Raw genomic sequence first — 60,948 nt, forward strand, 5'->3', positions numbered from 1 at the left:
GAAGCACCGCAGTTGCTGCCCAGCCCCCTACAAGTCTGGATACACTGTTTTTATTACCATTCAGCTCTAGGTATTTTAAAAGTTCTATTATGATCTCTTCTTTAGCTCATGATGTTTTTAAGACTTTTGTTGATTAATTTGTCTATTTTCAGCTGCACGAGGCCTTCAGTGCCGTGCGCAGGCTTTCCTTCCGTTGCGGCGAGCAGGGGCTTCTCCCGCTCCCGAGCACGGGCCCCAGGCACGTGGGCTTCAGTGGTCACAGCGCGCGGCCTCTGCAGTTGTGGCCCACGGGCTTAGTTGCCCCACGGCATGTGGGATCTTCCCGCGTCAGGGATCTAACCCGCGTCTGCTGCATTGGCAGGCGGATTTTTAACCCCTGGACCACCAGGGAAGTCCTAGCCCGTGAGTTTTCAGCAGTGTGTGTACATGTGTGTTACAGGGCTTATCTACAAACATTTCCCCAACATTGTTTTATATTTTCAAACACACAGCACAGGTAAAAGACTCGTACAGTGAAACCTCACGTACCCCTCGCCTGTTTCTACACTGAGCAACACGCCGCATTGCTCTCTCGTGCATCCACGCATCCATCCGTCCGCCCCCCTACTCCTCCCTTCCTGCATCCACGCATCCGCCCGCCCCCCCCACTCCTCCCTTCCTGCATCCACGCATCCACCCGCCCCCCCCACTCCTCCCTTCCTGCATCCACGCATCCGCCCGCCCCCCCCACTCCTCCCTTCCTGCATCCACGCATCCGCCCGCCCCCCCCTACTCCTCCCTTCCTGCATCCACGCATCCGCCCGCCCCCCCCACTCCTCCCTTCCTGCATCCACGCATCCATCCGTCCACCCCCCTACTCCTCCCTTCCTGCATCCACGCATCCGCCCGCCCCCCCCACTCCTCCCTTCCTGCATCCACGCATCCGCCCGCCCAGCTCTCTATCCACCCACGAGGCCCCTCCCTTTTCCCTCCAAGTCCCGCTCGGCGCTTGGAGCCCCGCCTACAGCCAGGCACACTGCTTTCAGCACCTGTGCCCCAGTAAATGGCGAGCCAAGGACAGAGGCCCAGTGGCTGGCACCTTGGGGCAGCTGCCCGCCCACCACTCAGCCAAGGGCCCACTGTGCGCTCAGGAGAGGTCGACTCAGACACTCCAGGGACTCGGAGGGTGCCTCCTAGGAGCCAGGCAAGGGCTAAACCTTTCTCTGGACTGCGCAGCGGGTGGACACCCCAGCCCGCTGGGTGACTCTTTCTCTGCCCAGGCCCAGAAGAGGGTTCTCTGAGGGGACACAGAAGCCAGTCCTCGGGGTTAGTGCATGGAGGGGCTCAGGAAAGCCTGCACCCTTGATGGCCGGGGCACCAGGTGGGGAAGGGGTAGACAGGGGAGGGGCGGGTGGGCAGGCCCCGGGCACCAGAGCGAGTGGGGCAGGGTGCGGGCAACGCCGCAGCTGGAAGAGGGGGTCCGGCTGACCTGCTCCTCCCTCCATGGGGTTGGACACTGGGAGGCCAGGGTCTGGGGAGGAGTCCCCGGCTGGAGGCCCGCTGTGAGCACGGCGCCCCCAGGCTGGGGCCACAGCCGAGCTCTGACTGGGGTGGGGCGCTGCTGTAGGCTGGGCTGGCCCACCTCCTCCATCCCATTCCCCACAGGCCCTGCGGACAGGCGGACCCTCCCAGGCGTCCAGCCCCAGGCCCAGCCCCACAGGGCCCTCGGGCTCAGGGCAGGGGCTTCTGTCCCGAGGAGCCTCTCCTGGCTCAGCCACACCCAGAGCAGAGAGGGGCGCCACCCCGCCTCCAGTGGGCCTGCCGTCAGCCCTCTCCCCCCGGACACCCCAGCGGCCCAGCTTCCCGAAGGCCCGTGTCTCCTCGGACCAAGGCCGGCCAGCAGCGGGGAATTCTCTTCCCGCCCCCACCCCCTATTTTCACAGGGGAAGTGAAGGGAGAGCCTGGGCCGTGTTCAAGGTCACCTCCTAGGGATACAGCTGGGCTCCGCAAATTTCATGCACCTAATGCCCCAAGAAACCGCCTTCCTGCCCCTCTGTTGCACGCAAACTTCAAGATGAGGCGAGGGCTCGGGGGCCTGGGTTCCCGTCTGCGATCCCGGTGGGGGCTCTGGGACGGGGCGGCCGGGCCTAGGGAAGCGGGTCGGCGGGGCTCCGCGCCGCGCCGCCTGCTGGCCGACGTCGGCCCTGCGTCCGCGGGCCTCGCTCAGGGCTCCCCCGATCGCGGGCGCCTCCCGGCCCAGAGCCCGGGCCCCGAGGGGCCGGTGAGGGCAGTGGGAGGCGGAGGCGCGGAAGACCACCGGTTGGCTTGACCCGCACCGCTTCGTGCTGTCTGCGTTACCACGAGCAACCCGGGGTACCACGAGCGGGTTACCACGAGCAACCCGCTCAGCACGCCGGCCGCTGGCACACAAACCCCAAGCCCCTTCCCGCGGGTGCGCGGGACCCACCGCTTCCCCCGCGGAGAAACGGGCGAGCGGCGCCCAGGGGCACGCGGAGGGGCGGGGCGCCGCGGGCGTGTCCCGAGACGCCCGGCTCCCCGCGCCCTCCCCTCACCCGGTCTAGACCCCGAGCCCGGCCGCGCCGTACCGAGCTCCCCAGCCCGCTCCGCCCCGGGCCCTGCCGCAACCCCTCGCCGCCTCCACCCGCTCCCGCCGCCTAGAGCCGCCCCTGGCCCCTCCGACCCCGGCGCGCTCCGGTCGGGGCCGGCGCGCACCCACCCTCGCCCCGCGGGCCTGAGCGCGCCGGAGCCTGTCAAGGCCGCTGGCAGAGCAGCGCCGGGCGGGCCTGGGGCGGGGAGAGACTTCGGTGTGTGCGGCCCGGAGGGGGCTCCAGGCAGCCCCAGAGCCAGCCGGGGCGGGCAGGGTGGGTGTCCTGGGTCCCCGCACCCCGGGCACTGGCGGCGCTCGCCGTGGCGGCTTCTATTTGCGCGATACTGTGCGAGGCAGGCGCTGCTCTGCTTCCCATTTTCCAGATGCGAAAATCAAAGCCCAGCTGGGATTCGCGCCCAAGATCCAGACGCCGCCCCCAGCTCACGTAGAGGTCTGCACAGAAACAGCTGGACGGCCGTGACCTAGGGGGTCTCATCTGTCTGTCGGGCAGGGCTGAGCCCGCTCCCCCAAAGGGATGAAAATTCCCGGCGCGCGCGGGCGCCCAGGACCGGGGGCGTCCCTTCCCCAGTCCGAGTCCTCTTGTGCCCGCCCTCTCCGCTCCTTCCCCGGGGAGCTGCGACCCTTGGGGCGCAGAAAGTGAGAGGGAGTAGGGGGAGGCCCGCTCCTGCCAGGGCCGCTCTGGGGGTGCGGGGTGCCAGGGCCGCTCTGGGGGTGCGGGGTGCCAGGGCCGCTCTGGGGGTGCGGGGTGCCAGGGCCGCTCTGGGGGTGCGGGGTGGGCCCCGCCCCGCCCCCTTGGGAATTCAGCTCTCCGAGCCAAACCGCCGAGCGGCCCGAGGGGGCCGAGGGGCGGCGAAGCCGAGCGCGCTGACACACGCGCCTGGAATTCCCGGGGAGCCGGCGCCCTCGGCGACCCCTCCGCCCTGGGCCGGCCCCAGCCCGCGGGGGCGAGAAGAGGCCGGCTCTCCGACCGGGCGGGCTTCACCGAGCCGCGCCGCCGGGTTCCTCCGCGTGCTGCGGCCCGGCCGCCCTGAGGGTCTGGGCACCCCCAACGACGGGTCTGAGCCCCAGCTCCCTCGATTTGCCCCTCTGCCTGGCGTGTTTCTTCCATCGCAGGAGGGTTGTCAGCGCTCTCTGCATCCGTGTGTGGCGAACCCCTGGTAGTGGGGAGGGGCTTGTTACAAGTACCCTGGAGGAGACACAGGGCCCAGTCACGAGCCCCCTCCCCGCTGCTCTGGGTCCGCTCACACGTGCTCCGCAGGGCTGGTCACCAAGCCTGTGTGGTCTGTGCTCCTTGCTGTGTGAGGGGGTGGGCCTGTGAGTGAGCACTGGTGTGACTGCTCAGCCGGTGCACACCTGTGTGCATGTGCCCACAGCACGCGCGCACACACACGCACACTCGCCACTTCCATGGGGAGTTCTGCAAAGGCACAGGGCAGTCACAGGTGCCAGCCCCTGGGGATGCTGGGCCCCAGGTTTGCACAGCCCCCCTTCTCGATCTGGTCAGCCCTCACTGAGGAGCGCTTTGCCACCTGGGGGTCCCGGCTTGTGTGGTGGGCCCAGCTCCTGGGTAGGGCAGGCTTGTGCCCTGGGCACAGACATCCAGCCCAGCTCAACCTCCAGGCTCAGATGACAACAGTGCCCAGGGAGGGGAGCCAGCCACAGGGAGCCCCATCTCCTGATACCCTGGCCACAGGCACCAAGGACGGTGCGGGGGGGGCCTTACTGAAGGCCAGGACTGACTGGTCCCAGAGAGGAGGGGTCCTCTGGGCAGATATGCTGCGTGCTGGTGGCCTGCGGGGGGACTGTCACCACCAGAAACAGAAGTCCTAGGGTGCACGGGCCCAAGGTGGCTTCCCAGGCCTGTGTCTGCCCCGCCACGCACCCCACCGCCCCCCAGGGCTGGCAGCGGAAGGAGCAGGGGCCACAGGCTGCAAGCCAAGACGTGTCCCTGCGCCTGGTGCCCAGAGGCCAGGTGAGTCGGAGCCTCAGCCCAGCCCTTTACCCAGAGGCCAGTGGGCTCCCTTGGACCGCCCAGGCCCCTCTTGTGCCCGTGACCCTTGCCCCTCATGGCTCCTCTCTGCACTCCCCCACCGGGGCGGGGCCCAGAGGATGACCCTGAGTTCTGTCCACCCCAGCCCCATCCCTCCTGTCCCGGCCATCACCGCCTGCCAGCTCTGACCGGGGAGGTGGCATGGTGCCCATGACCAGACCCCACGCCAGAGCGCGGGGCACGCAGGGAGCCAGGGAGGACGAGGGCCCTGTGTCTGCTCACTCACCGGCGTCCCGAGCCACAAGGCCCTCTCAGGCCAGCGTGCTGGTGGCTTCCCAGGGACAAGTTAGGGTCAGGACGGGCCTCTGAGGACGGAGGAGCAGAGGGGACTGCGCTGTCTGAAAGGGGGTGGGCGCCCCGGTCTCCTGGAGCCCTCGGGCACCTGGCCAGCTCCTCTCCCAGCCCAGACCTGCCGAGGCCTCAGGCCGACCACACCCCACAGCTGAGCACCCCCGGGGCCTCTGTGCCCCCAGAGTTGGGCTGCTGTCCCCTCACGTGTGAACTCTGCCCCAGGCCCTGCCTCCCCTGCGGTCAGCTTCCAGGGGACACTGTCCTGTAGCCTCCAGCTACCCACAGGATTCGTCCAAGCTTCTGATGGGCGGCATTCGCAGCCTCCCCTGCATGGACCCCCATGGACACTCCAACCCAGCAGCCCCTGCCCTCTGCCCCCCAGGGCCTGCCCTCTGCCCCCTACCCTCCTCAGGGCCTTTCTCACCCACCTGGCCAAGGCTCTTCCATCACTTAAGGGCAGAGGACAGGTGGCCTCATGCCACCAGTGGCCACCAGGTGGCCCCTTGTTATGGATGTGGGGTCCCGGTGCAGCAGAGCCTTTTGTCTGGGTGCTGGGAGTGGGCAGTAGGGGCAGAAGAGCCTGACTGTCGGCCAGTGCCTTCCTGACTTCGCGAGGGCTCTGCCATGTGGTTACTGTGAGCCCACTTCCCAGGTGAGGAAACTGAGGCCAGAGACAGGGATGCCACCCACCCGGGCTCTCAGGAAAGGAAGGTTCAGGTCTCCAAGGGCTCTCCGAGTCCACCGTGAATCTGCTGTGCTGCCTCCACCTTGCTGTGTGACTTTGGAAAAGTCCCCTGACCTCTCGGCCTCAGTTTCTCCATCTGGAAAGTGGGGGTGGGAAGGCATTGCTTTGGCTGGGCGGGGCCAACTACTGGACAGAGCCCAGCCCCGGCCTCCAGCCCGCGCCCGGCTGGACTCTGCCCCCTCCTTGGAGCAGGGCTCCACCCCCACCCCCCAGCACAGGTGCGTCTGGAAGCCGCCACACCTGCAGCCCAATGGCCCTGCACCCAGGGGGTCTGCAGCCCGGCTCTGCGCCAGCCAGCAGGGAGCAGACCCTTCTGGAGAACTTCTGGGATTGCAACCAGGACAAGCGGGCCTGCCTTCCTGCCATCGAGCAAGTCGCCGCAGGCTGGGTGCGGACGTGTATGAGCACATCTGAGTGGGCCAGGACCCTGTCGGTCAGCATGACCCCTACGGGCCAGCCCACCACTGCCCTCTCCCTTCCAAGGCCCCTGCTGGCCCAGGCGGGGAAGGGCCCGCCCACGCAGAGTGTGGGGGCGGGTGGGGGGGGGGGTGGTCAGGGCTGTGCCTCCCCCAGTGGTGAGGGTGACCTGGTCTCAAGTGGAAGACATCGAGGCCCCACCACCCCCTCCTCCCACCGTGGACCCCACTTTGGCCCCAGTGAGGCCCTCGAGGGCTGACAGAGGGGTACCGACCACAGCCAGGCTGGCAAAGAGGGGCACCAGCCCGGGTGCTGGCAGCACGGGGTTCCCACACTCCCTGGAGCCAGCCTTGGCGCCCCAGCCCTGCCCCACCCTTGCCTGGTGGCGACCAGGGCACACGGAATGTGGCTGCGGATTCCGTCCCCCGGGGCCACGGATTCCTGTCTCAGTGGGCGAGGGCGGAGGACGGCTTTCCGCCCTTTGGTCCCTGCCAACTCCAGGGAGCTGGGCGCGCCCAGGCCTTGCCAGCCAGGCCACAGGGGAGGCTGGGAGGGGGGCAGGGCGGAATCTCACTCCCCAGCTCCCCCAGGCTCTGAACACCAGCTCCCAGGGCCTAGCCCTGCTCCCTGCATAACCCCAGGGAGCTCCTGCCAGCCAGGCGGTGGTCCCAACCTCTCCCCTGGGGGCCTGGGTCTGCTCCTCACCTTCAGCCTGTGAATATCCAACAGCCCGGCCCTTCCCCTGCCCCAGGCTGGGGGCCCAGAGGCCTGCTCCTCCTCCAGCTGGGCCTTCCAGCCTTACTTCACCCCCCGCCCCATCACCCCTGCCACAGCTGATCCACCCAGAGACCCCAGGACGTCCTGGCCTCAACCCTGACCCCAAGGAGAGAGGGGAGTGGGAGCGGGTGGGCGCTTGGCTCCGCCTCCTCGGCCGCTCTCCGTGGGCTTCCCCACCCGCGGGTGTCAATTACAGTCGTCAGCGCCCACCCGCTCGGCCGCTGCGGGGTCTGCTCCTTCCGCCTCCGCCCCGTGCCCCAGCGGCCGGGATGGAGGAGGGCTCCTGGGGAGGGGAGGAGCCACGCCCTGGCTCCCAGGAAACCGTGGGCGCCGGTCCGGTCCCGCTCCGGGTCCGCTCTCCTGCCCATCTGCTGTGTGCCCGTCCACCCACCGGTCGGGCCTCGCCCCCGACCCCTGCCCGGCCACGGGCCTGCCAGTGTCCCTGGGGATACGGAGAGGAGCGGGGCTTCAGGGTCAGCGCTCGGGCTGAGCGGGAGGCACCTGCGACCCGACCAGAACGGCCAGGGACGCTTCCTGGAGGAGGGGCGGGCGCGGCCCGGAGGCGCAGGAACCATTCTTGAGCCAACCCCCGCGCGAGAGGGAAAGATGCGGCCTTCGGCCCCGCGTCGCGCACGTGGCCCGCGCGGGAGGGGGCGGGCGAATCTCCGGACAGGCCCGGATCTCCGCTCACACCTGCCGGGGCTCAGGGGCGCCGGCCCGACCGTCCGTACTGCAGGGGCGGCGCGGGGTGCCTTTGTGAGGCGCCCCCCAGCAGGTCAGGCTCCAGCGCCCCGGCCCCGGCCCCGCGCGCATTCCTGGCAAGGCGGGGCGCCCCCAGCGGGGGGTGGGAGGGCACGCCGCCCGGGAAGGGGTGAATTCCCCCTCCGGCAGCGGTGACGCGAGGCCGTGGCCACCTCCGGCCCAGGCCCCGGGCACGTGGGGGGTGGGACCTCCAGGTCCCAGGAGATGGCGGGCAGGGAGCCGCTGAGGGGCTGGGGCGCTGGGCGGCGCTGCTGAGCTCCTGCCTGCCCCAGCGCCTCCCAGCTCGCGGGGGCGGCCTGTGCGGTGGCGCAGGGACCGGTTGAGTGGGAGGTCTGAGCCAGGTCCGCCGCCCAGAGGGCCGCGGAGGCGTGGTGCGGGGTGGGGCCTCCGCGCCTCCATTCACTCACTCCACACGCTGGGCCGAAACACCTACCACGAGGGACCAGGGAGGGAGCACACCCTCCCTGCCTCACAGGGGACGGGATCTCCGGGAGGTGCGAAGGGGCTGCCAGGGGCCAGTGCGGAGGAGTGCGCGGAGCCCCTGGGCCCTGGGGTAAGCGGCGCCCAGGGAGGGCTGGGCCTTGGGGACCAGCTGGAGGCTGACTGGGCTGCAAGCCTAACTCCCCCAGGCGCCCAGGTCTCTCCTTGCTCCCATGTGCTCAGCCCACCTGCCCTGACTCCCCCACACCCAGGCTGGACACGGGACACATCCAGGGAGTCCATAGGGAGGGGGTGACCGAGGAGGAGCTGGGGAAGGAGAGAGGGGCCCGGAGCGCCCACAGGGGAGTCCAGGGAAGTCCTGAGAGGTGCAGGCAAGGGCCCCAAGGAAGTGACGCTGGACCCACGAGAAAGGCCTAGCGCTGTCCACCGGGCAGAGGGGTGGTCCCAGCAGGTGCAGCGGGCGGAGGAGGCGGGCGGGTGTGGGGCGCCGGAGCGGGGAGCGAGTGACCAGATGCAAACTGGAAAGATCACGCCAGCAGACACCTTGAAAGCTCGATGTACCGGGTTGTAGAATAATCCGTCTTGGGCGGGACCAACGTTTATTTAATAAACCCCCTAATGTTGGAAATTAACTAAGTGGTTTCCAGGTTTCTGGCCAGAGACAGCTCTATGTGGAGGGCCGCTGTCCATTCACCGCTGCTGCGCTTCGAATCCTGAAGACAAGGTTGTAGAAGTGAGGACTCCTGGTGGTTGTGCTGCTGCCCAGCCTCCAGCAGCGCCCGCAGGGCTTCGATGCCTCCCTGCCCACCATGCCGCGACCTCCCCCCAACCCCGCCTCGCCCAGGGACCTGACAGCCCCTCCTGGGCGGCCCTCAGGAGCCCCCGTGCTGATGACCCCGCCCTCAGCCCCCAGCCCAGACTCCTGAGCACCAGCAGGGGTGCCCACTGGCCTCGGGGCCCTCTCTGACCCCCCACCTCCTTCAGAGACACCCCTCCCCTGGCTGCTCGGGCTGGAACCTGGGGAGAGGCATCCCTTCCTGTCCCTCCCACCTCAGTCCAGGCTCCTAAGCCTCTGTCCACTCCAGCACCCTCGGGCCGTCCGCCCTCACCTGCCCCTGTCCTGCCCTGGCTCAGCCACCAGCCGCTCTCTCAAGCACACATCTGGCTCACAGCAACAAACCCACGCCCCGGGGCAAGCCCCTGCTCAGCTGCTTGCCTATGCCGGCATCCTCCATGCTGAGGGGCTCGGGGGTGCACCCAGACTCAGGGTAGGATGTGAAGATGTCGGGGTCCAATCGGAGAAGCTCAGAGACGTGAGCCCTCGAATGTGGCCAGTTCTGCAGACGCTGTCCTGCTGCTGCCCCTCCCCACCAGGCTCGCACGGCCTGGCAAGCTCTGCCCACAGCCCCCCACCTCTTCCCTGCCCCCAGTCCTAGCCTCTCTGGCCTTGCCAGGGCCCCACACCTCTTCATATCTCACCCCTGAGCCCCAGTCAGGCGCCGTGTTCCCAACTGCGGCAGAGAAGGCCCTCACTAACGGGTCTGCAGTGTGAGACTCCCAGCCAAGGCCAGCGCCCCTGGCTGGACTCACATCCCAGAGAGGCCGGGTGACTGACTCGGGGTCACACAGCCAGCTCAGGGTCCACGTGGCTGAGCAGCAGGGACGTCCCCTGGCCCGCCCCCTCCAATACTCCCTGGAAGCTCCAGGCTCGGGGAGGAGCTGACTCCAGATCTCCTCAGGGTCCAGGCCCAGGCCCCCACCCCCAGCACACACGCGTGCACACACGCAAACATGAAGCAGCTCGGCTGCGCCAGACGGCGGACGGGCACGCACCGGCACGCCCTGACATTCCTGGCTGACGGTCTGGGAAGAACCAGGCAGGCCGGTCACCACCCCGATGTCTCTCTCAGGAGCTCAGGCCATGGAGGGCATAGCAGAGAACATCAACACGGCCCACTGACCCGAGACCAAGTGCGGGGGGGCGGAAGGCCAGGGTGTCCCGTCCCAGGAGCTGCAGAGCCCCACACGGCAGGGGGTGGGCACGATGCCTTCGGCGTGGAGACCCAGCCCACTGCTCAGAGCCTCCTGCGGGTCTCCAAACCCACAGAAACCTGGGCACCGGAGCCGGCAGCCTGGGTGTATCCGTGTGGCCCACAGCCTGGCCCCGACCCGCAAGCAGGCAGAGAGGCGTCATCAGTTCCAGCTCTCTGTTGAGGCTGGGAAGTGATTCCAGGGTTTCCCCCACCCCCACCCCAATAAAGAGCTTGTGGATTCCAAGATTAATTCCTGAACATCTGTTCTTTTTTTAAAATAACATCTGTCCAGTCATCTATGTATTTTTTAGTGACTTAAAGGAATACAGTTAACTTTTGTTTGGGGCCACTCTGTTAAACTCTAATTAGTTCTGATAGTTAATCCGTTGATTATTTTGGGGTTTCAATGAATGTTAACATGTGATTTGAAAAGACATTATGATACTGAGTTGGCTGAAAAGCTTGTTCGAATTTTTCTGAAGACGTTGTGGAAAAAGCTGAACGAACTTTTTGGCCAAACCAATACATCTGCCTCCATCTATTAATAATTCCTAAACTGATGATTTCTTTTTCTTGTCTTATGCATTGGCCAGGGCTTCCAGAATAATACTGAACAGAAGCTGTGAGAATGAACATTTTTCTATTATTCCCAGCCCAAAGGGAATGCATGCAGATGGTCTCTGTTAAACTTGCCACAGATTTGAGGGAAATAGTCATTATTAGTTGGGAAAAGTCCCTTTAAGCTTCTGTTCCCTAAGGTTTTTTTTTTCTTTAAATCATGTCAATTTTTATCAAACTGTCAAATGCTTTACTCTGCGTCGATGTAATGATTATCGTTCTTTTCTCCTTTAAGCTGGGAAATTGCTGGGTTAAAGTCTCTGATTTGAACGATGCTTCTATTACTGAGAGAAACCTGATGTGAATGCAACTTGTGATCGGATTTTAGTTAGCTAATACTGTACGATTTAAAAAATTCCCCTGGAGAAGGAAATGGCAATCCACTCCAGTACTCTTGCCTGGAAAATCCCGCGGACAGAGGAGCCTGGTGGGCTACAGTCCATGGGCTGCAAAGAGTCGGACACGACTGAGCGACTTCACTTTCACGTTCACTTTCAATGGTATAGGCAGCAACGTGGATGAACCTAGAGAAGGTCATACTAAGAAAGTCAGATGGAGAAAGATAGTGTAAAGATGTATGATATCAGAAAAAATGGTATCAGTCATGTGCGGAATCTAAAAATGATTCAAATGAACTTATTTATAAAACAGAAACAGACTCAGATTTAGAAAACAAACTGAAACAGACTCAGATTTAGAAAACAAACTCATGGTTACCAAAGGAGAAGGTAGAGGAGAGGGTAAATCGGGAGGCTGGGATTAACATGCGCGTTACTTTATGCAGAATAGTCAGCAAGGACTTACCGCGTGGCGCGGGGAGCTCTACCGAATGTTCTGTGATTATACGGGAAAAACCTGAAAAGCAATGGATGTAACATATGACTGAATCACTTTGTGGTGACCAACACAAAATTGAAAATCAACTATTCACCAATATAAAATAAAAATTTTAAATACAAAAAAGTTAAAAATTAAAAAAAGAAAAAATTCATGATCATAGATAAAGCTGGTTTAGAATTCACTTATCCTGTGCTGTTTAAAGAATCCCTATACTGTTGTTGTTTAATCGCTCAGTCAAGTCCGACTCTTTGTGACCTGCCAGGCTCCTCTGCCCGTGGGAGTCTCCAGGCAAGAATACTGGGGCGGGTTGCCGTTTCCTTCTCCAGGAGATCTTCTCGACCCAGGTCTCCTGCATTGCGGGCAGATTCTTTACCACTGAGCCACCAGGGAAGCCCCAGTCTCCGTACTTGCTTCGTAAACTGGGGTGGACCACTTTTCCTCTATTTCTCTTTTTCTGGAACAACTTATACATCACATGGGTTATCTGTTCTCTGAAGGTTTCTTAGACCTGTTTGTGGTAACAGCTGGGTTAGGAGCTTCTGGAAGTGTGTGTGTGTGTGTGTGTGTGTGTGTGTGTGTGTGTGTTTGGGCAGTGTGTGTGTGTGTGCTGGGAGAGAGGTTTGGTTACTATTTTAATTTTTAAACAATTGTTAATCTCCTGTGGTTTTCTCTTCTTCCTTGTTTGGATTTCAGTATTTTCAATTCTCTATGCATCTGTGCATTTTACCTAGATTTTCAAACTTTTTGAAAGTGAAAGTCGCTCAGTCGTGTCCAACTGTTTGTGACCCTGTGGAGTCCATGGAATTCTCCAGGCCAGAATACTGGAGTGGGTAGCCTTTCTCTTCTCCAGGGGATCTTCCCAACCCAAGGATCGAACCCAGGTCTCCTGCATTGCAGGCAGATTCTTTACTAGCTGAGCCACCAGGGAAGACCTCAAACTTCTTGGTGTATACTTTAAAAAAAAAATAGTCTCCTATATTTAGAATATGGCAAGGGATTTTACCCCCTGTGTCTAATATCTTATTATACCTCTTCCCCCCACCCCCTTAATCACTCTTGAAATAAACTATTTAGAGAGTCAACTCGGGGACTTCCCTAGTGGTCCAGCGGCTAGGACTCTGCGCTCCCAACACAGGGGGCCTGGGCTCTATCCCAGGTGGGGGAACTGGATCCTACATGACCTAACTGGGAGTTTGCGTGTTGCAGCTGAAGATTGTGCGTGCCGCAGCAGAGATCGAGGATCCTGCGTGTAACGACCAAGGCCTGATGCAGCCGAATAGATGGATGAAGAAACATTTGGGTTTTTTCTTTTTCTTTTTGAAGAAAGAAATTTGGTTGCGTTTATTATAAAGCTATTACGTGCTCATCCTAATTTTAGCCACGGAGAATATGTTCAAAGAAGAAAGCTCCCTTGTCGTCTTAGGTCTCCCGTCAAGAAACAGCCGTTGTTATTAGGGAAACACCGAAACATTTGTTTTTTTTAAACAGGGAGACAGCTTTGATTTTGTCATCATTTCTACTTTTTGTTGTTGTTCTCTCTTGGTTTATGTTTTTATTTCTTTCCTTCTTTATTTCTTTGGACTTATTCTGTGCCATTTTTATAGATGCTTGACTTAATTGATTTTTTTCCAGTCTTTCTTATTTTCAGGTAAACATAGTCAAATGTATACAGTTGTCTCTAATACTGTTTTAAATGTGTCTCACAAATTTTAACATGCAGAGGTTCCATTACTGTTAAATTCTAAGTATTTTGTAATTTAACCTTATGAATTTCTCTTTAATATAAATGTTATCTTAAAACATTTTTGAAAGTTTCTGAATATGGCATTTTTAAAGCTGTACTTTTGTTATTGGTGACTTTTGAAAATTATATTTCATTTCTTTATTTTGCAGGTAGCAAATACACAGAGCATTAAATTCACAGAAGAGAATAAAGCCCCTCGCTCCACACGCACACCCTCCAGACATTCTGCGCCCTTTCCGGAGTCTACTAGAGTTTCCAGTTTTCCGGCGTCCTTCTGAAGACATTCTAAGTATGGCCAGTGTGGTAGATGACGCAGGCCGCCCTCGTTCTTGGCGTTTGTCCCTCCCCTTTCTCTGTTGTCGGGCCTCACAGTTGGTTAAATACGTAACTTCCCTGCCTCCCTTGCAGCCAGGAGCAGCCGTGAACTCAGTTCTGACCCATGAGCTACAAGCCACGCCTGCTGAGAGGAATGCTGAGGTAAACACGGGCTTTCCTTTTTAAATAGCTTATTTTTTAATAAAGAGGTTTAGTTGCAGCAGGAGGGACCTTTTAGTCGAGACACGTGAAATCTCTAGCTGCCTCGCACAGACTCTTTGTCGCAGCCCGCGGGATCCAGTTCCCGATCGGGGACTGAACCCGCGCCCCCGGGTCGGGAGCTCAGAGTCTCAGCCACTGGCCCATCAGAGAAGTCCCATCATTTGCTCTTCCGAGAGAACGTGGGCCCCGTGGGACCCTCGCTGCCTCTTCCCCGCCTCCTTTCTTCCTGACTTGGGCCTGCTGTGTGGGCTGGAGACGAGGTGGCCGTCTGACTACGAGCCAAGGCTGAGGGGGAGCCAGCCTGCTCCAGAGAGCGGGGCGGACAGAGGAGGCCCGCGCTGGGCAGCCAGCCAGGGTGGGGACCACTTCCTCGGGGCCTTGAGAGAAAGAAATGCCTGCCCGCTGGCATCACGCTGTCAGGCTTGATTTTCCTTAGAGCCGAGCCACCCCTGTGTGCAAACCACACGCACGTCTCACAGTGGCCGAGCGCCACACCCTCAGCACCGTGATGTTTTCACACAGCCGTCAGCCTTGGAGATCGTCCTTCCTCTGGGCCTGGAGAGCTGGCGGTGGGATGTCACCCTGCTGCACGCACGCCACGGCGTACTTAACCATTCCCAGTGGCCTTTTGAGACGTTCCCAGGCTTTTTCTACCACAGGCAGTGCTCAAATGGATAACCCTGCGTGTGCCATGGGGTCGCGAAGTCGGACATGACTGAGCGACTTCACGTTCACTTTTCACTTTCATGCACTGGAGGAGGAAATGGCAACCCACTCCAGTGTTCTTGCCTGGAGAGTCCCAGGGACGGGGGAGCCTGGTGGGCTGCCGTCTATGGGGTCGCACAGAGTCGGACACGACTGACGCGACTCAGCAGCAGCAACAATGCTCCATCTCATGCGTGTGAGGCGCTTCATCTCCACGCGTGTGAGGCGCTCCATCTCACGCGTGTGAAGCGCTTCATCTCCACGCGTGTGACGCCAAGTCTGTAGGACGGACTCCTAGGAGCAGAGACTGTCCTCTTTATGACCGTGAATCTAGGGATCCTAGGACAAGGCCTGCCTCTCCTCCGTTCAAGTCTCTCTCTGGGTCCCTCAGTGGGATTTTTTTTTCTTCCTTGGATCTTACGTGTTTCTCATTAGGTTTATTCCTGGGTACTTTAGCTTCTGGTCCGATGGTCAAAGGGATCTTTCCTTTTTTTATCTCTTGCTAACAAGCTGCTTTTTGTATGCTGTGTGCTTAGGCGTTCAGTCTTGTCTGACTCTTTGCAACCCCATGGACCGTAGCCCGCCAGGATCCTCTGTCCATGGGGATTCTCCTGGCAAGTGCGTTGCCATGCTCTCCTCCAGGGGATCTTCCCCACCCAGGGATCGAACCCAGGTCTTCTGCTTTGGAGGCAGACTCTCTACCGTCTGAGCCACCAGGGAAGCCCTTTTCCGTATAGATGAGGCCTAACGATGACAGCATGCTCCTTCTGTCCCAGACAGTCCTGAAATACTGTTTGCAATAGGATTTAAATTGATCCACTGGATTTTTCCAGAGATTTAATCATGTCAGATGCAAAACGCCAACATCACATTGCTGCTCCTGCCATTATACCCCCTCCTGGTGCCCACTGAACAGGGATTCCTCCTAATAGCCTCGCTCCTGTTATGCCTCACTTTTCTCTTCTCTGGTTGCAAAAATAGTGAGTAACAGTGATATCAGAAGACAACCCTCCTGAGTTTTTACTTTAATAGGTATGATTCTGGTATCTCCCCCATTTGACATGGGGAGAGCTTGGGGCTTGTATAAATTTATGGCATTTATACAAGAAAATTTGATCAAGAATGCATGTTGAGGGACTTCCATGCTGGTCCAGTGGTTAAGACTCCGAGCTTCTGACGCAGAAGGCTCAGGTTCAGCCCCTGATCAGGGAACTAAGATCCCACATGCTGCGTGGCGCAGCCAAAGGAAAAACAAAAAAGAACGCGTGTCAGTTCCAGGCAGGACACTATAACCAGTTAGACTTACCTCCTGCCATAAATAACTATAATATCAGGCAAATGTATGAGGCAACGGTGAGCAACAGGGGATGCAGGACTGAAATTCTTGAGAGGAGGAAAAGGGCCATGAAATGAGCCCCGGGTTTGCCCTGGTTTCACCTCAGGTTTCCCCTCCAAGGTCTCGAGAGCTGAAGCCAAAGCAGAAGTCTTCCTGGCCAAGGAGGCAGAGATGAGGGTTAGGGGCTCCAGGAGGGCTGGAGGGGCTGCAGCTGGCAGGGGTCAGTGCCAAGCAGGAGGGAACTGTGTGTCGTGAGTGTGCAGAAGCACGGGTCTGACACCCATCCCCACGTGGGGGAGTTTCCCACACCAGCTGCGGGGAGGTCTTACGATTCAACTCACTTCCAACATTATTGACCTGGACACAGCATCAGAGCCACAGGTTAAGGTCTCAGCCCCACAGGACTGCCCCCACTTCAGACCCCAGTTCCAGTCCAGGTTGTCACCTGTGCTTCTATCCGGCTTTGTATAGACTGGAGGCTCCAAGGACCCCCCCACCTCGACTTCGATTAATGTGCAAGGACAGCTCACAGAACTCAGAAAACCAGTCTACTCACTAGATCACCAGCTTATTACAAAGGACATTTAAAGATGCGATCAAAAGGCAGAGGAGGAAGCACTAGGGCGAGGTCCCACACACAGAAGCTTTGGTCCCAGTGGAGTTTGGGGCCTCACCCAGCAGCAAATGTATGCATCTGGTTCACCAGTCTGGAAGCTCCCCAAACCCTGTCTACTGGGATCTGATGGCGGCTTCACCACACAGGTGTGATGGGGAACTCCCTGGCCACTGATCACTGATTCAGCCTCTCTCCCCTCCTCAGGCTTCAGGTGACGGGACTGACAGTTCCGACCCTCTAATCACATGGTTGGCGCCTCTGGCAACCAGATACCATCCTGAAGCGGTTTCGAACGTCATCCATTAATATAGCAAAAGACACGCGCGCTGCTGTCATCTCAGGAGATGCCAGCGGCCTCAGGGGCTCTGTGTCCGCAACAGGGACAAGCACTAGGCACACGTTTCTTACTACGCATCACACAGTCACGTGAGCCTGTGTGTGGGCTCCCATCAGACCCCAGGCTGCCTGTGTGCACGGAGGGCTTCCATAAAGCCCAGCAGGAGTGGCTATTGTGGGGCGGAGGTGGAGAAACCCGTCACGGTGCAGTGATGGGTGACACCGCAGGACCCCCCCAGCTCGAGCGGAGAAGCCTCAGTGGGCACCTCGGGTGACCAAGCAAAACCCCAGAAAGGCCACGGTTCAGGAATACAAACCACACTCCAGAATAAGGGCCAAAACCTAGGACTCAGGACAGGCCTGAAACAGACCCAGCCTTCCAAAGCATCCAACACGACCACACAGTCTGCTAGGATTCTAGCAGCATTCCAGAACAAAGCAATATCTTTTAAAAGAAGACATCATTTATACTCTTTTTCATACAACAATCTCAAAGTCTAGCACATAACACAATTACTACATATGAGAAGAAGCTTGAAAACATGACCCATAATTAAGGGGGTAGAAGTCCCTAGAACCAGATCCTCAAGTGACCAAATTTTGCAGAGCAGAACATTGACAAAGCAGTCTTTATAAATATGCCCAAAGATTTAAAGGTACAAATGAATGCATAAGGAAACAAAAGGAAAATCTAAACTGAGAAATGAAAACTATAAAAAATAGGACTGATAAAAAGAAAAACACACACATACAAAAAAAAAAAAGGACTGAGTGCAATTTCTAACCCTAAGACAATATCTGAAACGAAAAAAAATCACTGGATCTGCTGACCGGCAGAATGGGTATTGTCTGAGCAAACTCCAGGAGATGGTGAAGGACAGGGCAGCCTGTCGTGCTGCAGTCCATGAGGTCGCAAAGAGCTGGACATGACTCAGCAACTGAGCAACAAGAGTGGACACTGCAGAGGGGGCTCCGTGAGCGCAGCGCAAGCGACGCTGAGAGAAGGGAACGCCTGCGTGCAGACAGGTCGAGCGCCAGAGACCAGGGAGGCCGTCCCGGGACGACGACAGGCGGCGGAGTGCACGCGCAATTAGGGTTCTACGTGAGGAGGACAGACAAAGGGGGAAGAAAAAGTTTTTGAAGAAATAACGGCTGAAAATTCCCTGCTGCTGCTGCTGCTAAGTCGCGTCAGTCGTGTCCGACTCTGTGCGACCCCAGAGATGGCAGCCCACCAGGCTCCTCTGTCCCTGGGGTTCTCCAGGCAAGAATACTGGAGTGGGTTGCCATTTCCTTCTCCAAATTTGGTAAAAAACATAAATGTACAGATGCAAAAAGTTTAGTGTACGCAAACTCAAGAGAACCACATCTAGACACTTCGCAGTCAAACACCTGGAAGCCGAAAATACAGAAACGGCAATTTAAACCCCAGTGAGACGCCACTTAGATGCCAATTTAACTAAGATGGAAACACCGACCGCTGGTGAAATCACAGAGCAAACAGGACTCATACAAGGCTGCCAAGAATGCAGAATGGTGCAACTTTGTGAAGCAACTTTGCAGCTATATACCTACCCCTGGTGCTGCTGCTAAGGCGCTTCAGTCGTGTCCAGCTCTGTGCGACCCCATAGATGGCAGCCCGCCAGGCTCCCCCGTCCCTGGGATTCTCTAGGCAAGAACACTGGAGTGGGTTGCCATTTCCTTCTCCAGTGCATGAAAGTGAAAAGTGAAAGTACCTACCCCAGGACCCAGCAATTCCACTCTTAAACCTTTCCAAGAGAAAAGAAGACCTCTGACCTCAAGCAGCTTGTACAAGAATCATTACCCTAACTTCGTTCACTGCAGCCAAAATCTGGGAAGAATTTATCTGCTGGTCCACAGGAGACCTGATAAGCAAGCTGTGAGAGGCATACCAGGAGAGGCTCCTCGGCACCAAGGAGAGCGGGTGACTGACCTACGCTGCAACGTGCATGAGTCTACAACCTATTAGATCAAGCGGAAAAATTCCAGACAAAAGTGTGCATCATTCTATTCAAATGAGGAACAAGCAAAATGACAGAAATGAGAACAGCGGGCGCCTGGGAGGTGGGAGGAGTCTTCAAGGGGCAGAGTAACTTTATGGGTGATTGAAAGGCCTGATACCCTTTTTCAGATTTCTTCCTGTATCTGACTGTGCCTGGTCTTAGTTGAAGCACCTGTGACCGTCCATTTGTGTTGAGACACGCAGGGTCTTTAGTTGCAGAATGTGAACTCTTAGCTGCCAAACGCAGGATCTAGTTCCAGGGATCGAACGTGAGCCCCCTGAACGGGAAGCATGGAGTCTTAGGCACAGGGCCACCAGGGAAATCCCCCAGAGCCTGACACGCTGATTGTAGGGACGGGTTACAGGATACGTACGTTTGTCAAGACTCACGGAACCGTTTGCTTCAGATCTGTGCACTGACTCATCCTTCGACACTGAAAGGAGCCAAGGATTCTTCTAGAAATGGCTGATTGCTGGGTCAGCCCGGGAAAGTGTGAGGATGGGTTTGCCAGAGGAAGTGGGGGGGAGCTCGAAGCATGGAGGGGCGGAGCTGAGGATGAGGCAGGGACGCACCGTGCGGGTTTCCTGAGCACTGCGGGGCTTTGGTTGTGAGGAAGAGCTCCTTCCTTGTGGGAGCTACACGGCGAAGCGTGCGGGGACGCTGGGGCACCGGGTTGGCCATCTGCTCCCGAACGGTGCAGGAGGAACGGTGGGAGCCTTTCTGCAGGCTCAACACTGGCTTTTGCTGGCTTGTTTTTCTCTTTGGGCCCTGCCGCTCTGCAGGCGGGATCCTAGGTTCCGGACAGGGATTGAACCCTTGTAGTGGACGTGCTGAGTCTTAACCACTGACGTCTAGGGAAGTCCCTCGGGTTTAAGATTCTTTAAAATATTTTAAAGACCTGTCTACCTGACTGAATGGAAATTTTACCTCAAGAAAAGAAAATCTATGATAAATCCTATCAAATACCTCTAGGAAATGAACACAATTTCTCTCTTCTGCTTTATTAATATGATGAGTTGTATTAAACATTTTCTGTTAACAAGTCATCCACAAGCAAACCTCACTCGGCTTTAGAGTGTGAGCCTTTTAATGTGCCTTTTGATTCTGTATGCTAATATTAATATTTTAGCATTGATATTAATGAGCTCAGTCTGTAATTGTACACTATTGTGCTAGATTTTTAGAGTTTTGATATCCATATTATTGAAGGCATATTTTTAAATGGGAAAAATTCATCAGTTTCCTATATCCTGGAATACATTATAGTATGGCTTTAAAAAAATATTATTCTTTTTAAAATCTGTATTTCTTTATTTCCTTATGGCTGTGCTGGGTCTTCATTGCTGTGCGGCTTTCCTCTAGCTATGAAAAGAGAGGCTGCTCTCTCGCTTCGGAGCACGGGCTCCAGAGCCCAGGCTCACCGGCTTAGTTGCTCCGCAGTATGTGGGATCTTCCTGGACCAGCAATTGAGCCCACGTCTTCTGCACTGTCAGGCAGAGGCTTCTTCACTTAGGAGACTGTCTCGGCCTGATGGCTTTTCCAGGGATAGCTCTGCATTACTTGCTGTGCTTAGATTTTTAAGTCTCTTTCAGGAATCTGTTTCAATAAATCTATTATTAATTATAATATTTCCTTAGAAAAACCATCTGTTTCAGCCAGGTTTTATTTACTTGCCTGGTGTGCATCAAAGTATTGTATCTTGTATTTAAAACCATTTTCTGCATCTGTGACGGTTTCTCTCATCTGTTCTTCTGTATATTTTAACACTCCTCCCTCCTTGATTTGGCTTTCTAATTCTCTCTCTATTTTTTTGTGATTTTTGTCCCTCCAAAATCAGCTCTTGGAATTATTCTTTCATCCTAACCATCTTCTGGTTTCCAGATCCATGTATTTTTGCCTGTATTTTCACCCTGACCCTTTAGAAAAGTTGGCCCGTCAGCCTCACTGCAGTCAAGGCACACGTTTCAACAGCAGCATCCTCCTGTCTCCTCCCCACAAAGAGGACAGCCCCTGGGTGGTCCACGGTCCCAGGACGCCAGCACGCTCCTCCTCTGTATCCCTCGGGGCAGCGGTGATCGGGACGGGTCTTCCTGGGACCACGGTCAGGAGACGAGAAGTTCTTGGTTCTTATTTTTGAATCCTTCCTCCCCATCATACCACAGCCTTTCCAGCATTTCAGCCTCCACCACTGGGTGACCACTGAGCCCCAGTTTCAGTCAACCAACCAAGAAAAAAGTGAGGGACGCTTCCAGCTTCTTGCATTGAAAAATCGTTGTTGTCTAATCGCTAATGTCCAACCCTTTGCGACCCCATGGACTGTAGCACGCCAGGCTTCCCTGTCCTTCCTGGAGCATGCTCAAACTCACATCCATTGAGTCAGTGATGCCATCCAACCATCTCATCCTCTGTCGTCCCCTTCTCCTCCCACCTTCAATCTTTCCCAGCATCAGGGTCTTTTCCAGTGAGACAGCTCTTGCCATCAGGTGGCCGAAGGATTGGAGCTTCAGCTTCAGCACCAGTCATTCCATTGAGAATTCAGGGTTGATCTCCTTTAGGATTGACTGGTTGCCCTCTTTGCTGTCCAAGGGGCTCTCAGGAGTCTTCTCCAGCACCACAGTTCAAAACAAATCCTTCAGTGCTAGCCTTTTTTATGGTCCAACTCTCACATCCATGCGTGACCACCGGGAAAACCATAGCTTCCACTGTAAGGACCTTTGTCGGCAAATCGGTGTCTCTGCTTTTTAACACGCTGTCTAGGTTTGTCATAGCTTTCCTTCCAAGGAGCAAATGTCTTAGTTTCATGGCTGCAGTCACCATCCACAGTGATTTTTGAGCCCAAGAAAATAAAATGTGCCATTTTTCCCACTGTTTCCCCATCTATTTGCCATGAAGTGATGGGACCGGATGCCAGGATCTTAGTTTTTTCAATGTTGAGCTTTTAGCCAGCTTTCTCATTCTCCTCTTTCACCCTCATCAAGAGGCTCTTTAATTCCTCTTCTCTTTCTGCCATAAGTGTGGTGTCATCTGCGTATCTGAGTTTATTGATATTTCTCCCAGTAATCTGGATTCCAGCTTGAGATTGATCCAGCCCAGCATTTTGCACGATGTACTCTGCATAGAAGTGAGATAAGCAGGGTGAACATATACAACCTGTCATACTCCATTCCCAATTTTGAACCAGTCTGTTGTTCCATGTCCTGTTCTAACTGTTGCTTCTTGACCTACATACAGGTCTCTCAGGAGGCAGGTAAGGTGGTCTGGTATTCCCGTTGCTTTAACAATTTTCCAGTTTGTTGTGATCCACACAGTCAAAGGCTCTAGCATAGTCAATGAAGCAGAAGCAGACGTTTTTCTGGAACTCTTGCTTTTTTGATGATCCAGTGGATGTTGGCAATTTGATCTCTAGTCCCTCTGCCGTCTTCGTCCTCTGCTCCCCACATCCTCTGTCTTTTCTAAATCCAGCTTGAATATCTGAAAGTTCTCGGTTCATGTACTACTGAACCCTAACTGGAAGGATTTTGAGCATAACCTTCCTAGCATGAAAACGAGCGCGACTGTGCGGTAGTTTGAGCTTTCTTTGGCTTTGTCCGTCTTTGGGACTGGAATGAAAACTGACCTTTTCCAGTTCTGTGGCCACTGCTGAGTTTGTCAAATTTGCTGGCATATTGAGTGCCAGCACTTTAAGAGCATCATCTTTTAGGATTTGAAATGCCTCAGCTGGAATTCGGTCACCTCCACCAGCTTTGTGTGTAGTAACGCTTCCTAAGGCCCACTTGCCTTCACACCCCTGGATGTCTGGCTCCAGGGGCATGGTCACACCACTGTGGTTATTCAAGTCATTAAGATCTTTTGGGTACAGTTTTTCTGTCTATTCCTTTTTTTTTTTTTTTTTGGCTGTCAAATAATCCTTTATTTTTCTCTTCCTTTTGCAGCTCTTAACTAGCTGGTCACTCCACCGCAGTTGGTGTCATCTATGATGTCATGAGGGTGGCGGCCATCAGCGTTGCAGCCCACAGATGGGGCACTTCCTAGGATCTTTCTAATGGTGCCAGCGAGTTCTCTGGGCTAGAGCGTTCTCCAGCTAGAGATCGATGCTGCACCTGCCAGGCAATGTCGACAATCTCATCAAAAGTGATGTTTCCACCGTGCTTAATGTTTTTCTCCTTCTTTCTATCTCTTGGTGGCTGCTTGAGGACTTTGATGATCAGGGCAGAAGCAGAAGATAGCACCTCAATCCAGGCCTGTCTGTTCTGATCAGTTTCACTGTAATCCTCAGACTCTTGCAATCACCAGTTGCCCTGGTGATGTTGTCACCGACCTTTTTTGGAGACCGACCCAGGGGGCCAATCTTGGGGATCAGGGCAGACGTGGCACCAACTTCCCCACTAGCGCACCTCAGGTATCCGACTTTGATCTCACTGGGGTCGAACTTAGGTGGCATGGTGGAGGCGGCTGGTGTCGGAAGAACCCCGATTCGGGATGACAAAGGAAGCTGTACTTTTTGCCTCCTCTGAGCCGAGAGCTCTTCTGTGTATACTTGCCACCTCTTAATATCTTCTGCTTCTGTCAATCCATACCTTTTCTGTGCTCATCCTTGCATGAAACGTTCCCTTGATCTCTTCAATTTTCTTGAAGAGATCTCAGGTCTATCCCATTCTATTGTTTTCCTCTACTTCTTTGTGCTGATCACTGAAGAAGGCCTTCTCTCTCCCTGCTGTTCTCTGGAACTCTGCATTCAGTTGGGTATATCCATTTCTCCCTGGCTTTTCAATGTTCTTCTTTCCTTAGCTATTTGTAAAGGCTCCCCAGACTATCACTTTGCCTTCTAACATTTCTTTTTCTTTGGGTGGTTTTGTCACTGACTCCTGCACAGTGTTACAAGCCTCTTTCCATAGTTCTGCAGGCCCCCTGTCCACCAGATCCAGTCCCTCGGCTCTGTCCCTCACTTCCACTATATAATCATGAGGATTTGATTTAGGTCATACCTGAATGGTCTAGTGATTTTCCTTGCTTTCTTCAATTTAAGTCTGAATTTTGCAGTAAGGGGTTCATGATCTGACCCACAGTCAGCTCCAGGTCTTGTTTTTGCTGGCTGTATAGAGCTTCTCCACGTTCGGCTGCAAACAATAATCAATCTGATTTCGATTTTGATCATTAGTGGTGTCCATGTGTAGAGCCGTCTCTTCTGATGCTGTACAAGGGTGTTTGCTATGACCAGTGCGCTCTCTTGGCAAAACTGTTGGGCTTTGCCCTGCTTCGTTCTGTACTCCGCAGCCAAACTTGGCTGTTCCTCCAGGTAGCTCTTGACTTCCTACTTCTGCTTTTCAGTCCCCTATAATGAAGGGGACATCTTTTGGGGGTGTTAGTTCTAGAAAGTATTGAACGTCTTCGTAGAACTGTTCAGCTTCAGCTTCTTCAGCATTACTGTTCGGGGCATAGACTTGGATCACTGTGATACTGAATGGTTTGCCTTGGAAACGAACAGAGATCATTCTGTTGTTTTTGAGACTGCACCCAAGTACTGCATTTTGGACTCTTTTGTTGACCACGATGGCTACTCCATTTCTTCTAAGGGATTCTTGCCCACAGTAGTAGATACAATGGTCATCTGAGTTAAATTCACCCATTCCAGTCCATCTTAGTTCACTGATTCCTAAGATGTCAGTGTTCATTCTTGCCATCTCCTTCTTGACCACGTCCAGTTTATCTTGATTCATGGACCTAACATTCCAGGTTCCTGTGCGACACTGTTATTACAGCATCGGACTTTAAGTCTCACTACCAGACACATCCACGGCTGAGCGTCGTTTCTGCTCGGGCCAGCCTCTTCCTTCCCTCCAGAGCTGTTTCTCCACTCTTCTCCAGGAGCGTATTGGGCACCTGCTGCCTTGGGGAGCTCGTCTTTCAGCGTCCTATCTGTTTGCCTTTTCATACTGTTCATGGGGTTCTCCAGGCAGGAACGCCAGGATGACTTGCCATCCCCTCCTCCAGTGGGCCATGGTTTATCAGAACTCTGCCCTGGGACTATGGGCGACCCTGCTCGGCATGGCTCACAGCTACACTGAGTTATGCAAGCCTCTTTGCCTCAACAACGCTATGGTCCATGAAGAGAGCGCTGAAAATATCAAATCCCAAATCCCTTGTAACTGCACACATCTTGGAAGGTTTAATCCAATCCACAATACGCTCTTCCCTCCCTCACTAGGACTTGCAGACACCAACCCACACGGCCCCAGGCTCCTGACAGTATAAATGACGAATCTGGCAGACCTTTTGATGTGTAAACCCTCTTTTCCCAAATTAGGCTTGTGCTTAACCTCCTTGGACATGCTGGGATCTGACTCTAATTGTAGGTTTGGGGCAGTGAGTGGCAGTGGAAGTGGAGCGCGGTGGAAACCGGCACCTGCTTGCAAAGTAACCACATCAGAAGAGGCCACTGCTGGGCCCGCAGAGGAGGCGGGACCAGACCCGCGGGAGGGGGAGGGGCCGCGCCCGCTCAGCGGGTCACTGGCTACTGTGGGATTCTGGCGTCTAGATCTGCCCCAAATCCGGCATCCAACTCTGTCCCCATCAGAGTCCTGCCGTTCACGGGGACCTGCGGAGGGAGGTTAGCTCAGTCTGTCTTGGGGTTCTGAACCCTCTGGATCTTGCTGGGGCTGCCTTGGGAGTACATTCGCTCTGCAGACTTGGGGGAGCAGAGATCCTTCAGGGATGGAAGGAACACTGTTGTCTGACCTACCTTGAGCGCAGGATTCAGGCCCCCCCCCTCCTCCCCCTCCCCCTCCCCTCCCCCTCCCCTCCCCCTCCCCTCCCCCTTCCCCTCCCTCCCTCCCTTCCCCCCACTTCCCTCCCTTCCCCCCTTCCCCCCTCCCTGCCCATCATGTCGCTTTATTTCCTTAGACGCTGGCGCAGCTCCTCCAGTGGCCCCTCCCACTGTCCTGAGCTGCCCCCGCCCCTTGCACCCCCATCACTGGTTGTGCAAGGAACTGTTGCCCGCAGTGCACCACGCGCTGGTGCTGCTCAGCCGCTCAGTCGTGTCCAGCTCTCTGTGACCCCGCGGACTGCAGCACACCAGGCTTCCCTGTCCTTCACCATCTCCCAGAGCTTGCTCAAACTCATGTCCATTGAGTCAGCGATGCCATCCAACCATCTCTTCCTCTGTCGTCCCCTTCTTCTCTTGCCTTCAGTCTTTCCCAGCATCAGGGTCTTTTCCAATGAGTCAGTTCTGCATCAGGTGGCCAAAGTATTGGGGCTTCAGCTTCAGCATCAGTCCTTCCAGTGAACATTCAGGGTGGATCTCCTTGCTTCCAAGGGCCTCTCAAGCGTCTTCTGCAGCACCACAGCTCAAAAGCATCCATTCTTTGGCGCTCAGTCTTCTTCATGGTCCAAATCAAACATTTGTGCACGACTACTGGAAAAACCATAGCTTTGACTATATGGACCTTTGTCGGCAAAGTGATGTCTCTGCTTTTTAATGTGCTGTCTAGGTTTTTCATGGCTTTTCTTCCAAGGAGCTGGCATCTTTTAATTTCATGGCTGCAGTCACTGTCTGCAGTGATTTTGGAGCCCAGGAAAATAAAGTCTGTCACTGTTTCCTTTTTTTCCCTTTTGTATTTGCCATGAAGTGACAGGACCATGACCTTAGTTTTTGGAATGTTGAGTTTTAAGGCAGCTTTTTCACTCTCCTCTTTCATGCTCATCAAAAGGCTCTTTCTTTAGTTCCTCTTCACTTCCGGCCATCAGAGTGGTATCGCCTTCGTATCTGAGGTTGCTGATATCTCTCCAGCTACCATGGCTCCAAATGTCCCACAGTCCCATCACTGGAGCCTCACAGCCTCCAACCTGCTAGGGCATGTGAACTATCTGCCATGTCCCCCGGGAGGTCTGTGGTCTGTAGCAGCCGTGGGTGCCCGCACGGTGGGAGACAGGATTCGGCTATGGAAAACAAGCAGGGGTCCAGGTTGACCACAGGTGCTCCGAGGCTTCTGCAGGACGGAGGGGAATATGATCTGTGTCTCGCTGATGGGATCCCAGGTTGCAACTAGCTCTGGCCAGAAAGAAGCATCTGCAGGCTGGGTTAGGTGCCCGAGGAGGCCAGGCAGCTCCGCCCAGACCTGCAGAAGAGGTGCCGGCTGGTCCCGCTGCCCAGCCTGCCACTGACCCTGAGCCCCAGAGCAGCTGCGGTTTTGAGAAGCCACGCTCCAGGGCGATCTGCTGCACACGCACCTCTCAGGGGGGTCGCTGCCCCTGCTGTGGCTGAGAGGCTGAGGGAACCAGAAGATGTGGCCCCGCATTCGTCCCGGACCTCACTGAAGACGGTGGCCTGTGACAGGACATCCCACTGGTGGTCCGGCTGGGCTCGCCAGCAGACAGATGGAAATAGCAGCAGCAGGTTACCTGGCTTTTCCCCCAGCTCTCTCCCAGGGGGCAGTCACCGGAGGTTCCACAGAGCCCACTGGGGCTTCTTATCTGACCCACATCCTTGTCCAGCCTCGACCAGACTGAACCCACACTGTCATTTCCACCAGGTTGACTTGTGGGTCACATTATTTGCAGGACTCCCCAAGCCCCTCAAACTCAGAAGTCACAAAGAGAAACACTGACAAGACTCAACTGCACCTGAATTTAAAACTGATCATTGGCTGTATGGCTCAGGAAACTCAAGCAGGGGCTCCGTCTCAGCCTAGAGGGGTGGGATGGGGCAGGAGATGGGAGGGAGTTCAAAAGGGAGGGGAAATATGTATATCTACAGCTGATTCATGTTGAGGGTTGACAGAAAACAACAGAATTATGTAAAGCAGTTATCCTTCAATAAAAAATTAATTAATTTAAAAAAACTTCTGATCAGCACAGAAAGCACAGACTGGGAAAGACTTTCTGCAACACAGCTCTCTGACGGTGGACAGGTTGGACCACGTGGTTTAAAGGTCCTATTTGGCAGAAGAGACCACAGTTGCCCCCGAACTGGGGAAAAAAAAAAAAAAACACAACAAAAAACTTGCAACCTACATAATGGAAAGACTGACAGATATAACCATGTAAAAATTAAAAATATCTCAGAGCAAAAGATACCATAGGCAAACATAGCTGGTCCAAGCTGCTTCTCCAGCTCAGGGTACAAATAAGGTCACCCCACCTGCTCACACGGCCGGGATGCTTTCCATGGCAGCTCAGCCCCCCATCACCTCAGGCATGTTTGCTTTTGACACCGATGCACCCCCGCCCCGGCGACACACCACCCCTGGGGGCACCTGTGTGCCGCTGGTTCCCATGGAGCACAGGGGCTCGGGTCACTGGGGTGCCATTGACGCGTTCCCACCCGGGATGCTGCCCACATCAGGCCTGGCGTGAACTCTAGGATGACAACCAGAGGCTGCTTCCTCCTAAGCAAGTGGCGTGGGGGCTCTGTCCACATCGCTAACACAGAGAGGCATCGGACGTTAAAAATAATCATAAAGTACGTGGCGAAGCTGAAAAGCCAGGGGGGTGGGGTGAGAGAGGACGGGGAGGTGCTGACCCCTCGGGGGCAGGGCAGTGGCACCCAGCGCTTCCGGGAGGTGCCGGGGCTGTGGTGACCCCCATAGCCGACCCTGAGGGTCTGCCCCTCTGGAGGGTTGGAGGGAAGGCAGAGGTGCGTGGGGTCCTCGCCGGCACAGCACGACGTCCCTGGGGCGCTGCCTGCTCTGGGGTGTCCTTCGGGTGCAGAAGGTGGGCCCGGGGGCTTGGGACACCCGGTCAATGCTGCAATGGCCATAGGCCCTTGGGCACGTCTGCAGCCTCCCGGCACTGCCAGGAGCGAAAACTGCGTCCTCTGCCCAGCCCTCCCGTGAGCTGGGCCCGGGCCACAGGAGTTACTTCTGTGAAGTGGTGAGGCCTGGAGTACGTAGAACACCGTGAGGCATTTGCGAACAGTGGGCTCTGGGCCAGACCTCACCCGGGGCAGGGGACTGAGTCCAGCCCAGAAAGGTGCCCATGGCGCCGGGTACAGGAGAGGCCAAGGCGGGTCTTCACTCTACGTTCACTCCCTGCTGGCGTCTCTCATCCACACGGAGATACTCTGGCACCGTGCTGGCTGCCAGGGGCTCCACTCAGGAGGGCTGGGCACCAGCCTCCAGACGTCGTCCCACCCTGGAGTCCTAATGTGTGACCTCCCCGTGGGGTGTTGCCACTTGGGGTCCAGGGTCCTTGTTGGAGTGCCACAGCCGACCACCTCTCTGGGGGGCAGGCTGACCCGTGGCCCACCTACATCACATTGACCTATAGGCCCCCAGACACGAGAGACCCTTTTACCAGGCAGGACACCCGAGAGGCCTAGAGATCACCTCTCAGGGGCTGAGGGCAAGGTGGTCTCTAAAGTCCAGGCCTTCCAAGCAGAAGAAGAGCCCAGCCTGCACAGGCGGGGAGGGGCTCTTCCCAGGACCAGCTGGCCTAGGAGGCCAGGAGCTCAGGGCCATCAGACGTGTTTGAACCCACCTCATGCCCCCACCCCATCCTCTGCAGCAACACTGACCGTCACAGAAACTCCCTGCAAAGGCGCTGAACTCAGCCTGGCTTTGAACTAAGTCAATGGTGAGGCTTTGACAAGTGTTTTAGCGCTATCGTAGAAGCTGACCACATCATAAGCGAAGAAATGAAGCCCAAGCTCTCACTGACCATGGCTAACCACCCCCCACCCACACCCTGGGCAGGTATAAGCAGCCAGCCCACCCTCGGTTCCAACACCACAGGGGACATCCGGGCTCCTGACAGCACAGCTTGGCAAGTCTCCCCACCCCCAGTGGAGTCCATCTCCCACTTCCGGAATCCAGGGGCTGGACCTCAGGGCTTCCTGGGCCCAACAGGAAGTGCCACATGCTAATTCCATGCCTTGCCCTCGAGACACCTTGGGCAAGGGGGAGACTTACATGCTGAAGATTACAAACGCTGCAGGGAGAGATGAAGGCTCTAAAGGAACAGACATCACTGTCCACGGACTGAGCGACTCAGCACCTCTGCGGTGGCCACCCTACCTGAATTCACCCACAGGCCCATGGCAACCCCTCCCAAAATCCAAGCTGGCTTCTTAGTTTTTGCAGAAATTGCTACACTGATCTTAAAATTCACATGTAAATGTAAAGTCCCCGGAAGAGCCAAAATAGTCTAAAAAAGAACAAAGGTGGAGAACTCAACATTTCCTGACTTCAAAACTTACTCCAAAGCTGTCGTAATCAAGATAGTACCATATGAGCAAAAGGACAGACATCCAAACCAACGGAGTATAACTGAGAGTCTGAGCATAATCCAGTACATTTAGAGCCAACTGATTCTCAACAGGGATGCCAGTCCCAGAACGGAGGAGGTACACGCCACACCCTTGATCGAGGACTTGTACCCAGAATGTGTCTTATCCCTCAAGAGTACGACAAATAATCCAAGTTTTAAGTGACCAAAAATTTTAGATAGTTGACCAAAGGACACAGACGGCCTGTAAGAACTTGAAGAAACATTTGGCAACATTAGTAAGAGAAATACAAATTAAAACCGCAGTAAGACACACGAGGATAGCTATCATCATCAGAGCAGTTGTTCTGATGATAGTTCTGGGGATGGAGAAGTTTGAGAAACTGGTTGTTGTTTACTTGCTAAGTCACGTCCAGCTCTTTCGTGACCCTATGGACTGCAGCCCCTCGGGATCCTCTCTCTGTGGGATTTTCCGGGCAAGAATACTGGAGTGGGTTGCCATTTCCTCCTCCAGGGAGAAACTGGAACCTTCGTATATTAACAGCAGAAATGTGGCAGGTGCCACCACTTGAAAAGCAGCTCAGCTGTTTCTTAAAATGTTGAACATGAATTTACCATATGGCCCAGCAATTCCACTCCTCTCATCTACCCAAGGGAAGTGGAAACATATGCCCACACGGAAACTAGTGCAGGAATATTCACAGCAGCTTCAGTTCTACAGACCAGGACTGGAAGCAGCCCAAATGCCTATCAACTGGCAAGTGGGAAACAAGACAGGCTGGATGCTCACAGTGGAGCATTGCCTGGATCCTTACAGTGGAGCATCAGCCGGCGCTAAGACAGAACCAAGTTCTGACACGTGGTATAAGACGACACTATGCCAAATGAGAGAAGGTCTCAGATGCTGTGATTCTGTTAATATGAGAGGTCCAGAAAAGAGAAGTCTGAGGACGCAGGAAGCGCATCGGTGGCTGCCAGGGGCTGGGCCCCGAGGTTGCTCTGTGGGTGGGGAAGCTGTTCTTCAGCGACACGGTGGTGACCACAGCATCATTCCAAATTTATCTAAAAAAAATTGAATGTGACACTTAAAACTAGTGAATTTTATAGTTTGTAAAATATAACTCAATAAGACTGTTAAACAGAAAAACGGAAGAGAAGCCTCAGGCACTGCGCTGTCTCTCTGCCCGCTTGGCTGCCGCGGTCTGCTACTGATGAGATGTGTGGCTCAGACACTCCACTGCCCACGCCCCAGCTGACAGGCAGCTCCCGGATGGGCCAGGAGACTGTCCTAGTCAGCCTCAGGTGACACGGGAAGGCCAGCCCAGCGAGGCCGTGCCTTCACGAGCCGTCACGGGCTCTCCTGCTTTTCCTTGAGCTGGGCAGCTTGTTACGCAGCACCAGCTGACCGATGCACACCCTGTCTGTCACAGCACTTGATTCCAGACGCCGCGGACGATGACCGCTGATGCAGCAGAGATGTGGGCATCGCACCCCATCCCCCCAGCCGAGCTCAGTGCCCAGGACACGGGGTGGGGCTGCCCTGTCATCTCTCGGTGCAGGCCTGTGACCACACAGCCCCAGTGCTCGGGTTTAGAGACTGGTTCAAACGCACAGCTTCCCGCCTGCAGCCTCAGTCAGAGGCCCACAGGGAGTCAGGCAGGGGCGGCTCCCCCAGCAGTGCAGCGGCTTAGCCCCCTCCCACCCTACGCACGTGTGGCCATCAGCAGCCCTTCTTCAGAACCCCACCTGCCCTGGGACCCCGCAGCCTTACATCTGGAAATTCTGGGTTGTTTTGGAGCCATGCCAGCTTCCTAGGGGTAGAGGGGTACGACTGAGACAGACAAGTGAATTGGTCAAGGTTGCAGGACACATGGTCCCTAAACAAAACTCAATCACACTTTCACACACTACCAAGAAACGATGGGAAATGGAAACGTAAAAATACCATTTACAAAAGTACCACCGAATGGGAAATAGGATAAATCTGACAAAAATGGGCCAGAGCTGCAAACAGAAACCTAGGAAACGAGAACGGTGCCCTGAGACCGGTTAAGATGGGGGCTCCCCTGGCGGTCCAGTGCTGAAGACTGCACTCCCAAGGCTCAGGGCTCGGGTTTAATCCCTTGTTGGGGAACTAAGTTCCCGCAGGCTACACAGCATGGCCAGAAAAAGAGTAGTTACCATGGTAAATTACATGGTGCGTGTATTTTACCACAATTATTATAATAAAAGGACAGAAAACCAAAAAAGGCCCCAATACTAACAGTGGCTGTCTCCTGGGGAGTGAGACTGCGAATGTTTCCCCTTCGTTTCTGTGTTTTCCTATACTGCCCACATTTCCTCTAATCAACAAGGATCACTTATAATCGGAGAAAAGTAAAATTAATTTTTAAATTAAAAAAAAAAACCTCCAAAGCATTGCCAAGAGAAATTCACCAAGAACTGAATCAGTGGAACGGTACACAGCCTGGAGGGTGAGAAGACGCAGTTTTGTTGACACCAGATCTCTCCAAACGCGACGCAGTTCCCATCAGAATTCCAGCAGGAGTGGCAGCGCCGATCCTTACATCAGTCAGATTTTAATCAGTCTCTTAAAAAGCTAAAATAGGGAGCTTCACGGCTGTGCAGGGACAGACTCCGCGCTCCCAATGCAGGGGTCTGGGTTCAACCCCTGGTCGGGGAGCGAGAGCCCATGTTCCACAACGTGGGCAGGAGATCCAGGGCAGCCAAATAGATGAATCCTTTCTAAAAGCTGAAAACACACTTACCCTACACTCCAGCGTTCTCACTACCGGCTATCTATCCCAGAGAAACTGAAGCTTCTGCTCACAGCACTGCCCGTTCTCTAGCGTCTACCGAGCTCTGTGTAACAGCCTAGACTGGAAACAAGCGTCCTCTGACGGGCAAACAGCTGGACAGATCTCGGGCATGTGTGCTGTGGGGCAAGAGCTCAGCGACACACGGGAGCAGGCCACCCGTCTCCAGCTGGAAGGGTTCAGAGGAGGCGATGCTGTGGGCACAGAACCATCCCAGACGTTGCAGGGTGTGTAGTCGAACTGACATGCTATTCCTGAAGTGACGAGACTGCAGAGAGGTGGCGCAGATCAGAGGCTGGGGTGGGCGACAGGGCGGGACAGGGCAGCAGGTCGGGGTCCCCATGGTGGTGGTGGTGGTCCTAATTGCATCTAAACTGTGGCTGTGGTTGTGGGCTACGCCGTGGTAAAGTGTCAAGGAGCAATACACACAGACACAGTGAGGAGCCTCTGAAGAAACCCCTGATGGCCCAGGAGGGTCTGTGGGCCGGTTACCATATCCTGCCTTTGATCGTTTAGTCCCTAAGTCTTGGCCCACTCTTTGAAACCCCATGAACTATATAGCCCACTAGGCTCCTCTGTCCGGGCGGATTTTCCAGGCAAGAATACTGGAGTGGATTGCCATTTCCTTCTCCAGGGATATCCTGCCTTTGATAATACACCACAATTACGGAAGGGAGGCTGGTGGGGAAAGCCGGGTGATGGGTATACAGGAATCCTCTGTATTATTTTTTGCTACCTCTTGTGACTGTATAATTACTTCAAAACAAAATCCCAGCAGGTTTGGTTTTGTTTTGTTTTGGTGGAGGAGGGCATGTAGACAGAGGTGCCTGGCCGGCTACTGTCCCAACAGGGTCACAAAGAGTTAGACACCATGGAAGTGACAGCGTGCACACACGCACAGAAAGTGACGAACTGATTCTGAAATTCAGATAGAAATGCAAAGGACCCAGAGTGGCCCAAAACAACTTCAAAAAAGAAAGCCGGAGTTGGAGGGACCTCCCTAGCAGCCCAGTGGTCAGGAGCTGGCGATTTCACTGCTGGGGCCCAAGTTCATTTCTTGCTGGGAGAACTAAGATCCTGCAAGCTGTGTGGTTCAGCCAAAGAGAATAAAAGGAAAGGCAGACAGCATTGGGGAATAACACTGCCTGATTTCAAGACTTACTGCAAAACTACGGGAGCCCCCAGCCAGAGCCAATCCCTGCGTCCACCAAGGCGCGTGACTGGACTGCCCAGCGGCGGCACGCCCACGCAGTGGAGATCTACGCGGGGAGAAAAAGCGACGGCTACTGGCTCACACGGCAGGGACTGGCCTCAGAATAACTGAACTGAGGAGAAAAAGCCAAGTCCAAAAAGACTACTTCCTGTTGTTGTTTGGTCACTAATTCACGTCCGCTTCTTTGCAGCCCCGTGGACTATAGCACACCAGGCTTCCCTGACCTTCACTGTCTCCCAGAGTTTGCTCAGATTCACACCCATCGAGTTGGTGATGCCATTCAACCATCTCATCCTCTGTCGCCCCCTTCTCCTCCCGCCCTCAATCTTTCCCAGCATCAGCGTCTTTTCCAATGAGTCAGTTCTTCGCATCAGGTGGCCAAAGTATGGGAGCTACAGCTTCAGCTTCAGTCCTTCCAATAAATATTCAGGGCTGATCTCCTTTAGGATTGACTGGTTTGATCTCCTCGCTGTCCAAGGGACTCTCAAGAGTCTTCTCCAGCACCACGGTTCAAAAGCATCAATTCTTTGATGCTCAGCCCTCTTTATGGTCCAACTCTCACATCTGTACATGACTACTGGAAAAACCATAGCTTTGACTATACGGACCCGTTGTCAGCAAAGCAATGTCTCTATTTTTAAATATACTGTCTAATTTTGTCATAGCTTTCCTTCCCAGGAGCAAGCATCTGTTGATTTCACAGCTGCAGGCACTGTCCCCAGTGATTTTGGGGCCCAAGAGAACAAGACCTGTTCCTGCTTCCACTTTTTCCCCTTCTGTTTGCAATGAGGCCATGAGCCTGGATGCCAGGATTTTAGTTTTCTGAATGTTGAGTTTCAAATTAGCTTTGTTTACTCTCCTCTTTCACCCTCATCAAGAGGCTGTTTAGTTCTCTTTGCTTTCTGCCATTAGAGTGGAGGATGCCGATTTTGGGCTCATTGTTTAGTTTGTATAGGGGGTTAGGCGGTGTGCCATCTGCGAATCTGAGGTTGTTGATTCTTCTCCCGGCAGTCTTGATTCCAGCTTGTGATGCATCCAGCCCGGCATTTCTCACGGTGTTCTCTGCATCCCCAGCTGAAGGTCTTTCCCGCTCTGGCCCAGCCGCTTCATTCTTTCTGAAGCTTTTAGTAACTCCCCTCTGCTCTTCCCCCGTAGCCTATTGGACACCTTCCCCCCCGGGGGCCCATCTTCTGGCATCATATCTCTTTGCCTTTTCACGCTGTCCATGGGGTTTTCCGGGCAAAAATACTGGAGTGGTTTACCATTCCCTTCTCCAGTGGACCGTGTTTTCTCAGAACTCTTCGGTATGACCGGTCCATCTTGGGCGGCCCTGCACGGAATGGCTCTTAGCTTCACTGAGTTAGACAAGCCCTTTTGCCACAACAAGGTTGTGATCTGTGAAGGAGGGACATCCTGTATGATTCCATTTATGTGAAATTCCAGGCAATGCAAGCTAACCCATCTCGAGAGAAAGCTGATGAGAGGTTGCCTGGGGCTGGGGTCACAGAGGGGCGCGGGGACACTTTGGAGACGACAGCTGCGTTCACTATCGTGACTGTTGCCACGGCTTTGCAGGTGTGCACTCACACGGGAACTTATCGAGTGTGTACTTTAAGCGTGCGCCATTTATTTATGTCAAGTGCACTTCAGTCGAGCTGTCGTTAACAGTGAGGAATGTGTGGAGGTAACTAGATTTTCTCCACAATTGGGCACAGGTCCTGTTTCTTGGGAGGAGCCACGGTCCCTACCGCAGGAATGCGCAGGTGTGAAGCGTCCAGGGAGTCGGTGATCCTGGACCCTAAGGCCGCTGTCCTCCTGCTCTCAACACGGCCGCATCCGGGCCATGACCCCACCTGGGGAAGGCCTGTGAGGTCCTACTATTCACATAAGACACACAAAGATGGTCTGTGGGTATCGCAACATGCCCACGCATACCCATGTACATCGTGACACAGCCGCAATTTCTTCTAGAAGAACACAGGTCACACCCACCTTGCGACACCAGACCACACCACTAGGATGGCTACTATGTCTAAACACCCAGAGCACTGAGCATCGGTGAGGACGCAGAGAGACTGGAGTCTTCGTGCGGCGTCGGCAGGAGCGTGGAACGGTGCCGTTGCCATGGAGAACAGCATGATGCTTCCTCCAAAAAATGAAAAATAGAAAATAGAACTATCATATGATCCAGCAATCCCAGCGTGGGTATTTATCCAAATGAACTGACAGCAGAATCCCAGGAGACCTGAACCCTTGTCGAGCGCAGCTGAGAGCTGGGTGCAGCCTGGGCTCCAAGGGCAGACGAGGAGGCAGACAAGATGTGGTCCATCCAGACAAGGAAATGTCGCTCAGCATCAGAAAGGGAGGGAGTTCTTTTTTTTTTCTTCCAATATTACTCTTTTTATTTTTAAATTTTATTTATTTTTAATATAAATTTATTTATTTTAATTGGAAGCTAATTACTTTACAATATTGCATTGGTTTTGCCATAGATCAACATGAATCCACCACGGGGGTACACGTGTTCCCCATCCTGAACCCCCCTCCTGCCTCCCTCCCCATACCATCCGTCTGGGTCATCCCAGTGCATCAGCCCCGAGCATCCTGTCTCATGCATCGAACCTGGACTGGCGATTCATTTCACATATGGTAATATACATGTTTCAATGCCATTCTCCCAAATCATCCCACCCTCGCCCTCTTCTGACGCCGGAACTCAAAGGCATCACACTGAGTGAAATAAATTAGTCACAAAAAGAGAAATACTGCTGACTCCACTGATAAGAACCTAAAGGAGTCTGATTCCTAAGATTTGCAGCCAGAGGCTCCAGGGCAGAGAAAATGCACAGCTCTTGTTTAACGGGGATGGAGGCTCAGCTCTACAAGGTGAGGAAGCTCTGGGGTGGTATTTTACAACACTGTGAACGTGCTTTAAATAACATTACTGAACTGTGCGCTCAAAAACTGTTAGGATGGAAGTTTTACCTTCTGTGGGTTTTGCCAGAATTGAAAACTTCTTTAAATACACCATGATGGTGGGACTACAGTGTGACTGTGCCAAGGCCTCTGAGCTGCACACTAAATGGCTGAGGTGGCCAAGTGCTTTATGTCTATTTTGCCGCAGATTCCTAAAAGTTAGAAAGGGACTGCCCCTCCCTGCGGGTCCAGTGGTTAAGAATCTGCCTGCTAATGCAGGGGACACAGGTTCAATCCCTGGTCCAGGAAGATTCCACAGCTAAGCCTGTGAACCACAGCTACTGAAGCCAGCACACCCTGGAGCTTGTGCTTCGTAACTAGAGAGGCTCAGTGCAACCAGGGGCAGCCCCTGCTCACTGCAACCGGAGAAAGCCAGAACGCAGCAGCAAAGACCCAGGGCAGCCAAACGCAGTACAAGAAATTAAAATAAATAAATGACTTTCTTTAGAAAAGCGGCATGAGAGGTGAGAAGCTGGCAGGGTGGTAGGTGGACGTGGAATCCGTCTCTCTGCATGGATGCACCAGGAATCCATCTTCAGACACAGAAGATCTCACAGATCACCAGCTGAGAGCAGGCAGGAGTCTTTGACGCCCGGGAAGGAATATACAGACCCACGCAAAACTCTGACTTCCCTGGTGGTGCAAAGGATAAGGATCTGCCTGCCAACCCAGGTCCAGGCGGACTCCATGTGCTGAGGAGCAACTAAAGCCGGGAGCGACAACTGCTGAGCCCAGGAGCCGCAGTCGCTGAGGCCCGCACGTCCAGAGCTCCTGCCCCACAACCAGGGAAGCCACCGCGACAAGCTGCCCGCGCGCCGCCGCTCACCACAAGCAGAAGACAACCATCACGTGCAGCAAGGAAGACCCAGTGCAAAGCAAAACGCAGCCATTCATTACATTTCAGAGAGAAATGGAATGAGAGAAAGGACACAGATGACAGGTACCATGACTCCTTTCGCGGATCCTGCCTTTCCAGCTCACCCGTCCACGGGCCTATGGATAGCCTTCCGTGCGCCCTTTGTAAAGCTCGCAGTGTCTGGCCTCCTGGGCTGCCTGAGCATAGGTGACCCACCGCGACAGATGGCACGGTTTGGGGTCTGGTTACTGGCCACTACTGGCCACGTGGCCACGACCAGCCCAGCCTTAGGACCCTAATGCTCGATGCTCCCAGGCAGCGGCAAAGGGTGGAGCCCTGGACAAGCGTCAGACTGACAGGCGCCACCCTGCCTGCAGCGGCTCCCCGTTCTTGCCCCGGTCCCCGCCCCCTCCCCACCCCAGCTTCCCTCCACCAACAAGGTCAAGGAGCTGCTTCACGCTGACCTTAACTGGAACTTCTCGAGTGGTCATGAAATGGGACGGGCTTTTCTGTGTGAGTTTTCTAAGCGCGCGCCTGAGAAGCCCTTGGCCCCACGTGGGTGACGCAGGCCCCACTCGGCTGCATCCACTGGGCCCCTCCGCGGGAGCCCTCCCATCCCCGCGGCTCCAGGGAGTAGGACACAGAACCACCCTCCAGCTGTCTTCTCCCTTCCGTGATGTTTCATCGGCTCCTGGGTGAATCTTTCCTGGAATGCTCCCCTTAGTTTTCTGTTGGGGACAGTTTTCCTCTTGCTAGTTTGTAGACGCTCTCTGAATAGTGGTCAACGCTGTACTTCGTCCTCACGAGTGTTGTTATGAAGAGGTGGAGCCCCTTGTGTGGACACCGCTGACTCTGTGAGCCGTCGGACCAGCTGGTCGCGCAGGTCTCCGGGTCTCGGCCTCCAGCTCCTCGGTGAGCGCGTGTGCGCAGCGGACGCACACTCGGGTCTCGGTTCCTAACCGCAGCGCTGCGGCAGTGCTGGCCAGTCCCGAGCCTCTGTCTGCCCAGCCCTGTCCTCCCGGTCCTTTTCCTCCTGCTCTGAGGCCACTGGCCTTCACGCCTTACTTCCCTGTCCCGGGGCACGTTTGCTCCTCGTGGGTGGGGACTCACCTGTGTCCTGTTCAGACACAACGACTCTCCAGCTGTGGGCAGGCGGGCGGCCAAACGCCTGTGCCCGGACCTGCTTCCCACCGCCCCACGGAGGGGCCTGTTGGGGAGCATTACCCCTCACCGGCCCAGGACCTGGGTGGACACGCCCACTTCCCCGCCCCCCAGGATGAGTGGACACGCCCACTGCCCCGCCCTCCCCTCCAGGGTGAGCGGGCACGCCCACTGCCCCGCCCTCCCCTCCAGGATGAGGGGTGGAGATGCCCACTGCCCCTCCTCTCCCCGTGAGAACTTCCCTGAAGTCCTACCCTCTGGACTCTGGCCCGAGCTTCCCTTCATGACATCTTCCCCATCCTCACCCTGGGGTTGTCTGCAGTGCTGACCCCTCCCACGTGTCCTGTCCCTTCTCCAGCCGCCTGGCTGCTCCTGTTTGTGTCCCTGACACAGGGCAGTGGCCAAGCCGCAGGGTCCCTCAAGCGCCCCACGCTCCCAGACACTCATCAAGCCCCGCCCAGGTCCCCACCTCCAGAGTCCACACATGACACGTGGGGTCCTGCAGCTGGGCAGGCCTCCAGCCAGTGGGAGGGGCGGGCTCCCTCCCCAGGCCCCCCATCTCGCCTCGTGAGGTCCAGGGACGACTCCTGCCCCTCTCCCCACTGGATGGGGAGGAGAGAGGCCTCCTGCCCCCCAGGACTCCCTGCAGGAAGGCAGGTGTCTCCTCAGCCCCCGTCCCCTCCACCCTAACCCCCAGAGTACATCTGCACCCATGGTCTCGGCTGGCTGCGGGAGAGAGGGGCCAGTCCAGCCTGGCTCTGGGTGGGGGCTGGGAGACCTCTGCTCTGACTCCAGGCCCAGCTGGGCAGGGGGCCCCACCCCGTGCCCGGGTGGCCTCTCCTCCTCCACTCTACCCAGTGACAGGTGCAGGAGGGAGACAGCCATCCCAGCGTCCAGCGTCCAGCGTCCTGCACAGCTCCTGCTCTGGGGCTGGCCTGGCTCGCTGTCCTGGGAACTTTTTCTCCTCTGTGTGGGACAGGAGGTGCTCTCAGCACCCCGGACCCCAGGTCTCTCTCTCGCCGGGTCCCTTGGGGTCCCCACGCCGGCACCCTCTCTTAGAAGCCCGAAGCCGGCTTGGAGTTCGGGGCCAGCCTGGACCTCTGGGCCCCATGTGTGTGTCAGGGAGGGGCAGGGGGCCAGCTGGGGGTGCTTTCAAATATGGCCCAAGTCCTCCCTGCTCGGGTGTGGGCTTGCCGCCCAGGTGGAGCTGGTGCAGTGATGCTGGGTCAGTCATCAAAACCGTGCAGCTTCTGTCCTGCGGTTTCTGGCCCCTGGCTGTGGGGAAGCCCGCCGGCCCCTGGTGAGGACACTGCAGGGACCCCTGGGAGAGGCTCAGGCCCTACCAAGAGTCACATGAGGGAGCCTGGAGGCAGACCCTCCTCCCCAGTCCAGCACAGTCTTCAGAGGATAAGCCCTGGCCAAAACTGTGACCACAGCGTCTGAAGACCCCGGGCCAGAACCGTCCTGTGAAGCCCCTCCCAGACCCCAGACCCACAGAATCTGTGAGATGATAGCTTGTCATTTTAAGCCCTTTGAGGTGACTATGTCTGGGGCGACTTGTCACGCAACAGCAGGTAAGCAGTCCTAGAACAGCCCCTGGTGTGTTGCAGGTTTGGGTCTCAAGCACCCCAATATAGCAAAGATCGCAAGGGCCACGTGAGCTTGTTTCGTCTCCCGGGGCAAATGGAGGTCATGTTCACCCTTCACTGTAGTCTGTGAAGAGTGCAATAGCATGATGTCCAAAACCGACGCACAGACCTTGATTTTAAAATCATGCTGAAAAAAAAAATTAAAAAAAATAAAATCATGCCGTTGGAAGAACAGCAGTGACGGGCTTCCTCAACAAAGGCTTGCCGCAAAACTTCAATCTGCAAAACACGAGCGTCGGCAGAGCGCAGTGAAGCGCGGGTTTGTACGGGGACAGAAGTCCAGGGCCTCCCGCGAGGGGATGGCAGGAGGGTGTGCAGGGAAAACCCAGCGCCCAGTCTCAGAGGTCACGGCATGCGGGACCTCTCAGCCCGGCAGCTGGCTCGGCACTCAGGTCTCGCTGGGTTCTTCTCACCGCAGGGCTTGGCGGGTTGGCGGGGCTGCAAGGTGGAGACCCAGAGCGACAGGACACTTGTGCACGTCACCTGCCTGGGGAGGAGAAGAGCCAGAAACGCCAGGGCACCAGGGCCGCCTGTGGGCCGCCCACCCCACCCCCCCGGCTTTGTGGGTTTGGCTCATCTCCCTGGGTCCTTGCGAGCCTCCATCTCTTCCACAAGCTGGAGAACTTCCGGGGCTCTAGCCAGGCAACGGGGGCACCCGGGCTCCGCCCTGCGAGCTGGGGGCCCCTCGCTTGGTGTCTGCCTCCCCACCTGCTCTTTTCTCTCTGTTTGGAGCTCCTGTTGCCTCCCCTGAATCTCTACCCTGTGACCTTTAAGACTGTCCTATGGGTCTCCACACTGGCTGCCTGCGCTCGACGGGACCTCGAGTCCGAGGCCATCCTGGGCCAGTGCTGACCTGCGATGCCCCGGCCCTCTCTGATCACAGGCTCTGCTGCCCGTCTCCCTGCAGCCGTCTCTCACGGAGCAGGTGCTGCGGCGTCCTGACCAGGCCTCCCTCTGGATGCCCAGCGCCCACTGTCCCCCAGGGCGACTCTAACTGTAAGGAAGGTAACATTCGGGAGCTCAGGAGGCGGAGGTGCCGCCTCCTAGGGGGCCGTGTGTGGGGCAGGCTGTCAGCACAGGGCCTGTGGCTCAATGAGTGGTCCCGCCTATGTGAGGGGACATCCGCCCCACACACCCCATGCCCACCACACCCAGAATCCGTCACCAGCCCCATCCTGGTCGGTGCTCAGGCTCAGGCACCGGCCAGGGGCCACCTTGGCCTCGCTGCTGGCCCTGGGTCTGGCTGAATGTCGCAGGGCTCCAGTGGGCCCTCCCTCGCTGGATGGTGGGCTTCTGGAATCTTCCAGGGCTGGAGGCGGAGGGGAGGGGTGGCACAGACTGTTTCTCTCTCCTAGTGGCCTCCCGGCCCCTGCTCTCAGCTGGAGACCCTCACAGGTCCCAGACGGCACAGCTCCTTGAAGACTTGGGTCTGGGGTCTGATGAGGGAGGGCCAGCGGGCTGGGTCCAAGAAAGCTGGGGTCGGGCCCTGTGAGGCCAAGGCCACAGGCCCACAGGCTGGCCCATGGAGGTTAACGGCCCAGCCGTCCAGGGGACAGCTGTGGGATCTCCTCCCCTCTCCTTGGGGCCTGGTTTCTTCGGAGACTCGGCAGGCAGAGCTGTCGCCAAGCAGAGCCATTCCCTAGGGCCTGGCACTGGGGAAGCAGCGGGCAGCCCCGGGGGGCGGCTGCAGGAGGCCTGGATCCTGGCCCCAGAGCCACTCTGCACCCGTGGCAAGCTGGCTGCAGGGACACGGGTCGGCACGTGGGGCTGGAACTCAGCCCTCGGTCCAGGCCCAGCACCGACGAGGCCCTGCTCCCGGCTCTGACCCCCCGGGGATGAGGAGGTGGGGGTCCATCTGACCCCAGCCAGAAAGAGGGGCCTCTCCTGCAGAGCTTCGGACCTATAGCAATGACCACTGCCAACTAGCCGCTCTTCACTTGGTGGGCACAGGGCTCCCTGGGTGTTTGGCCTATGGAGGGAGTGCCCACTGCCCAGGATGGGCCAGACCCCACACGTCCACCAGCACAGCCCCAGCAGGCACCTGCCTGGGGCCTCAGACCCCCCACCCAGGCCTGCCCCTCCCCAGGCTGGCACCTCAGCACACCCTGATGTTCACCTCCACCCCACCACCATCCTCTCTCAGCTGTGAAGCAGCAAGGACCTGGCCAGACCCGCAGCCTCTGCAGGCCCCAGCTGGAGCCAGTCCAAAGGTGCAGCCTGCTGTCCTCTCAGGGAGCCCCCAGCCTCCGGGCCCGCGCCCCGAGCCCTGTGCTGCCTCCAAGCCTGCAGCCCCGCAGGCCCAGGGAGGCCCAGACCCTATTTGGTGACCTGAGCCCAGAGGACAGTGAGGAGGCTCCCCTGGTGCCGTCAGGCTGGGCGGGGAGCAGGCGGGTGGGGGGAGGCGGTGCCTGGAGGGGCCGCAGCCTCGAAAGCAAGGAGGCTGCTGCGGGGCCTGGGGGCCCTGGGCTGCTCCTGGACTCCACGTCCACTCCCTGCCGGCTGAGGTGCGATGCCGCTCCACACCCGGGCTGGCAGAGGCGCCACAGGGGCCTAGCCCGTCTCGGGAGATAGGGGGCCCCAGCTGTGGCCCCCGTGAGCCTTCCTTCATCTGAGCTGCCTGACTGCGTGGCAGACCCCCTAACCACCCACCCAGGAGAGGACTGGGTGCTGGGGAGGCAGGCAGAGGGGCCTGGCGAAGCAGAGGGTGGGACCGGCAGGGCAAGGGCCACCCTGGGGCACAGGGGCTGTACCATCCAGGCTGCCCTTCACAGCCCAACCAGGAGCGGCAGAGGCCACGCTGCAGGTGGAATGAGCCCCACCGTCCAGGAGGGGGTGCCTGTGTGGCTGGCGGGGTGAGCTGGGCCTGGAGAGGCACGTGGACAGGCCTGTCCATTCCCGGCCAGGCACCAGGCCCCCCGGGCCAGGCCTGAGTGGGGAAGGGGGCTGTTGGCAGGCAGGGAGGGTGGGTAGGCTGCACACACGTGCACACGGGGGCGTGCAGTCTCCCCCAAGCCAGCAGGGTCCTGTGAGCTCCCCCCAGACCCCTTAAGGTCACGGGGTCCCCCACAGAATGTGGGGGCCCACTGGCCCTGCCCATGGCCACGTCCTGATTGCCAGGAGGGGCCCGGCCCTCCCCGCCACCGGCTCCTCTCTGCACGCCCACCTCCAGGGGACACCCTCCTGGTGTCCGACCACCAGCCCTGCCTCGCCAGTCACGTGGGCCTCACACCACCCTGCCCTTCAGTCCAGGGGCTTCAGGACCGTTCTCCCCCCACCTCTTCACAGCACAAGGGGCCTCTCCCCCGACCTCTTCTTTCTTCGGCAGCATCAGAGTGGCGTTCTGTCCTCAGTCTGGAAGCGGCACTTTGTCGCTTCTAGAAACTCTTCTCCTCTCAAGTCTGCTCAGCAGTGCGAGCGGTCTTGCTCAAGCACGCCAGCAAACAGGCTCTGAACTCGGGGTCCGGGCGCCCGAGGGGAGCCTGCGGCCAGCCAGGCCTAACAAACAGCTCTGCTCCAGGGGCTGGGGTGCCCTGTGGGCCAGGGTCTGCACTGCGGCCAGCCAGGCCTAACAGCTCTGCTCCAGGGGCTGGGGTGCCCTGTGGGCCAGGGTCTGGACTGCGGTCTGTCCTAACAGCTCTGCTCCAGGGGCTGGGGTGCCCTGTGGGCCAGGGTCTGGACTGCTGTCTGTCCACCAGCTTGGACAATCACTCACAAGGAGTAGAGCGCTCCAGGACAAAAGGCGCTGGCATGGTTTCTCCCAGGAACCTGGAGTCCCGAGTTACATAAACACAGCGGAAAAGGGGCCTGGAAGCTGGTGATCATTCTGGTGGCGTGAGTGCTCCGCGAGCGTGAGCTGGCGTAAACCCTGACCCAGTGAGCAGCCTCACCGACAGGCACGGAGCCAGCCCAGCCCACCGCCCCGAGGCCGCCAGGCTGAGGCTCGATTTGCCCAGCCTTCGGAGCCAGGAGCCACGCATGGCCTCGCCCTTGGGCTGTCAAGCTTTGACCTCATTCCTTGAAATCCCGACAGCACTTCATTGCTGAGCGACTTGGCACCATTGACAACGCTCTTTCCACGTGTTCTCAGCTCAGACCAGAGGCAAAGCGCCTCCGTCGCCCCATTTCCAACAAGGCGTCTGTCAATGGCGGACACCCGTGTGTTCACAGACGTGGGGGACCCGAGGGGCCTGCACCCTGCCCCCTGCTTCCCGGCCCCCATCCCACTCTGCATAACAAAGGAACAGCGCCTGAAGAACAAGGGAGGCCAAAACTTTTAAGTTATTAAATCAAATATACAGAGTGATTCATTTAATATGTACATATGTACAGAAATGCACTTTCACGAGGAGGGGCGGCCGGGGCCGGCAGGTGGGCAGCAGCCAGGTGCCCGCAGCAGACGTTGACAGTCGCGAGGGAGAGTCTGTGAGAAGGCACTTGTCACAAGCGTCGGTACTGCCGCCGCCCCAGGGGACGGAGCAGTCAGGAAGGGCACTTCTGAAAGCACAGTTGAGAGATCTCTGGAGCGAGCGTCGCGGGCAGCGCAGGCGAGGACGGCGGGCCGGAGGGGTGGGTCTGCCTGCGGCCTCAGGCCATGCCAACCACCACGGGCCCCACTGGCGACCCCCAGCCCCACTGCCACCACAGGAGCCCCCGGCAGCCACGGGCCACGCCGGACGCCGTGGGTCCCACCGGCTCTTTGGCCTGGAGCCACGGCGAACCCAGATGAGGGATAAAGGAAGATTCTGTAAACAGCGCGCCACCTCGGGGACAAACGTCCAAGGACCTGGGGAGGACACGCCCCCTTGCTGTCTCCTGCCACACACGCGTGCGCGGCACACGGGAACGTTACAAAAATAGCAACTCTCCAAGAATTCGCCGTTGTTTTCCGCCTGACAGTTACCGAATAATTTATACAAGGCTACAGAAACGTAGAAAATAAACATTTGTTTTTTTGCTTTTGGTGTTTTTTCTTTTTTACACAAAATAAACTATGCGCGTGGCCTCGGCCTCCTGTGGCCCCGAGGGCAGCCTGGCGCCTACTCCCGGCCGGCGCGGCGGGCAGCGCTGGCGCCCCCAAGCGTGCGGTTGTCCACCTTGGGGCCTGAGGCCCAGCGGGCCGGCCGCCCGGGCGAACGGCCGGGGTCTTTGGTGAACTTGTGTGCAAGGAACTTCTCGGCCTCGGGGGACTCGTCCTCCCCACGGCCCGGCTCCTCGTCCTCCTCGTCCTCCCCGCCGCCCGCTGGCCCGGGCAGCGCCTCGCCCACCCTGCGCGGGGGCGGCGTGAAGTTCTTGCAGGGGAACAGCGTGTCCTTGGGGCCGCCGGGGCCGCCCGGCCGCTCGATGGGGTTGCGGATGGGGTTGAGCGGGGCCCACTGGTTGTTGGGGCCCTCCTCCCGCGGCAGCCGGCTCCTCTCTCGCTCTTTCCTGCGCTTGCGTGTCCACCACACGCAGACGACCACGCACGCCAGACACAGCACGCTGAACACGCCGCACAGCACTGTCACCAGCAGCCCTGGGGCGGGGGCACCCAGACGTCAGAGGGCCAGACGCCCAGTCCTTCGGCTCGTGGGGATGGGCAGGGCCCCAGGATCGGGGCTGAGAGGTGGGGTGGGCTGGGAAACCTTTGCTGGCGGGTACAGAGGAGCTGCCGCATCCCCTGGGCAGGCAGAGGCCACAGCCCTGCCCTCCGAGCCCAAAGGAACCCACCTGCTCTCCCTGGGCCCAAGCGGCGCGCCCCTCCCGCTCACCTGTGGAGGACCTGCCCACAACGACCGTCTCCACCTTGACCTCGGTGACGGCCAGCAGCAGCGAGCTGTTCCCCCGCTGCGTGATGGCGGTCACGATGGCGTGCGCTGCGCTCTGGATCAGGCTGCTGTCCGGCACGTCTCGTGCGGGGCTGAAGGACTGCAGCAGAGAACAGTGCTGAGGGGCCGCCTGCGCGCTCAGCTGGGCAGTGGGGGGCCTGTGACCCCCTCCACTGCGGCAGCAGCTGGGACAGCGGCCCAGCCCTGCCTGCAGCCCCAGGGGGTGCGACACTCCCGGCCCGGCTGGCCTGTCTGGGCAGTGGGGAGGAGGGGCGAAGACCCCGTGACCCCACAGCATGGCCGTCTTGGAGCAGCGTCAGGGGCTGGGGCCCTGGGGCCGGCTCACTGGAGGAGGCCTCTGGCAGAGGCTGGGGGTGCCCTACACCGGGCAGGCTATGGGGAGGTGGCCATAGCCTGGTCTGCACTCCCACAGACCCCGCTGGCACCTCGGCCCTTCAGGTGGGTCCCAGCCCCAGCCAGCCACGCCCAGAGTCCTGAGGGGGCCACAAACCCGCCGCTGCCCTGATGCTGGCCCAACCCACCTCCACCAGGCAGCCCCTCCCACGCCAACACCAGCACCCAGAGAAACCACCCTGCCCATCCCCCTTCCCTCCCTGCGCGTCCCGAGACACAGCCTCGCCCGACCTCCGAGGTGCCGACACACACCCCATCTAGGAGCACATTCACAGTGGGACCCGGGGAGGCGGGCGGGGGGCGGGTGCGGAACAAAGGTGGCCGCCTGCCGGCCGCACTCACCAAGGCCACCTCCACCGCGCTGGCCTCTGAGGGCGGCCGGTCGCAGAGCAGGACGAGCAGGCGGTCCCGGGCTGCGGCCCTCGTGGCCGGCAGAGCACGGATGCCAGAGCAGACGGCGCCCACGGTGGTACCCTGTCGGGCGGGCGGCACGTGAACATTGGGCAGCAACCGTGGCCCCAAGGGGGTCCACCCCGCAGTGTGCAGCCGGACGCCCCGACAGCCTGTCTGGGGGAGCAAGGGCCCCAGCTGCCCACGGCAGCCCTCAGCCCCACCCAGAGCCCAGACGGGCCTCCGCGGCCAGGGCCGGTACTGAGAGCAGAGGGCCTTACGGGCAGAGACGAGGGCGGGGTGAGAATGCCCGTGGAGATGCGGGCTGGCCCCAGCCTTGCGGGAAGGCCGCCTGCAGCCAGGCCCCGGGAACAACTGGGCATCTCAGCCAGGGCCGGCCCCTCCCGGCTGCCCCCGAGCCCAACGCTCCATCTCATCCGACCACACGCAGGCACGGGGCTGGGCAGCCAGCAGGAGTCTCGAGCCGTCTGAGTGGCCACAGGAAAGAGGCCAGCAGTCAGGGCTCTGCTCCCCAGTGGTGTCCAGGGGGTGGGCAGCTCACCTGGGGCACCTGATCGCGGTTGAAGCGCAGGGTGAGGCGGGCACAGTTGTTGTCCAGGTGGCCGGAGCGCGGCTGGCATGGGGTGCTGGGTAGCACAGGCTCCTCTGCACTACATGCCCCCCAAGCCGCGCAGGGTGGCTGCAAGCACTGGCCCGGGGCCTTCTCCAGGCACTGCTGCCCTGGAGGGCACTGGGTGCTCAGGGCATCCGGCCGGCCAGCCAGCAGGCAGGGCTTCTGGCCGCACCACACCTGGGGGCACACGGACGGGACCCGCAGACAGACCCGGATGGCAACACGTGGGGAGAAACACACCGCTGGTCACGAGTCTGTGGGTAGAGCACCCCCTGCCTCCCAGAGACCCCACGGCAAAGGAGCCCAGCAGAGCAGGGCGGCCCACGTCTTCCGGGGCAGGCTCCCCCTCCCCCCGCATCCTCCTGGGGTGAGCAACAGGGTCAGGGGTGAATGACGGGGACCGCAGGCCCGGGGCACAGAGGCATCAGACCCGGCAGGGCGGTGGGGGCGCGCAGGGCTGGCGGACAGACCCCACACCTTGCTGCAGTCCCGGTGGCCGTCCAGGCAGCGGCAGCTGTTGCAGTCCTCCACCCACGAGCTCCCGTGAGGGAAGGGCACGCCCTGCGACCAGCAGGACCTCCCAAACACGATCACTGTGGGCGGGAAAGGGGGGGCACCATGGAGGGCAGGCTCCCCCGGACCCACCAGCCCGGGCGTGGCCTTGCCGGTGGCGTTCTCCACCTACCCTCCTGGCACCGCAGGCCGGATCGGCCGGGTGGGCAGCTGCAGCGGTAGCCATTGATTTCGTCCACGCACGTGGCCCCGTAGGCACAGGGTGAGGACTGGCACTCATCAATGTCTGCGGGAGAGGGGCCGGGCGCAGCGTCAGCGAGGTGGCAGCTCGGGCAGCAGGGCCCGCACGGGAAGAGCAGCCCCAGCCAGCCTGGGCCTCAGGGGGCCCCGTGGGGCCTCTGAGCTGGGCCTGAGACCATCAGCACTGCCACCATCTCCTTCTGGGAGCCAACGGTCAACCCAACCTGGGTCTGCCCCCAGCGGGGTGACCCCCACCCACTGCTGGCAGGAAGAAAACAGCTGAACCGAGGCTCAGACTGAGGGGGGAGGCGGCTGTGACCACACTGCACCCTGAGGTCCGTGGACGCACACGACCCTAAGAGCTCCCAACACGGGGACCGCGCAACCCCACCCACCCGGGGTAGGGAACCCAGCCCCTCACTGATGCGGCAGTCGGGACCCGCAAAGCCAGGCGCACACTCGCAGCGGAACCAGTTGATGCCGTCCACGCAGACGCCACCATTGTAGCTGCAGAGAAGAAGGCAAGGGTCAGGGGGCCCGGGGCAGGCCAGCCCGTCAGCTGGCCCAGCACTGGGGGTCAGGGGGGCCCAGGGCAGGCCAGCCCACCGCCACCACTCACCAGGGCAAGGGGTTGCAGTCGTTGGTATCTGCATTTGAGGAGAGAGAGAATGGTGAGCCCGGCACTCCCCACCCGGGCACCCTCCGAGCCAGGTTGGGGGCGCCCCAGGTGCATGGGGAGGGCAGGTGGACACCGTGCTGTCTATACCAGCCCACCACGCCCAGGCTGGAGCCTGTGGGGCCAGGGCAGCTCTGGGAGGACAGCCTGTCCTGGAGGCCCACGCGGAAGGTAGGCTGGGTGAACAGGACAGTGGCTGGGGGGAGACGAGCAAGGGCCAGCACTGGAGGGGGGAAGCTCGGGAGAGTCAGAGGGGTTCAACCAGGCCTCCGTGGCCAAGCGCAAGGAGTGGGTCGATGGGGCAGAGTTGGGGGGGCAGGACTAGGAAGCAGGGGACAGGGTGGACCCACACCAACCCACGACCACAGCCGCCCCCCGGTGCTCCCCGCCCCCGGAGCTCACTGTGGGTGCAGGTGCGGCCCTCCCAGCCATCCCGGCAGATGCAGGAGAAGGAGTCTCCGCTGCCCACACAGGTGCCCCCGTTCACGCAGGGGTTGGGAAGGCAGCTGCTGTTCTTGGCTGCAAAGGAGTCAGAGGAGGAGAGCAGAAACAGAAGGGAGGACTCTCAGCGGAGCCAGGCAGGCCCGGGGTCCCCACCCCAGGCCTCGGCCCAGACGGGGCCTCCTCACCGACAGTGCAGGTGCTGCCCTTCCAGCCTGGGGGGCAAGCGCAGCGGAAGGTGTCCCCGCTGTCGTAGCACGTGCCGCCGTTGCTGCAGGTGTAGGCGTCACACTGGAACTCCCCTGCGGGCACACGGCCACTCAGAGGGTGCCTGGAGCAGCGGGCGGCGCCCGGCAGGCAGTGCAGCCCCCAGTGCAGCCCCCAGCGTGGCAGGGCGTGGTGGGCACTCACGCGAGTGGCAGGTCTTGCCCTTCCAGCCGTCGTCGCACACGCAGTAGAAGTCGTTGACCAGGTCGAAGCAGCGACCGCGGCTGTGGCAGGGATCGGGGAGGCAGTCGTTGGGATCTGGAGGCGAGGACGCCGGTCAGCGGGGGGTCCCCGGCGTTCAGGGAGGGCTGCCCGGAGGAGGAGGCGCCGGGGTGGGCCAGGGAGCGACAGAGGGGCAGGGAGGGAGCATGTGTACCCCTCTGCCCAACCCCTACGTGCTGCATCCCAGTCAGCGGCTCAACACGTTGAGCCAGGCGGGCGTGGGGCGGGGTGCAGCGTGTGGGGGGGGTTGCAGCGCGGTGCGGCACGGGCGCGGGGCGTGGCGCGCTCAGCCCCGGGAGGCACAGGCCCTACAGCCGAGGGCGGGGCAGCGTGGCCCACTCACTGGTGTCACAGAGCTCGCCCTCCCAGCCGCTGGGGCAGAAGCAGCGGAAGGCGTCCACCTCGTCGATGCAGGTGCCCCCGTTGCGGCACGGCTGGCCCAGGCAGTCGTCAATGTCTGCGGAAGGCGAGCATGAGCTGGGGCCCCGGGCGGCCCGGCCCCCTCCCAGCCCTGGGCCACGGCCACTCACTCTCGTGGCAGTAGGTGCCCGTGAAGCCGCTGTCACAGACACAGGAGAAGTTGCCCCCGGGCTGGCTGATGCAGTGTCCGTGGGGGCCGCACACGCCAGAGGGGCCCATTCCAGCCACCCTGGTCCCTGTCTCGAACCCGCAGCCATCGACCACTGCCACAGAGACAAAAGGGGTCAGCCTTACCTCTGCAGGACACGGCCACCCCTCGCCGCAACACCACTCCTTCAAGCCCAGCCCACACTGCACCCATCCCTCTAGGCCCCGCCCCTGCTGCATACATGCCTGCAGGCCCCGCCCACCGCACCCACCCTTGCAGGCCCCACCCACAATGCACTGCTCTCTGCAGGCCCTGCCCACAACCCATCACCCAGGAGACCCCACCCACTGCACCCACCCCTGCAGGCCCCGCCCACAATGCATTCATCTCTGCAGACCCCGCCCACAACCCATCACCCAGGAGGCCCCACCCACTGCACCCACCCCTGCAAGCCCCGCCCACAACCCATCACCCAGGAGGCCCCACCCACTGCACCCACCCCTGCAGGCCCCGCCCACAACCCATCACCCAGGAGGCCCCACCCACTGCACCCACCCCTGCAGGCCCCGCCCACAACCCATCACCCAGGAGGCCCCACCCACTGCACCCACCCCTGCAGGCCCCACCCACAATGCACTCATCTCTACAGGCCCCACCCACCGCACCCACTCCAGGCCCTGCCCACCGCACCCACCCTTGCAGGCCCCGCCAGGACAGGGCGCCCGGGGTTCAGAGCAATTCTTGCCGCCCATGTCGTCCGGGCAGGCGCAGTAGTAGTCCCCCTCCAGGTTGTAGCACCGGGCCCCGTTCTGGCAGGGGCTTGGCTCGCAGAAGTCGATGTCCACCTGTGGGTTGGGGGCAGCCGTGAGGGTGCTGCTGGCACCAGACGACGGGCCAGGGCTCACGTCCCCACGCGCAGCCCCCACGAGCGGTCCCTGTGACCCAGGCCCCACTCAGACTAGACAGCCAGGCCTCTGCAGCCGGAGCCTGGAGGACGGCCCAGCTCAGCAGTCCGGACCCCCGGCTGGACGGAAACACCTGGGTGGGCCAGGCCCCGCCCCCCGCCCCGCCCCGCCCCGCCCCGCCCCGCCCCGGGGCAGCCCTCTTCCGAGCCTCCCAGGGCAGCATCCGGCCTTCGCCCCTCCCACTGGCAGGAAGGCCGGCTCCCGGCCACCCCTCCAGCCTCCAACGCTGCGGTGAGCCCCAGCTGTGAGTCCTTCTGAAGAACCACCCCAGGCTCCGGGGCAGAAGACAGGATCTGGTGCTCACACCCCGCAGCTCACTCCTCTCCCGGGTAAAGACAGAGCAGGTCAGCGGGGGTGGAAGCGTGAGCTCTCCTTGTCAGGCCCGAGAGTGACACCCCCAGCCCACCCCGAGGCCCCTCTTTCAGGGGCCCGCAGATTCCACCCCATCAAGGCCCCCACCCTGCATCCACAGTGAGAATTAGCCAAGGCACAGGGTAGCCAGCGGACCTGCCAGGCCTCTGGGCCACCCCACCAGGAGGGGCTGGTCCTGACAAGCCAGGACTCTGCGCCTCTCCCCCAGACCTGCCCAGCCAGGACTCTGGGGCCAGGGTCTCCGTCTAGTATTGAGCCTGGGACACACTGCAGGGCCAACCCCCACCGTGGCCTCTGCTGGCCACTCGACGGGCCACCCGTGGCAGCCGCTGGGACCGAGGGGCGGGCAGCACGCGTGGGCCTCACCTCGCAGAGCGGCCCTGAGAAGCCCTGAGGGCAGTGACAGCGGAAGCCGTCGACCAGGTCCTCGCAGAGGCCGCCGTGGCAGGGGCTGCTGGCACACTCGTCCAGCTGGTGCTCGCAGTGCCGGCCCCCAAAGCCCCGAGGACACGCGCACTGGTAGCCGTTCACCAGGTCCTGGGGGAGGGCACGGCGTGGCGTGAGCCTTCCGCAGCCGCCCTCAGGCACCTGCAGCCCCACGCCTGCCGCCCCCAAAGTGTGCAGCCCTCACCTTGCAGGTGCCACCGTTCTGACATTGGCCCCGGCAGTCGTTGGCGTCTGCGGGCAGAGGCGCAGGTCATAGCGGGCCCTCCCCGTCCCCCAGCCCTGCCCCCTGTGGCCCGCCCACCCATACTGACTGATGTGGCAGTTGGCGCCCTTCCAGCCCGGGAGGCAATCACAGTAATAGCCACCAATCAGGTTTTTGCAAGAAAAAGCATTAAGGCACGGCTTCCCTTCACACTCATTGGCGTCTGTGAACGAGACAAGGGGGGCGATGGGCCCGCAGCCCTAGCAGCACACACAGCAGCCGCCACAAGCACAGCGCACAGCCACACACACACGCCCCGGCCGCGGGACCCTTACCCAGCTGGCAGGTGGCCCCCACCCACTGCTCCGGGCACACGCACTCAAAGCCGTCCACCTGGTCCACGCACGTGCCCCCCGCCGCACACGGATTGGAGGCACACTCGTCGATGTCTGCGGAGAGTCCAGAGGGAGGAACAGGGGTGATCGCAGGGTGGAGGAGGGGGCAGCTGGCCCTCAGGAAAGAGTGTGAGCACCCGGGGTCTTCCCCTCGCTCCTCCCCAACCCCAGCCCCACAGGTACAGGCCGCCTCGCCCCCACCCTCCAGAGCCCTGGAATGCAGTCTGGGGCCCCCAGAAGCCCTGGAACGGGCTCTCACCCAGCGCACAGGTGGGCCCGCTCCAGCCTGACGGGCAGTGGCACTCGAAGCCCGAGGGTGCCTCGTGGCAGGAGCCCCCATTGGCACACGGGTTGGAGGCGCAGGCGTGCTCGGCTGCGTGGGGAACCAGAGGCGGGTGTGGCGGCCAGGCCCCACCTTCTACAGGGGTCCCCGCTCCAGCCCCCGCTGCACTCCGGCCAGAGGAGTGGGTCCGGCCGTGGCCGCCCCGACGTACCCCGCTCACAGTTCTTGCCCGAGTAGCCGTCAGGGCAGGCGCAGCGGTACTGGTCAGGCTCCGCGTTGATGCACGTGCCCCCGTTGATGCAGGGGCGGTGGCTGCCGCAGTAGTTCAGGTCTAGGGGCGGACAGGGCGCTCAGGGCACAGGCCGCAGCCCTCGCGCCCCCCCGCGCGGCGGCCCCGCCGGCGCACCTTTGTTGCACAGCAGGCCGCCCCAGTTGGTCTCACAGGTGCACTGCCAGGGCTCCACGCAGCTGCCGTGCACACAGCCGGGGTACGGGACGCACTCGTCACAGAACCTGCCCTGCCAGCCGTAGCTGCACCTGGGGGAGGCAGAGGGCCGGGAGGCCCCGCGTTTGACCGCAGGCCCCGCGCGCGGGGGCCACGCCCAGGGTGGCGTGGGGGCACGGCGCAGCGCCACGTGGGCCCCCGGGGCCAGCGGCCACAGCCTTTGAAGCGGCGCGGCCCCGCCCGCACGTCACGGGCAGTGCCGGCCGCTGGCTGCGCACGGCCGGCCGCAGCTGTCCAGTCACTCCTCCTGGAGCTATTTTGGGACACAGTCGGAGCGGGGCCCCCAGAGAAGGCGCCAGGCAAGGAAGGCTCTGCTGGGACCCCGGGAATGAGAGGGCCAGGTGCTTCCAGGGCCGGCAGGCCAGCGGGCACACGCCTCCTGCTGCCAAGAACCCTGGGCACAGCCTGCGACCTCACCTGTGACTCAGAGGCGGTCACTCTCTCCACAAGGCCCCAGCAGGGGCGCGTCTCACAGACGGGGACGCTGAGGCCCGTGGGCTGTCCCAGGCCAGCCCTGTGATAGACCAGATCCAGAGCACTTCCTGACCCGGGAGGAATCACCCGCTCCCTGGCCTCGAGAGACCTCTGGGCTCTCAGGCCGTGACCCCAGGAGTCAGCCCTGCCCGTGCTGTGGGCCAGCATCCTCTTCGGGAAGTCCTTCAGGAGGAGGCGCAGAGGGACGCCCCAGCCATCAGCACCACCCCCTTGAGAGCCCAGAGCCCCAAGGAGAGGGGCCAGCGCCCTGTACTCAGTGCCCCGGGGCCCACCCGGATGGGACCCCCAAGGGGAACCCCCCTAGCACTCAAGGGTCCTGTAGGATGGGGTGACGTCCACACCACCACCCGTCACGTGGATTTATTTTTGTAAAAGGGAAGAGGCACGGCCCTTCCTGGGCTGCCCTCGACCCCCCGGCACCCAGAAGGGATGCTGGTGGTGCAGGCCAGGGAACCGAGGCTGCTGAGAGGGGCTCGGCTGGCCAGACGCATGCACGGGGCGGGGGCGCCAGCCCGGGCCCCACACACCCACCTGGGGCCCCCTCCAGGTGAGAGGGGTCCCCTGGGCGTGCTCTCAGCCCTGGGTGGGGCCAACTCTCCAGGCCCCCAGAGCCCCGGCTTTCCTGGCCTGTGGCTCCAGCAGCTCGGGGAGGAGGCGGCAGGAAGGCACGGCCATCTCCGCGGCATCCGGTGGGGGTTGGCCTGAAACCTGAGCCCAGGGCCACCAGCAGCAGCTGGGCCTCACCCACGGGGCCAGAGGGAGGCGAGCGGGGCTCACCTAGGGCCCTGTCCGGGGAGCCCTGTGCCCCCCACCGCCTTCCCACAGGGCCCACGTGGGCAGTGGAGCGCCAGCCCCCCCCCCGCCTGCCCCAGTCACTGGCCACCCGGGGCCAACGGCTCGCCCCCAAGAGCTTGGTGCCCAGGGCTGGGCCGGTTCCCAGCCCTGCCGTGCTCACAACCCAGCAGAGACGGGTTTGCTGGACTCGGGCTCACGCCCGGGTCAGAGGGCAGGGCTGCAGGAGAGGCCTGCCCCAGGCAGACAGCAGCCCTGCACCCCGCCTCCCACACGGAGGGTGCTCCTGGGGCGCCTGCCCCTCAAGACGGGAGCCCACTGTGGGCGAGGCCCCTGGGGCTAGCCCCACTGCTCTGAGACTGCCACTCAGCTCAGACCTGACAGATGGAGTGGGTGAAGGCTAGACACACCGCCCCCGACGCTGGGTCCCCAGGCAACCTGCCCGCTTCCCTGCCCAGGACTGGAGGATTCACTCCACTTACCCCTTCCCAGGCCACAGGCACCGCAGGACGAGCAGAGGGTGCCCCCACCCTGGCTCCCAAACACTGCCCTCCCAGCCAGAGTCGGCGGGGCAGTTACCAAACTTCCCTGCCCAGCATCCTCATCGGAAAAACGCAGCAGAGGGGATCCTGATGAGTCAGACCCAAAGTGGAGAAGAGGCTTCTCTCACCCCCTGCTCCTCTGTCAACCGGCAGCCCCCCCGAAGGGCTTCACCCCCGAGGGCGTCCGCCTGGTCCCCGGGGCCCAGCTCCTAGGCCATCGGCAAGCACCTGGCACCCACCTGGCTCTCGCCTGTAGAGAGCCTCCTGGCTCCCCCCACCCCTGCTGACCCCCGCTCCTCCCCGCCCACCCCCTGACCCCACACAAGCCAGCGGCGACTCCACTGCCCCCTCAACCAAGGTCCGCTGCCCAGACCCCTGGCTCTCTGGTTCCCTCTGAACCCCTGCCGACCTGTCTGGGACCTGCTGCCCCTGCCAGCTCCTTGCTGCCCACCTGCAGCAGCAGGAGCCCGGACCTGCTCCCTCTGCCCCGCCTGCCCCACCTGTACTCACAGGGCCCATGTGCATCTCTAGCCAGGCCTCCTCCCACACAGCCGGGCAGGGCGGGCAGCACTCCCACGACAGCAGCTGCTCTCTCCCACCCGCTGCGCCTAGGGCCGCCCCGTGTCAGTGGCTCTGGGTACCGAAGGCTCGGGGCGCTCGAGCCCCACTCTCCTACCCCAGGACGCCCGCGGGGGTGGCCCCCACACCCCCACCTACACCGGACAGCAGCCTCTGCCCCCTGGCCCATCCCTGCGGGGCCCCCTGGCTGCCCCCAGGCCTCTCCCGTCCCCCGCCCGCGAGCACCATCCTGCTCTGCCTGGGCCGTGCACTCCTGCCCTGGGGTGGCTCTCGGCCCACCCAGCCCACCCGAGGTGCGGTATGCAAAGCGGCCCTGCCCACCAACGCTGGCCCACACCCTGGGACACACTCAGGCTCCAAGGGCACGTGCGGCCTGCACCAACAGTGAGCGGCACACGAGCAGGGCCCGTTCCACTCACGTTGCCCGTGTGCAGCCAACTCTGTGCGGGAGTGAGTGTGCACACACTCAGGAGGCAAAGAGGAGCTGGCGCTGGGCACTCACCTGCACTCCCCGGGCACGGAGCACCCCCCGTGGAGCAGGTTGCATCCTTGTTTACACACAGCTGCGAACGGAGAGAGCAAAGAGGCCCCTGCAGCGGCCACACACCGCCCCGCGGCCGTGACACAGGCTCTGGGGGCAGCCCCCCGCGCCCACGACACCCACACATGGCCCTCCCGGGCCCCCACCCTCCGCGGGGCACCACGGGTCCTCCACGATGCCCCCCCCCGCCGGCCCTCCCGGGGCCTCTGCGGGGGGGCTCCAGCGCTCCTGCAGCCCCGCGCCCTGCCCCGCTCACCCTCCTTGCACTCCTTGCCCATCCAGCCGTCCATGCAGGCCTTGTTGCCGTACTGGTCGCAGGTGTAGTGGCCGAAGAAGTCGTTGCGCGGCCGGCAGAACTTGGTGCAGGCGGCGCTGTAGTAGTTCTCGTCGCAGCGCACGCGGATCTTCAGCTCCAGCTGCGCCACGTGGCCGCTGAAGTGCAGGCTCTTCCAGCGGTCCTCGGGGTTGATCATGCCCGCGTGCGACACCCGATCGATCAGCAGCTCCTCTTGGAGGGGGAGCGGCAGTCAGCCGGCGTGGCCGCCGCCCCCCAGAGGCACGGGACAGAGGAGCCAGCTGGCCAGAGCCGGGACAGCAGGGCCTCGGCCGGCCCCGCAGGAAGCACAGGAATGGGGGGCCTCCCGCCTGCGCCCTGCAGCTAGCCTGTCCTGCCCCTCACGGCCCCGCCCCGCCCCGGGCTCTGCACGCTTCTCACTGCTGCAGCCACGGCCGCCCCCGTCCCCGCAGGAGCCGCAGCAGTCACTGCGGCCGTGCCTCCAGACGAGCCTGCCTGGGCCCGAGACCACGGACCCGGCAACCCGAGGGCTGGGCCTCCCTCCAAGCCAAGCTGCCGCGTGGCCGGAGCTGGCAACCGTGGCCACGGGGTCTCCCTGCACACGTGAACTCGTTTAGGAGACGGGGCAATAAAAGGCTGAGGACCCTCACCCCGCAGCCGCAGAACAGCCAAGCTCCTCCCAAGGGCCTCGCTCTCCTCTGGGGAACCTGCCGCACCGGGCAGCCTGGGCCCACGCCCACCCAGCTCCACTGACCGCTGCTCCCTGCCCGCCCCTCTGCTTTTCCACAGCATCTCCATCGCTGGGACCCAGCTCAGTCTAACCCGGCATCCAGCTGCCCACCTGACGCTGCCCAGACGCAGCGCGTCCAAACCGCGCTCCAGCCCGTCCCCACGATGGCCTCTCCGCCCCGCGGCCACCCGGTCAGCAGGCCCCGGGCCTTGACCTTCGGAGAGAGCAGAACCCTGCCCACCCCACAGGCCGCCCCTGGTCCCAGCACCCCGACTGCGACACAAAGCTCCCCACCTGTCTCCACCCTGGCCCTGCAACCCACCCTCCACGCAGCAGGCTGAGCAACCCACCTCGGAGAAGAGCCGGTGTCCTCACAGGGGCCACGCAGCCTCCACGAGCTGACCCTGGCCCGCTGACCTCATAGCAACTCCTCCCCTGCCCACAGGCCCTGGGCTGTTGGTACTGGCTGCTCCCTACCTGTCGGCAGGGAGCCTCTGCCCACCACCACAGGCCCCATGGACTCCGTGCAAGGCAGGCCGGCCGGCAGCTAGGCCTCCAGGGAGGCCCACCGAGCCCGTCACCAGAGCAGAGAGGGGCCACACAGCCAGAGAGAGCTCTCGGCGGTGACCCACCCCACTGAAGCACGGCTGGGCCCTAAAAGACCAGCCTTGGGTCTGGGTATCAGCAGGAGGTCACGGGAACGCCAGGGACGGCCAAGGTGCGGGCCCTCGGGGAAGACCCGGCCCCCCGTCAGAACACAGGCGAAGCGAGGGCAGCAGAAGCAAGTCCCGAGCGCAGCAGAGCGTCCTGGCGGCCAGGGTGAGAGGCGACCGCACGGAGGCCTGCAGGGCAGAGGCGGCTCCCTGCCCGCCGTGTGCCTTCTGCCCCAGCAGGCGGAGGCCCAGGAGCCTGGCTATGCGTGTCCCCGTGAGGAGGGAGGCCCTGCAGGCAGCCCCCCGGGGACCCCCAGGGGCTGACTCACCATCCGGGCTGGTGTTGTTGTCCCAGTCCCAGGCCTCCACGATGAGGGTGAAGGAGCGCTGTGGGCGTGGGGAGGCTGCGTCAGGCTCCTCCTCCCTCCCCAGCCGGCCCAGACCCCGAGACGACCCCCTGGAGCGGGGACGCTGCCCCCTCCAGGCTCAGGGGCCTGGACTCCCAGCTCCTGCAGCCCGCCGGCCAGCAGACTAGGTCAGAGGAGACACAGTGACCGGCACGGGGCAGCGGGCAGAGGGCGGGCAGCTGAGTGGCCTCAGCCTGAGGGCCCTGGGCGGGCTGGGGCCAGAAGGGGTCGTGTGGGAGCCCAGGGTCCTCCAAGCCTGCTGGGAGGGTCGATGCCCGTCACCAGGCCACAGGGGCGACCTGGGTGGCCCAAGCACTAGAGCTGCCTGTGGGACACGGCAAGCTCACAGCAAAAGGGAACGTCGCTCAGTCGTGTCCGACTCTTTGTGACCCCGTGGACTAGACAGTCCATGGACGTCTCCAGGCCAGAATACTAGAATGAGTAGCCATTCCCTTCTTCAGGAGATCTTCCCAACCCAGGGATCGAACCCAGGTCTCCCACATGGCATGTGGATTCTTTACCAGCTGAGCCACCAGGGAAGCCCACAGTGAAGGTCCAGGAAAAGTGCCCCACTTCACAGATGGGGAAACTGAGGCCCAGGGACGGCCTGAGGCAGCCTCAGCAGTGCTTGCTGCCCCCACCGTCTGGCCCTGTGCCCCAGGCAAAGGATGCGGTGAGTGACACAGTGGTATCACTGAGCAGCCCGGGACCACCCTCTGCCCTCCCCAACCCCGAGAAGACCGCCAGGCATAGGCAGCGCCCCTCCCAACGCCCGCCCTGCCCAGGACTCCCTCACCTCTGTGGCTGCCCCTGCCCAGAGCTCCCCCACCCCAGCAGCTGCCTCCTAACACCTCACCCCCACCAGAGAAGACGGGCAGGAAAGAGGATGCCATCGTCCACCCTTCTAAACCCCGCCGCCATGGGGCCGACCCCAGGCTCTGAATCCCACCCCCGAGGGTCCCCGAAACCCCTGCCTCCCTGCTGTCAGCGCCCCACTGCCAGGCCAGCAGGCCTGGCCCAGGCTGCCCGCCTCCTTCAAGGGTCCCCAGCAGCCACCGGGGCCTCTGCTCCCCCGTCCACAGGAGCCCCGAGGAGCCTCAGAGCTCTGTTGACGTCCCCCCCCACTGCCCAGAGCCTTCCTGGGGCTCTGCCCACGGCTCCTGCGCTCCCCACAGACACCCAGCACACTCCCCGCCACGGAGACCTTGCACACGTGGCGCCCTCCCTCTGCCTGGAATGACCGCTCGGGCCAGCCTTCCCCGGGTCAGCCCACTCCTGGGTGCAGCTGGAGCACCCAGCTCCTCCCCAGCAAGCACTCACTTCAACCCATCCACCCATCCATCCATCCATCCACCCACTATCCACCCATCCACTCATCCACCCACCCATCCATCCATCCATCCATCCATCCACCCATCCATCTACCCACCCACCTACCCACCCACCTACCCATCCATCCATCCACTCATCCACCCACCCATCCGTCCACTCATCCCCCCACCCATCCATCCACCCATCCACCACTATCCACCCATCCACCGTCCATCCACTCACCCCCCTCATCCTTCCACCTTCCACCCATCCATCCATCCACTATCCACCCATACCCATCCATCCATCCACTCAACCACCATCCACCCACCATCCACCATCCATCCATCCATCCACCCATCACTACCATNTACAGCCGTAATCTTTAGTACAGGTGAACCACCTGATGGTGTCTATGTTCCAGGCTTACATACTTTCTGCCATGAAGGTAATTTGTTACCAATTGCTGTATCGGGGAAAAATACCCTAACAGTGGC

General features: G+C 59.8%; 1 protein-coding gene and 1 pseudogene across 1 annotated transcript; both read right to left on the bottom strand.

Annotated features, from left to right (window-relative positions):
- LOC102189353 lies at nucleotides 22,817-23,354 on the bottom strand (annotated as a pseudogene).
- Nucleotides 45,040-59,120, bottom strand: JAG2 (jagged 2; the record flags this gene model as incomplete). Its single annotated transcript, XM_018066403.1, is given in 24 exon segments — nucleotides 45,040-46,280; nucleotides 46,516-46,672; nucleotides 47,329-47,460; nucleotides 47,939-48,187; nucleotides 48,488-48,603; nucleotides 48,696-48,809; nucleotides 49,185-49,270; nucleotides 49,383-49,410; nucleotides 49,842-49,958; nucleotides 50,069-50,182; nucleotides 50,292-50,405; nucleotides 50,713-50,826; nucleotides 50,900-51,052; nucleotides 51,632-51,782; nucleotides 52,641-52,811; nucleotides 52,906-52,952; nucleotides 53,033-53,146; nucleotides 53,259-53,372; nucleotides 53,578-53,691; nucleotides 53,813-53,932; nucleotides 54,008-54,138; nucleotides 57,017-57,077; nucleotides 57,312-57,563; nucleotides 59,063-59,120. Coding segments are annotated over 24 exon segments (3,303 nt in total), but the record flags the coding sequence as incomplete, so codon positions are not given.

This window comes from Capra hircus, chromosome 21, assembly GCF_001704415.2.
Source record: "Capra hircus breed San Clemente chromosome 21, ASM170441v1, whole genome shotgun sequence".
Classification (NCBI taxonomy): Eukaryota; Metazoa; Chordata; class Mammalia; order Artiodactyla; family Bovidae; genus Capra; species Capra hircus.